Source organism: Alligator mississippiensis, chromosome 3, assembly GCF_030867095.1.
Source record: "Alligator mississippiensis isolate rAllMis1 chromosome 3, rAllMis1, whole genome shotgun sequence".
In the NCBI taxonomy this organism is placed as follows: Eukaryota; Metazoa; Chordata; order Crocodylia; family Alligatoridae; genus Alligator; species Alligator mississippiensis.
The window spans coordinates 272182044-272254132 of record NC_081826.1 but is presented as its reverse complement, the minus strand read 5'-3'; the positions used below and the strand labels follow the sequence as shown (position 1 = coordinate 272254132).

At 42.6% G+C, this 72089-nt stretch overlaps 1 protein-coding gene across 2 annotated transcripts; it reads right to left on the bottom strand.

Moving 5' to 3' along the window:
- Positions 1 to 11767: 11767 nt before the first annotated feature.
- EMB (embigin) lies at positions 11768 to 49858 on the bottom strand. Of its 2 annotated transcripts, none has more exons than XM_014594155.3 (11): positions 49727 to 49858; positions 45664 to 45750; positions 39292 to 39381; positions 37592 to 37654; positions 35038 to 35227; positions 32323 to 32411; positions 26270 to 26397; positions 23327 to 23609; positions 22665 to 22698; positions 19102 to 19177; positions 11768 to 17520 (listed from the first exon to the last, which is right to left on the bottom strand). In XM_014594155.3, the coding sequence occupies exons 1-10, from the start codon at positions 49818 to 49820 to the stop codon at positions 19120 to 19122; spliced, it is 1116 nt and encodes a 371-aa protein (XP_014449641.2). In that variant the 5' UTR covers positions 49821 to 49858; the 3' UTR covers positions 11768 to 17520; positions 19102 to 19119. The 2 variants fall into 2 exon arrangements, with proteins under 2 accessions (XP_014449641.2, XP_019351666.1); XM_019496121.2 differs by having other exon boundaries at positions 11768 to 13791.
- Between the last annotated feature and the right edge of the window lie 22231 nt (positions 49859 to 72089).

The window sequence follows — 72089 nt, the reverse complement described above, 5'->3', positions numbered from 1 at the left end:
TCCTTATAGTAAGAGGTTTTTGTCAGAGAAAGTGTACTGAAGCAGGACTGATTTCATTTAATTTTAATTTACTCCAGTGCTCCACACTGAACCAATCTGGATGAGAAAGCTGTCTCAATATGTCACCAGTATTCATACTGCTGAAGGTTGTTATGTCGCATGAGATCTCTAGGGACTCATCCATCCACCTACTCCTTTCTCCTGCTTGGCACACTTCTTCTACCCATACCCCTCCTCTAGTATCTAGTTTTTCTCCCTCCTGCCCATCTCTTTCCACCCTACAGCATTCTCATCATGGCACTGCCCAACTTCAGATTATCCTATTGCAGCATGGACCACAGCACATCTGTCCTCTCTGGCCCTGGTCAGCAGGATCTTCTTTGGCTTTCTATGGAATTTTTATATTTTAGATGCAGATCTTCTTACTACTATCTATGTCTTTTTGTCACTTTGACTTTAGACATTTTTAATGCCATCTTTATGAAATTACCTTAAACTACTTTAAATTGATTTACGAGTAAATCTGGTACACGATGCATTATTCCTAACAGTGAGCATCACAAGATTTCTTTGGGATTCACACCAAATGGTCTTATTCAAGTTCTCTCTTCCCTATCCTCCTCCTTTTGCGTCTGTTGAATAGGAGTCCAGGAGAGGGGCTCACATTTTAATAACAGCAACCGTTTCTAAGTTTCTTAATTTATCTTTACCAAAAAGGTATTGCCATCCTTAATGCTGGCTAGAAACACCTGTCAAACAAGGTTTCCCCATAAAATCTCTTTACAGCTAACTGGAAAATGAAGAAGGAACGTTGCCAGTACCAGAGACTAAATGAGGAGCTTGTTTCAGATCTTGTAGTAAATTTTACTTTTTTCTGTTTCTTTAATAAAAAGTAGAAATTATTTGAATGGTAATTATTACAATGTAAGCAGACCAGCAATAACTCAACAGAAATCCCAAGACCACACTTAACTCTTGAATGTTGCAAGTGAACAAGGGTTTTCTTAATTTTATGCCTCGAGTTTGAGACATCTCATCTTCAGCCTAACACTGGAGTAGCAGTCACTGTCATTCCTTCTCATTTAGAACTGATTTTAAGGCTCCTGGATTTATCCATCAGTGAAATTATGTTCCTTTCTCTGGCACATATTCTCTACCTTTTTGTTATAATCTGTTTTTGTCAGTAACTAACAACATGGCATAGGGCTTTTCAAATAATGCTGAAATTTAATGGAAAGAAGTTGCAGGAACCAGTTCGGAGTATTAAGTATTTAATTTACACATTTAAACTGTCATTATTTATTATAGGATAGATGTGAATATCACCTGGGCTCTTTTCAGCTATTTTTATTTGTGATTTTGAGAATGTTGTAAAGACTTTGTAGTTCACTCTGTAGAGTCTGCCATACAAAATAGAAATCAAGAAAGTACTGTCCCAAAGCAAACTGATCTGAGAGAAATGTTTCTTTTTATCTCTCCTTAAGCACAGAGTGTCAGAGCACATCAGTTTTCTAAGGGTGTGTGTGTGTGTGCGTGTGTGTGTATGTGTGTGTCGCAGGATTTTTTTCTGCCAAAGTATTCCTTTATTTCTCTTTTGACAGCTTCTTTCTACATAGGTGTATCATGTATATCAGTGGGGGTAATGACACTTGTGGGTGCTTGGGAGTACAGCAGAACCAAATGCAGACCAATGATCAGAAAGCTGTACCAGTGAGCCCGTCATGCAAAGAAGCATTTAATGACTGAGCTATATGCCAAATTATGCTGACAGTTTGCCTTTGGAACCACAGAACTCAAAGACACATTCATGCTTCAAGAAGTACAATCCCTGAGCAGTGTTCAAAGATAATACATGCATAGTATCATCCCTTCAAATGACTCCAGAGGGAACAAGGCTTGCTCATCTAAAAGGAGGTTATTTATTTAGGTGCTTCTATATGGTTTTATCTTTAGACTCTCTAGTTTGAAAATGTTGGTCTTAATGGACTTTTTTTCTGCTTCACTTTCTTCATCCACAAATGTGGTGCCATTGCAAAGATTAAAGTACATTATTTATAAAATGTAATACTTACCTCACTTCTAGGATGCTCTTATTTTATTAGCATGGTAGATAGGATTTATTTTTAACTTTCCTTAATTTAAACTATCAGATCGTTTCTTTTTATTTAACAATCTTTCCTGTTCTTCCCGGCTCTGTGTGTAATCCAATAACTCTGTCTTTATCCTTATTAGCAGAGGTATAGCAAGCTCATTGAGCGCCCAGGGTGGAGCGGGCTGATGCAGGGGTATGCCGATGGGATGTGGAGGTGATGGATGTGAGCGAGAGGAAAGGAAGGTGACCTTCCTGGCCACTGCTGCTGTTGCTGAAGCAGCAGCAGTTCTGCTAAGGCAGCAGCAGACTTGTAGACAGGCTCCCTGGGAGAGAAGACCCTGGTGCCCTGTTGGCTCCCTTCCTCCCCTCTTCCATATTGGGTTCAGAGCTATGCCTGCTTGGGCAAAGGTTTCTGGGGAGGGAGAAGCACTATACTGCTCACTGCACTCACCTCGAGCCCCCAGGGACACAGATCACTGTGGATATGCCCTGCTGGCTCCTATGGTGGGGCAGGGCAGCATGGGGCATACTCTCGGAGCATGCCCAGAAGCAACTGGAGGCTAGGTCCTCCAAGGAGATGCTCTGGCCCTCAGGGTACTCATGGCCCATGGCAGGCAGAGCCCCCTGGAGCATGCTGGCCTGGCCTGCTGGCACACGCCTTCAGACCAGATGGGACTGACTCCATGCAGCTGCATAAAGCTCCTGGCACTGCAGGTGGGAGCCATTCACCATCAGGCCAAGCCAAGCCAGCTCTATGCCTTCATGTGGGGTTTTGTCACACAACTCCCCATGGGTCCCAGTCTGCATGCCATCAGGTTGGGTGGGCTCTGTGCTGCCATGTGCAGCTCCCTGATGGAGTGCTGGAAGCTCCATGTGGAGGCATGGAGCCACCCCGATCCAGCATGGCCCAATGGTGCATGACTTCCACCTGCAGTGCCAGAAGCCTCATGTGGCAGCACAGAGCCAGCCTGGTTTGCTCCAAAGGTGCATGCCAGCAGGCCAGGCAGGCTCCACGCTGCCACTTGCAGATCCCAGGACTCAGCTGGAACTGCACACTTCCAGGGAGCTCTGCCTGCCATGAACCATGAGTGCCCTGAGGGCCCACCACCTGCTGCTGCTATTGCTGCCACCAGCAGCAGGAGCTGTGCAGCTTTGAGAGTGCATGTGGCAGGGCCCCCCCACAAACTCCACACTAACACACCCCCATCAACCCCACACACACCCACACACACAAACCCCCCACCCACACCCCCCACAAATGCCATACCCTGTGTGCCCAGCCACCAGATGGGATGGGACCTGATGGCAGGAGCTGCAGCCCCTCCTGCTGGCAGGAGCTGCAGCTCTGTAGCCCTGCCCTGTGCCTGCACAGGGCTGGGACACACGACCCTGGCCTTGGGTGTCTCCTCGTTCTGGAAACCACTTGTGGGGTGTGATGGTCTGGAGCAGAGGGGTGGAAGTGGCAGTGGAGGGGTGATGTGTGGGGGGAGCTGAGGTGGCAGCAGGGTCTATGGGTGTATGTGATGAGCTGGGGGTGGCAGCAGAAGTGTGTGTGAGAGGTGTTGGGGGATGGGGTACTCCAGGTAGAAGCAGCCAACAGAGCTGGGTTTGGAGCCCCCTCTTTCCCCTAGAGCAGCCTGTGCAGGGGGAGGTCAGCCTGGAAGGAAAGGGGCTTGCCCAGCCAAGTCCCTGAGCCACAGTCGAGGGCTTCTCAGGAGGGGCATGGAGACTGCTGGGAACTGGGAAGAGGCACAGGGAGCAGAACAGCAAGGGCTGGCACTGCTCAGAGCCACAAAGCGGTGGGTGGGACACCTGCATCTGGACCCGTGTCCTGGTGCAAGGAGGGAACTGCTGCTGGGAGGGAGTGAGTGGAGGGCAAGCAGGGGCTGCAGGTCAGGAGTGAGGCACATTGGCAGGGCTGTGGATTAGGAGTGAGGCACAGGGACAGGGCACTGGCATTTCAGTGCTGCTCAGTGCCACAGAGAAGCTGTGGGGACAGCTGCAGCTGGACCTGCATCCCAGTGAGCAAAGTGGGTGGAGGGAGCTCTGATTTCCTATGATAAAGAAACCAAAAGCAAATGCCAAAATATATAGGTATTTAGAATTTATTTTATTATACTGATTGAGGCAGTGTTAGGCTTCCAAATTGTGTTAGAACTGGATTAAAACATTATGCTCAATTGATACCTATACATATAGTGATGTTTTATTTTCATTGCAGAAAACCAAAGATTTTGAGGTTTTTAATCAGAGAATTCTAGACTTTTTTGAGAGAATTTGTGATTTTTAAACAGAAAACTGGGATCCCTGTTGGTGAGGCAAGTGGGGGGACCCAAACAGTGAAGCCTGCTCAGGGATGGCACCAGGGACCCCACTGGAGGGTAGACAAGGTGGATGACTTCCTGGCCATTTGGGGCCAGGAGGACATGCTTCAACAGTTCAAAGCAGGCCACTGTAATGAGCATATCTTCCAGGTGATAGCTGCCCAGATGGCAGAGCGAGGGCACCAGAAGACATGAGAGCAGTGCCACACAAAGGCCAACTGTTCAGCCACAGCCCCAATGGCAGCTGGCTCAGAGGTGCAGGAGGCTCTGCTGCAGTGCCCATACCACAGCCCCAGTGGCCATGCAGTCCCTGTCCGGCAGGCATGCAGCCATGGGGCCACAGGTCTAAGGGGGCGGAGGCTTTTACAGGTGGCAGCAGGGAGGTCACATCCAGGCAGCAGTCCCTGCTGCCAGACTGCTGCAGTGGGTAGACGGTTCAGGGGCCACTCTAGGTCAGGGCTGCTTCAGCAGTCCAGATGGCACAAGGGGCTAGCGTCCCCAGAACCAAGTGGCTGAGCCTCAGAAGCTCCTGAGAGTGCGTAGCCCTAATCTGCTTATCAGAGCAGCTTTTTAAACTGCCAAGGCAAGCACAGGTGCTGGCCCCAGCCTCCAGCTCCCCTGGCTGCAGATCCAGGAGGAGTGAGGCAGGTTCAGTTTGCCCCAAGTGGCACAATTTGCCCCACACCAAAGTGCACATTCAGATACATGTACTGAGGCACAAAACTCTGGCACCAATTTGTGCTGGTGCTATTTCAGCTGCTGCAAATGCACATGCCTGGATGTGTGGGTGTGCCCCTGGACTGGTTTGTAGCACTGCAAACCTTTTGGGGGTCTTTGGGGCCTCCTGGACTGCATCAACAGCAATTCTGCCATGCACAGCCTGGCCAGCAGCAACAGCATGGCTCCGACAGCCCGACTCTGCTTTTGAGTAGCACGTGCTGCCTGTGTGTGCACTGCTCTGCTCTTTTTTTCTGCGGGTTTTTTTTACCCTTGGATATCCAGGGGTCAAAAGAACCTACGGGGTTAACCCCCCCCCCCACCACAAAAATGCTGAGACAGGTGTGTGTATGAAGAAGGGAAGCTGTTTCTTCACAGAAACAAAAAAGCTGAGCAAGTGCACACATGGGCACAGTGCAAAGAACATCTGAATGTGCAGTATGTGGCACCACAGACATGTTTGCAGCGCCACATCATACCACACAGCCACACTCATCTGGTCGCGGCCAGGTTGGGCAACACATCCTTTCTTGGTCCTGATAATTGATTGATGGTCAGCTGTTCCTAGTACTCCTCATGCTCAGTTGTATTCCTGGATCTTGCTTGTGGCCCAAACCTTCAGCTTTACACTTTGTCCCAGTGTCTATCTTTGCCTCCTACCCCTGGCCTCCAAATTGCCTAGGTCCTAGTCTAGTTGAGATAGTCCTGACTTTGGCTCACTTCCTGGTCCCACCCTCATCTTATTCATGTCCCTGACTGTAGCTATAACCAGTGAGCTGGACTGATCTTTCCTTACACTGCCCTAGTGCACCAGTCTTTTTCCTTCTGTCACAGTAAATCCTTTCAGACGTGTGCTAAGCATCTCTACGGCCCATTCCATGCCCGTTCCAAGTGTGGAATTCCTCCTGAAGGCAGTTAGCCTGGCTTGCAATATGCACGTCAGCTGGATGTCCATGCAGAGGAGGACTAGAATAGGCAACAGAAAGTCACTGAATGAATCTGACACAATGTATCCCTACATTTATTGCTAGGGAAGTTTGTTTTGTTTTTTGTTTTGATGGGTGTATTTTGGCTTGCATTGGCAGAATAATGACAAGCAGGTGTAGTGTTACAGATCTATCTGAGAGGATTATTTCCAGGGTTATACTCATCCAAAAAATGCTAAGACCAGATGGTCAAACCTTACATAAATTAGTCCATCTCTAGCCTTGAATCTGAGCCTGTATTTACCACTGGCCTCTATTTACAACTGGTGTTAATATGAGCTGACTTGTTTCAGCTTCCTACCATCTGACAACTTTTTTTCTTCTGTTACCTGAGTACACATAAAACATTCTGCTAAGACTGAAATAAACAGTCTTTACTGCAAACTTGTGAGACTGTAAATGACACTCCTGTGAGCCCACCTTAGATAGTATAATTTTGCCTTTCCAGCCTTGGTTAATCATAGCGTGAGAAGATTACTTGGCTGGGGCATACATGGTGTCATGTGTTATTTGAGGGGAGAACAAAGGCCTCTGATGTTTAATGTAAGAACTGTTTGAATAATTTGTAACAACTAATTACAGGAATGTTCTGTTTTTCTCTTTAATAGAATGTCTTTGGACAGATCTCTATTTTCTAGAATGTATTCAGCATTCAAAATTATTCTGTGTGCTTGCTGCACATTTCAGACTATTGCTGCTCTATCTGAAAGGTGATCCATGCTGCAGAACTTAGGGACCATAGTATTTCTGTTTTGTGATCATGTGAGCAGAGCACAGGGAAAAGGCAAAAATAAAACATACCTGCTTATATTCTCTATCTTCTCTTCCTAGTTCTAGCAGGTTGTTTCTGTACAGAGATGGGTTATTTAGTTGGTACAGCAGCTGGCAACCTTTAGGCTAAGTACATACAGTTAAAAAGTATGAGGCTGAATCAACTTAATCTTTGCAGGTTAGTCTGAGTAGATTGAACTGATAAGGAAGTGAACAGACATTCACTTCTGATTCTGGAAATGCAGCCACATGCTTGCTGTGGTCCATGCCAGGAGCTGGGGGAGGAGGGAGGGGAGGATGCTAGAGCCTCCCTGCTGGGCTGGAGCAGACAGCTTGGGCATAAGCCAGTTGGCCCACCCTGTGAGGGGGAGTTTGTGGAGGAGATGCAAAGCATCCTGGGATACCGAGGGACTGTGATTAACTTGAATCTGGAGGGGATTTGGGACAGAAGTTCAATAAACTGATTTAACCTAAATCAGTTAAGTCTAATACTACATCCATCCAGGTTTACCTTAAACCAGTTTCAGTCATTTTGAAAGTGGTTTATGTGCACTGAACTTCTGTTGTGTTACAGATTTGAACCAATTTTTGATCACTTATACTGGCTTATGTATAACTTCTGTCCCTAGCCTTAGAAGCTGCAGGTTAGAACAACCCAGGTCTGGACTGACATAGGCTGGGTGGCTTCACTGACACATCAAGGCGAAAGGCCAAACACTTAGGAGCTGTACCTGGGTCACTTCCCCCTGCCACCTACCCCCACCCCCCAATTCCCAAGCTGTAATTCAGGTGCAGCTTCTATCTGGTGAGGAGTTGAGGCACGGCCAGGCAGCTGGATGTTGTGTCCAGGCTGCCAATGCTTCTCCCCGCTCCTTTAGCCTCCCAGCTCCAGTTCAGGTGCAGCTCCCCACCAGCTAAAGTTGTGCTTACAGACAGACAGGCAGAAATGACAGTGGTTTGGCACAACTCCCAGCTGCCAGGCCCAGCACAGCTACTTGCTGCCCAGCCCCACACAGGTGTGGTCACAGGCAGAGCCCTCTGGCTCTGCAGGCCAGATTTGGCCCACAGGCCATACATTGCCAACCCTTAAGTCAGCTAAATTGTATTTTATCACATAAAGAATGCACATTTTTCCCCATAAGCAGCCCCACAAAATTTAGGGTGTGTGTATGAAGTAGGGAAGCCATTTTTTTCACTGGAAACACTGTGTATGCCATGCAGCAGCCAAAACAGCTGCTGCTTACCTCACACAGAAAGCTGAAAGTGCAAAGTCCTTTGTTACCCCTCACATTATTAGCTAATGTAGCAATTGGGTGAACCCTACAACTTGTGCCCAGAACAACAAATGGAACTTGCAGAAGTATCTTGATGAGGCTTGTGATGTGGAAACAATATGTTCTTTACAGGAACTTGTCTGGAGAACTACTTCCATTAAAGAACTAAGGCCATGTGTAGATGAAATGAGGGGAGAGTGCGCATGACACTTTAAAGCAGGTTAAATGCTTTTGCTCCGCTTTATTGGTGTTGGTGTTTGCATGCATCAGCAGTGTATTGTGAAGTAATTCCACCAGCTGTAGCAAGTTCGGCGGCATAATGTCCCTTAAATGACTTGGGGCACAGCAAACTAAAGCTCCTCCAAGGAGTTTTAGTTTGCTGCCCTACAGCCACACAGTGAAGCACCAGGCTCCGTGCAGCTCAGGGGCTCTGCAGGAAGCCTTGCAGGCAGCCTGGCAGCAGCCTGGGGAGGCAGGCTCCACCCAAAAATTTAAAAAAAGAGGGGAGCTTGATCTTCCGCCTTCCCCCTCCCCAGAGTCTGCCTGCCGAAGCTGCACGGGGGGCCTAGTGTTTCCCTCCGTGGCGGCGGTGCCCCCCAGGTGCCTGCAGGCAGGGGCTGCCTGTGGGGGTGGGGGGGTGCTGCTGCCATGAAGGGAAGCACCAGCCCAACCCCCCAGCCCAGGGACCTGTCCACCCACCGGCAGCTCGCCCTCCCCTCTCCACTGCCGGAGAAGCAGGTAAGTGCACAGACGTGTGCAAGGCATGGGGGTTTACTTTGCCCTAAATTGAAGCGGTGTTTTTAAAAACCCACCACTTCAATTTAGGACCCCTGTTTTGTCTACACATACCCTAAGGAGTCTAGTTATGGCCCTTGCAGGGGTCTGGCCCCTTAATCCTGTGTGACACAGTCCTCCTGGGAACAGAGAGATACGAACTTGCTGCCACACAAGGAAGTTTCTGGTGCTTGCTACCTCACACAGACTGTATCCTGAGATGACACACTTCCTGGACACTTCCTGTTTCCAGGGTAACATACTCTATGCTACACAGTCAGCCATGACTCCTGGAAAATCTTTTTTTCTACCTTCTGCTTTCCAAAAACAAAATGCATATTTTATCTCAGAGCATACTGCAAGCAAGAAAATACAGTAGTTAGCTATTTTAATAGCCCTGTAGTCACCACAGTTTTCCCTGCTCTTGTATACATTTACAACTTAGCAGATCTCAAGGGATGAAAACTAAGGGTGGGCAGGAGGCAGGTGAGCCTAGTATCAGGACTTAAGAAATGGTCTTTAGTTAATGGAAGAAAGCACTTCTTCGCCCTCCTTCATCAATTTGCTCAGCTTATGACCCCACCCCATTCGTTCACTTTACACACCCTCCCCTCAAATCACTTCTATCCCTCAATTTCCCTCCTACCCAGTCACCTCCAGTAAGTCCCTCCAGTTACCCCCTCCTTCTTCTTCTTAGCTGCTTATCACATTATCACAGGGTGTATGTTTATTATACTAGGGATGTTCCCTTCAAACCTACACAACCTACAGGAAGGGGATTAGGAACTGGTAGCAAATGGGATCCTAGGTAGGTAACTAGGAAGTAAAACTCATTTTTGCTTCCTTTGGCTTGCCAAGGTTATTTATTCTTCACTAGATTTAGGCAGGGAACTGTTTTCCAACCTAAAACACAGTAAATTTTCCTGTTCTGATCCGTGATAAAAAAATTAATTTTGCAAATTGTTGTCATAGAAAAATCTGAAAAAAAATTGATTTAGGTGAAACAAAATATTTTCTTAATACATTTAACACATTTTGCTTTGATTTAAATCTTTTTCATTGTCTACATTATTTCACTATATCTTACATTTTGTACAAAACATTATTCAATATTTATTTTAGCTGAAAAACAGGTTTTTATTAGCAAATGTCAAAATAGCATGCTTCAAAACAGTATTCTATTGTTTGTAAATAGAGGGTTTGTGAAATCAATCCTTTCCTGTGAACAATTTCAGGTTTGATGAAAACAGGTTCTCAAAAAATTCCTGACCAGCTCTGTGCTTTACCCTTTCCTTCCCAAGGAGCTTGATGAGGAAGAACTGATGATTCAGCTAGTGAGTGAGGTCTGTTGGGCTCATCATACTTTCAGTTGTCTGTGGACACGTCTACGTGTGCATTAATGCACCTTTTCTAATGTGCATTAAATTTAATACCTCCAATGTGAGGTACTAAATTAATGTGCAATACCACATTTGCATGCTGTTCTTGGTGATGCTTAGTAAGCAGTAAACTATTTTACTGCGCATTAGCATAATATCACATTTTTATATGACACTTATGAAAAATAGTCTACTGCACATTAAGGTGCATGTGTAGAAGTGCCTTGTGTGTCTCTGTGCTGGGGAAACAGGACACTTAAAGACTAGTGAAAGTATCCAACTGGAAGAGGGTTCAGGTTGGCTTTGCTGGTGTTTAGAAAATGTTGATGGCTTAAAATCAGTGGAACCAGTTGGGTAAATAAGACAAATAACACTTGGCTTTGAACATCTCCTGACTAAACTCTGGGTTCTTTTCTGTATTGTCCTTTTATTTTGGGGAAGGAAAAGAACTAATGGATATTAAATAGATCGCACAACCCCCTCTGCGCCCCTTATGAACCCATGAAAAAAGAAAAAGTAATTTGTCATTTATCTCAATGGAAATGGTATTATTTAAACCAACTTGAAGCTACCAATGGGTGGCTGAGATGCATTTCACTGTGCTTTAGAACCATTAATACTTTCTTAGACTTGTCTATACACTACTGAAGTGCTCAAATCATTCAAAGAAAAATTAAAGAGAAGAAAACAGTATTAATCTTGAATAGAAACAATATAGAGTACAGGAAACCATCGCTATTCGTGGATTTGGCATTCGCAGTTTCGAATATTCACGGTGCAGCGTGGTGACACTTTGTTACAGCACCAGAGGCGTCTGTGGGAGCTCCCACTACCACCAGTGCAGCCATGCCCCCCCAGCTGCCGGGGGCATGAGCCGTTCATAAACACAGACGACATTCATGAATGCAGTACAGTATTCTTGGATTTCCCCATTCGCAGGGATCTTTAGAACGTATCCCCCGTGAATGGCGAGGGTCTCCTGTATAGGCAGCTCCCGTGCACCTATAACATTTCATAACAAAATCTATATATTTATGTTTAATTTATGGCTGAAACAACAACTGTGTGTGCTCTCCAGAAACACACAGGTGTGTATGCGAGCAAAAAGAGCTGATGCTTGTGGGAATGATAAGGGAAAAGGGGAGAGATTATTGTACAATGATTTTACTTATGTAGATTAAAAAAGAAAGGGGGGAAATAATGATTCAGTCTCTGTTTTCATTTCCCCAAAGAATAGTCAGGGCATCGCTCTCCTTTATGCTAAAAAAGATTTGGGAGATACGACCTTTAAAATGAAATTATGAAAATAATCCGTTGAAATGGGATTTATTTCCAGTGTTCCCAGGTGTCATTCACAATAGAATATGCCATTCTAGAAAGTAAAACCCTGAGAATATGCTGTTGTATTTCTGACTCTTACTTAAGTTACTATCGAAGAAACAAATAAATATTAGGCAGCCTTCTCCATTAAGTTTATTGCATTTAAATGTATATACAGTATTGCCTGTTCCCACTATTTCCATTCTTTTTGTTATTGCATTTATAGCGAACATATAAGAAATAAATGTTCCACTGAGTACGCATACCTTACAGTTCAGGCAGGACAATATAACACAGATGAGTGAGTACAGATCTACATTCAAAATGTAAAATAAGGCAAGCAAGATAAACAGCATTAGACTCAGTAATCATTGACTAGATTTTTACCATCAAGCTTCCTCTGAAAACACAAAGATAGTTCTTGCAAAACACAAAAATGAACTTAAAACATGTTAAATTTGTTCCTTCCTTCAAGGCACTGTTGCATAACTTGTAATGTCAATTTAGAAAACAAAAAACCAGAAATCAGTTGATTGTAAATCTCATCTGATTAATTTCTCTCTCTCTCTTATTCTATTGTTAAATAAACAAGAATCATATTCTTTGCTCATTAGCAAAATACACTTCTGTGAGAAATCAATATATTTTTAAAAGATGGAAACATGTAATTCCACAATAATATAAACAAACATTTAATTTTAACATAAAAATACATGAGCCAAACTATTAATACTTAGCAGTTATAAATTCAAAGGGTACATCCCAGAAAGATGTGCTTTTGTTACTTAGGGTTGAAGAATTGAACCTCTTAGGTTATAACCAATCTTTTATCAGGGTCATGAAGAGACCAGCAATAATAGATTACAAATGGATGAACTGGTATGATAAAATAATCAATCGACAGTAAATCTGCTATAGCAGTTCAAGCTGCTGGGGGAGGATGAAAAACTCCAAGAATTTAACATTCTGTGTCTCTCCTATAGGTACAGAGCTATGCAAAAATTTTATACTTTTGCTGATTCAAAGTAGTAAGCTGGTGCTCAGAAACTCATACAAAAAGAAAACTAGGGATACTGACTTCAATAGGAAATTACGTTCTGCTACCCTTCAGCATTTTGTCAGCATGGGATACTTCATGGTCTTAGAATTGAGACTGATTTTAGCTTCCAAATTTGAGAACTTCGTTGCCCGCAGTCAGCAATCTGAATCTGAGTCTGGTCCTAGAGCTGCCTGAAGTCCATTCTACCCAGGAAAACAAGAGCTTACTTTGCTCTTCCCAGTAAATTACCTATGGGTTTCAGGAGCTTGGAAGCCAGAAAAGTCTATACGAGTCACCTTGTGGAATTTCCTGCAAATATTTTCTGCTTGGGGGAGAAATCTGAGCTGTGATGGTAGGGTTGGGAAGATAGAGGTGGGTGTGATAGGAGATATACTGTTAAGGCGAGCAAAGTTTGACCTTTGAATATATGTAACAAACCATGATATAGACACAGTTAGTGCATAGATTCAAGTCAACCAGTACAGTTAGCTCCAAGCATAAGGACCCAAGAAGTTAAAATGTGTATAGCCAGAATTACTTGTGCATTGTATTTGAAGAGTAATTGGTTTAAGGATGATTTTGGCTCTGCTTTTGTATTTTTGTGGCTTCTGTTTCCTAGATTTTTTTTGTTTAATTAATTATTACTTCCCAGAATTTCAGGACAGGCCTCTTAAATTGTCCTGATAGAACCTGCACATGCATTGTAAATGAGAGGTATTTAGCTGTGTTAGTCTGAAGCCAGACAGAAGGCATGGTACCTTATAGACCAGTTCTGAGATGAATATGCTTTTGTAAGCAGCAGCTTGCTTTGTAGAATCCTATAAAAGGACCATGCTATCAAAGTCCATTCACAATATCTGAAAAAGTAATCTGTTGCTTACAAAAACCTATGTAGCTCCGAATTACTTTATAAGCTGCAACTCTGCCCTGTCCTATGCATATTAAATAGATATGTAAAGTAGCTTACATACCTTTGTACAGTAACCATTTGAATATGCACAGACTGGGTAGTTTTTCTTCAGTAAGTATTTGTTCATCTCTAGCTTGATGTCTGGAATCACAGAATAAATATCCAGGAACTTTTGCTTGTAGCAACCATGTACATAAAATAGATTCTGTAAAAGGGGGAGATTTGGCAGTACAATATCAGATTATAGTGCACAGAAGTATGATGGAGATGGAGTTAGAGACTCTGGAGATTCCATGGGATGGGAAGCAGAGTTGCTCTTTTTCTTTTCTTGAGAGGGAATCTTAACTTGATTCATGCTGAGCATCTGTGATGCAGTTCTCTGAAGCAGGCACTGTCAATTTTCAATTAAATTAGCAGGAGTGCAGTTCTCAGTCTCTCTCAGGATTTGGCCTAATAGTTTTATTATGAGGAGACGAGGGTATCCACAAAAAAATGCTGTGGATTCTTAATCACTTCATCATTACTACTTTAATATGCATAGGTATTTTTATATGGCAGGCAATTCTGAAATATATTAAATTTATGCCAATAGGTACAAATGGCCTGTACCTTTTCCCCCGATATTGTTTTTAACTGCTGTGCCAAGATGCACTTCATTTAAGGACACTTGCAGCTATATAAAGCTAACTCTTCATGTTTGGCTACTGTGGATGTCTTAGAGAAGCAAGAAATTCTACAGAAATGTTTGCAAGATATTGTTTAAAAGAACAAAAACTAAGAGTCCTCTTGGGTTATATTCTAGTGCAGCACATAATTCCCAACATTTCTAGTTTGGGAATTAAATATGTGTATCAAGTGAAGATTAACATGCATCACAAACCAAATAAACACTAAAGTTTAATAAATAATCTGAAGTCCTTAGGTATGAAGTTTGTTTTTTTTTACCAAAAAAGGTTATAATCTTGGAATGTTATTCATTAACATAATCAATAGATGAACAACAAAATCAAGCAATTTATTTTTTAAAATAGTAAATGTATCTTTACTTGCTCTAACAATAAATATGAATATGATAATGATACAAATTCATATAAAAGCTGTAACTGTTTTGGTTTATATGTAGTGCACTGGAAGATTGAGGCTGAGTGTAATAAAACACAGTATCTTGACCAGGGAAATCTTTATCAGTGATCACTATCCAAACATGTGAGACTCTGCTTTTTATTTAGCCTTTAAACTTTGTGCTAATTAGGGTACAACATTAAACTCATTCTTTAATTTAAAACAAGTCAAACTGGATATCTATTCCCAAAACCAACATTACAGACAGTAACTACTACTTCCAGATCCAGAAAGACTGTAAACAAGGTTTTATAAGCACCCCCTTCTCAGTCTTGTGTGTTAATCATATTTTCTTTTTGTCTGTTTTGTTTGCCAAACAGCAAAATAGCATTGACATTGTAGTCTGTGCAACTTAAGCGCTGGCTTTTCTTTTCTCCTGAACAAGAAGCTGCATATATTTGCCTACATTAGTTTCTTAAAGTACTTTCACAGGGACAAGGGAAAAGTTCTTGAGTGTTTTCTCCTTTACTTAAAATAAATGCTCCCTGCTTCTTTTAAATAAAAGGATGCTTAATTTTCTTCTGTGGACTCAAGCAGGAGTTTGTAATGGAAAAGCAGTCAATTACACAATGGTAATGAACAGGTGTTAGGTTTGTGCCAGGACAGAAACCATTTTCTTGGCACAAAAAGAGAGAGTATTCATTTGTTCAAGAGATTTCTTGTGAAAGAGAATTGAGCCTTTTGCAAGGAAATTAGATTTACATGGGGAACATCTCTCTCTCTCTCTCTCTCCTGATCTATTTTGAATGATTGTCTACTTCTTCAGGTGTGGAGGATACCCACAACCAGAGAACCATAGTCTGCTGTTATCCCTTCTTCCCTTCCAAGAAGAGGGAGGGAGAGCACTGGCTCTGTGATAGCTCATCCAGGGGCAAGCTGTCAGAAAGCCCTGTGGGGATCCTGCAAGGAATATCCCCTCCCTTCCCAGCAATCATCCAATCAGCATGTGGGGGGCATTCTCCTGTGATAGCCACCCCTCTCCACCAATCAACTGATCAGAGGGAGCATGGGGAAGAATTTTCAGATAAATTCTTACTGCTGGAAATGAACCAATGTATAGGTTTCATTTGCTGAATATATATTGTAACTAACTGGCACCCTTAATTGCTGGTATTAGTTCTGTGGCAACTTCACAAGCTGCAATGGCTTGTGGTTTATTACAATGGCTTATTACAGGACTACCTGCAGCTGTATCATTTGGTACTGTGGTTCTAACTGGTCTCACAAGTTAAGCAGCATTAGACCCATCTCTTTACCTAAATGGGAATTTATGAAAGAATAATCTAGGATGTTATAGGAGGTGGTAGTGAGGATTGTAGGTAGCCTGCTTGGCTACTAGTATTACACCAAAATCCAAGAATGGGGGAACATGTCACTGTTCTTCTGGAAGTACTGTCTTTTGCATAAGTTATACAAGCGAGGCCCTGCCCATTTGTGGTCATTGGCAATTTGCATAAGAATGGGGACATTAAATAAAATACAATGATAACAATACAGTTAATTTAATTGGGTTAATGTTGCTTATTTTCCTTAATTCTTTGAGGTGAAAGAAGGTATGTAAATATCCAGAACAGCAAAACCTTTCTAGTGTCCAATAGGACTAGCAGTAAAGGTCATCGAAAGTGGCCATTAGTGTCGTCTAAGTGACATACAGAAGACCTGAACTTATTAGATTCAGGGACACTTTCAGGTAAGCTCTAAAAACAGGAGGTTGCCTAATTAGGGCAGATATTTGTGTCCAGGTTCTATACTACCTATTAGGCATCTAAGCAAAATTAGGCCTTAAGTTCAAATTTATTGTACCCTGGTCAGGTCCCTGAAAATTTTATATTTTTATAACATGACATTATCTGACCATTAAGACTAACAGAAAAGCATTGAGGAGGATGACTTGCTCATTTTTGGTATTAAGCTTTTCAGGGGTTCAAACAGGACCAAAGAGTACTTAGATACTTACGCCTGCTCCATGCCCGATATATGGAATATATCTGGCCATTGATGTTTGAGTCAGTGCTAGGGACTTTCAGTACTGTACATGTATAGTCATTTATTTACTAATTTGAGAAGTACTGGCCATAGTGTTATAGTACAAAATGTGGCCTTTTGTATTCAGTCAGGAAGTCAAAGCAATTGTAGCACCTTAAACTTCCTCATCTATAAAATGATACTAAATAAAAAAAAAAAAAAATGAGAATTTTTGTATTTTCCTAAGAAATTGTAAAAAAAAAAATATATATATATATTGCATAAGAACTATGATAAAGATTCCCCTTGATCAGTCCTTTGGTAGGAAAAAAGGCTTGTTTGTGTTGAATTTGTTCAATTTCCTAGTAAAAGGCATTTTTATTTGGTGTAAGCACTTCAAGATTGAAAAGTACTTTCGTGAAGGTGAACTTACCTCCATAATATTCATTGTTAGATAATGGCCCTGATCCTGTATCACTTGTTTCCTCAGTGAAAGCAGGATTGGACCCAATGCAGGAAGCAAAGCCTAATAGGCTAAGACTAACATGGTTAGTCTTAACTAACTGATTTTTGAGTAGTAGAAAGATTGCTTTTTTACTAGAAGGAACATAAACACAACAGGCATGAGACAGCCCATGTGTATGTGCAATATTAGGATACAGTACTGTGTTTATAAAGTGATTATTTAGCAGAAAGGCAATTTCATGTCTATATTTTAAAAACATTATAAGAGATAATGACTTTGGTTACACATCTGGAAAGCTCTAATTAGAAGCATAATAGATATTTGAAATACATAGTTGTAATATATCGTTCTGTAGTTTGCTTTCTCTTGATTTGAAGGCTCCTGAATTAAAGAGAACATACATATTATTGCCAACTGACATAAATCCTGCTAATTGTTTTATACTTACTACTGTATTTAACTTCTTTAGATTGTCAACGTAATTCTGAATCAGTCCTGGACTGGGAATGTTCCCGAATATTTTCAATCTTTCAATAAAATTTAACACCACTGAGTGTACATTAAGCATCTTTGAACATTTGGGTCTCAGTGACTTAGGAACATAGGGCTGGAGGCTGAATTCACCCTTCACATGCTTAAGTGGTATGTACGTAGCCATGTATCTGAGTTTTATGGACCTTAAGCAGAGTTTGGGATTTTATTCCAGCAGGTTTTACTATGTGTGCATACTGGTCAGAAGTGAAATACATCAGGACCCCTCCTACTAGCCCAACAGCCTAGTGATCGAGGCATTTGTTCAAGGAACATGAGATGCAGGTTAGAAGACACTACTCACCCAGATTGAGTCTGAACCTGCCACTTTGGTGCAAAAAAAGAGAACTAGGGTCTGTTTCCTAACTGATTTAGGCTCTTAAGAGCCTAAGATTCTGTGAAAGTCAGCGGAACTTTGGCTCCTATGTTTCTTAGGTACTTTTGTAAAATACACCTCAATCTCATTCTCATCTGGGCATTTGTTTCATATGGGCTTTACCTGACACTACTCCTTTCGGTTCATATGCACATGGACTATAAGGTTACCATAAGCCATCTCTTATTGGGGCAGATCAGTGGAATGCTGGAACACCAGTTAAGGGGTACGGGGGATAGACACAACTTCTGGATTGCTCAGGGTTTTGTCCTCAGCTGGCAGACTCGGCCCAAATTAAAATTAGCCTGAGCTAGAACTGTGACTGGGGTAGAGAACCAGGAAGCTGTAACTGGCCTCCTCAGTGATAACCTTCCAATCTTTCTACACACTTCTTGTTCTCCAGAAACATGACACCTGCTCTTCCCACCCCATTCTGTCGCTCACTCCTCTCACAACAGTTTCTCTCTGCTGTCTCTGTTCTTTGTGGGTCTTTGCTTCCCTCCCTCTGTCTGCTTACTTCTACTGAGGCCAAATTTTATAATATAAATTCTATCCTTCCTGCTACCTATGGCTCCTTCACTCCCTGCTCTCACTGTGGAGATTCTTTTTTATTTGGCTCTAATCCCACAAAGTCTTTGCAATATGAGTAATCCTAATGCACATGAGCAATCACACTGATGGCAACATGACTGTTTAAGGAGTAGTGTTTAAGGAACACTCACATGACTATGGCTTTGCCTCTTCTTCCCAATTTTTAATAAAAATTTCATCCCAATTTTAATTGCTGTGTAAATTTTCATTACTACATACATACAAGTAAATCCCAAACATGGTAAATCTAAATTAAAACGTAGCATTGAGTTGGATTTCTGAATTAATTGTAAAGTTCTGTCAATGATGAATGAGTATTATCTGTATTCACTCCAACTTTCTGCCACATCTACATAATGCACACTGAAAATAGATATGATAAGGACAAAATAAATTTTTCCTTTTAAATGTTCTGATCACAGAATAGCTTAGTAAATTGCTAATATGCCTCCTCCTTTACTTACCTTGGATTGGGAACTGATTTAAACTTTTCTATGCCTGGTACTGCTATTTTCAACACCATTGCTTTCTTCTGATTTTCTATTAAAAATAAGGGGGAAAAAAACAACAAAACATGTTCAACTTCAAAACTCAAAACAAACTTTTAACATGCAAAGATTGTAAAACACAGAGCAGAAAATTAATGCATTGTATTTTTTTCTAATAAAATATGATAGTGAAATAATTTATTTGGTCTTTTTACCAACCAGGTAGTAACCATTCCAGTGCTTTCTGAAATCAGTCTTTTTTTTTTTCTTTTTATTCTTAAAAAACTTTGGAATAGGTTATTATACTTGCAAGGTAATATTGGCACAATTAACAATGTTCTCCATTTCATGATTGAAAAAAGGCTGCGCACTTATCCAGAATATCCACTTGTGCAAGTTAATAAAAGCAATGCTCACTAAGTACACTCTCTTAGCAGTCCTGAACTTGAGTAGGACCTATCATTTTCAAGGTTTCTAACAGCCATGAAACTAACTTTTAGAAACCTTGAAAATCACAAAGCGAATCAGTTTCTTGGTTGCCAGTATCACTTCACTGACAACATTGTGTAGTTAATGAGCATTGTTTACAGCAGTGTCAGTGCTGTGGTATTAGCAGCCCCAAGGCAGACCAGTCACTTTCATTTTCTAATAGCAGCTGTGAAGCTTACCAGCCCCTTTTGGCATCTGCTTCCTTTTCAACATTTCCAGGAACTTAACCAGAATGCGGTTACTTTACAAAGTAGATAAAGGGTTTGAAATGTGCTACGCACGTAAGCATTTTATACGTTTAACCTATGTGTAGATAACCAATAGGTTATCTGACACAGTGTGAGCAATAGGGGACCAGCTGGGACTGGCATTGTTTTATGTAGTTACAGTATGCACATAAGTTAAGTATAATGTATTATAACAATAGCAAAACTGAAATTGTTAGTTTCAACAGGATAAATTCATGCCATGCTAAAAGGGAGGTTGTGGGAGTCTACCTAATAAAAACAACCCTATCTGCTGAATAGGCAGGAACAGTACCTGTGACAACAGCACATAGTTTCCTATTTTAGTTGCCAGGGTATTCCAGTCAATTCTGGAGAGGTCGCTTATTAGGGACAGTTTGGGCTCCATAGTATAATATTTCATCCTTAGCTTCTCTAGTGACACTACCAAAAGGGGTCATTCCACACAAGCATCAATTGTGACTGTTTGTGTGTTCTGGACTCTTGATCACTGGGAAAAGGACTGAAACCATTATCTCATTTCACAGTCATTTCTAACAATACCTACAGGTATTAGAGAGTATTTCAGATGGGAAGAGTTATTATCTCAGCAGCCAAAATGATTTGTGGCAACAATCTGATTTTTAAAAAGTTATAATCTAAAACAACGAACTGACTCTATAGAAAAAGAAATCCAGATCACCTGGTACATCAAGCTGCATTTAAGCACCTACTAATATACTTTTTTTTTTTTTTTACCATAAAACCATAGCAATGAGACAAATTGTGAACACTTAATTAATATTTCCTAAATGTGCATTTATCCAATAGAAGAGAACTCCAATCTCCTAGGTAAAGATTAAGCTGCTATAAAGGAACCATTTCAAGCTCCCATGAAAATGCCATATTAAATGATATGAGTAAGAGCTTTTTTTTTTTTCTTTTTAAGACCAACAGACCTCAGTTTCAATAAGGCTGTTTGTGATAAAAATATGGTAATATGAAGCTAAGGGAACTACTCTGTCTTTGATATAGGACATCCACAATATCCCAAAATGCTTTAGAACATCATGAATATAATGACGGAATTAAGTAAATAGCAGCAGAACTAGACAGCATGTAGGATACAGGGACTGTGGAAATAAGTGGATGAGTGGATGAGGCAAAAGGAAACAGGGAGCATGGCTTCAGATAGTAGGAACTATAGAAAAATGGTGCCAACAACATACCAAGGGATAAAGAAGAGATCAGGTACTTGACAAATGGAAAAAGTAAAGAAGGAAGTCCTTGAAATGGCTGAGAAGCAAATTGGGAGGCATGTGGGGAGAGTAGGGGGTAGAGCACAGGATTCTACTTTCTGAAGGTAGAAATACAGACTGCTTGTAGAGGTGGAAAAAACCCATCTGGGTTGAACTAATGTGCTTCCTCTTCTAGTAAAGCACTTTTTTGCTGGGGTTTTTTTTTCCCCCCACATCTGCAAGCAACCATAGTTATTTCTAGGAAACAGTACATTAATGTTTGCATATAACTTTGTATCCACAGAAGTTTAAATCTCATATCTGGTGTTCACCTGGAGTTGCATAAGAGCACAGAAGGAATTCACCCAGAAAGCTACCTGCTTTCTCAGCACCAAAGTTGCTGTATTCCCTGTGTCTGATGCACTCTACCAAAAGGAAGCAAGTGGCTAGTGTATCCATCTAGCCTTACGGATGCAGGTCCTCTCCATATCCTGAGCTAAAAAACTGCCAGTATGGTGAGACATGCCAGGCTTAGATCATGCTAATTCCTGAAAAATGCTTCTTCCCCAAATCTTCTCTACTTTATCCCTGGTCACACAGCTTAACAAACCAGCTCCACTGTGGGCATGTCTACACAGGATGTTTACTGTGGAGCTGCCTAATTAGCTCCGCAGTAAACATTTCAACATCTAAACATGAAGCCCTGTTAGACCATAGCAAACTAATAAAGTCCACCACAGGTTAGTGCTTGTAAATACAAGTAGCATCCTGTGGTGGAGTTTTTTAGTGTGCAGCAACACACATGTAGATGCTGACAGGGCTAGCTGGGGTACAAGGGTGCTTCAGTGCAGGGGCTGCCTGCTGGTTAGCCTTGCAATGGAGCACCCTTGTGGCCCAGCTAACACCTACACAGCGTGTTGAGCCAGTCTGGAGCAGCCCCTGGGCCCCCTGACAGCTGGGACTGCTCCAACCCAGATCAATGTGCTGTGGGTTGAGCGCACATTCAAACACAGTGCCCAGAATCAATAAAATCCAGCATAATATGTGCCGGAGTTTATTGCTTCAAATTAACTGCACGTGTATATGCTCCCTGTATGTAGGGTTTTCCAGGGTACCTAGTATATGTAACACTAAACTAGAAACATTAAGCATATAGATAAAAGATGGAGATTGTTCCACCTGAAATGTTCTCCCTCAGTGTCGGGAAGTTTGAGAGAAGTACATGGACATTGTACCAGGTTGGCAAGTAATAAAAAAATGCATCAAAACAATGACTACTACCAAAATAAATAAATAAATAAAAAGCCCAAAACAGGATATAGAAAAAGATGAAGATGAAGAACTAAACAAGATGGAGAAGTTGTATTCTGGTACATGCTGGTACATGGCAAAATGGGAATTGGAAAGACTTCAAGGAAGGGAATTAGAACAATACATAGGAAAGTATACTGTTATTCTTTACATCAAGTTATGTTAAGACCTGAGAATCTTTTTTATTCCAAGTTATCTGGTGTTAACATTATTTGATATTTGTCTCTTACAGGTTAGCATAGTGCAAGCATATATTATCTAATAAGTTATTACTTACAGTTGCTCAATTTGTTCAAATTCTTTTTCACCTTCTGTGTGACAAAGAAAAACCTTGTGGTTATAATAGCACTCAAGTTAATGAACATACCTATTATGAAATTAGTTTAATGGAAAATATTTCTCTTAATGTTTAATGATAAATCAATAAGCTAAAAAATAAAATGAAGCATCCAACCAATTAAATTATTCACACTCAGAATATCAGTATACAGGTCAGATCCATTTTTGTTAATACTAATTTCACTATGCTCCTGATTTCCACATCCCATACCATATCATACCTATGTAACTCTGAGATATCTTTAAGAGTTTATAAATTGAGCTTTGAGCTTTTTCTCTACACATCACACATCCCATTAGTTGACCCAAACATATGGAAATTTGACTCAAGTATTCATGCCTTTGACACATGCAATAAATTCGCACTTCTAGCCATACTTAGGAAAATGCCAGAAAAACAATGCAATTTTAGCATTTTTCTCTAAAACCCACTGAGCTCATTCTGTTGGTCTGTTTCAGTGTAAAAGGATATCTAAAAGCAGGGTCTGAACTCAGAGATCAGTCCAGTCATTATGTTTTATTATAAAATATTTTTACTTTCCTCCCCATTAAAGTAGTCTTAATATAAATTTTGTTATTGTTATAAAAAAGACATCCTACCTGCAAGCATTTCTTTCTTTTTGGAGTATATCTCATAAAGGAAAATAAGAGCTACTAATACAATAACTTCAGCAGCTATTGCAAAAAATGGTTTGAGTGGCACCATGTAGTTGAGAACTTTAAGATTCACTTCTCCATTGTTTTCTCCTAGTTTGAATACAGCTTGGCACACATATAATCCACCATCTTGCCCTGTGAGCTTCATAATCTTGAGATGGGTTTTGTTGGCAGGTGTTTTATCAATTATGTACTTCTCTGGCATCAGGGAATCATTAATAGGAACCTAATATAAAGACATTTAAAAATCATTAATGCAAAATTTAAAATATTAATGTAATTGTGTATGTTTTGAAAACTGAAAAGTCTGTATGCATCAGGGTCAAATAAGATCAAGTGATGTTTTTGTAGCATATTTTATTTAAATGTATAAACTCCAAAATCTGTGACAATTCCTGAGAGGTGTTGAATACTTGCTAATTAGACTGGGCCTAGTGAAGCACTTACTAGATTCAGTTAAAGTTTTGCTATTGATTTCACTGCCTGTCAGACCAAGAAGAAGTCACTGTAGATGTGCACTTTTGGGTAAAAACAGATGTTGCAGTTCTGAATGACCCAAGTCAAAACCTGGGAGCAGCATAGTCCTTTACATGCACAGCTTCTCCTTGGACAAAAAAGGCAAGAAATCAGATAAACTGCAATAATCCCAGAAAAAAGTGTTATCTTGGATAAAGTGTACTCAGTTTTAAAGTGGAAAAATGGGCTTGTACATCTGTAGGGGTGGAAACATAGGTCATCTGACCTCATTTGTGCTATCATAAAATTTATGGCAGCACAAATTGTGCTATCCTTTGTCATGCCACAGCAAAGGAAAAACTGTGGCCCAGCAAAAGGTAGTACTGTAATAGACTTTGCCGATTTATTGCAGCGGACATCTATTAGTTCTGTGGTGGGAGAGCATGGGCAGCCTGAGCTGCTCACACACTCCAACCACCCTGGACAGGTGCCTCCCAAGTCCCTAGACAACATGCCCAGTTTTCCCTGCTTACAGAGAAGCTCCAGGAATTCTTGGGGCACCTCTCCATAAGCAGGGAAGTTGGGCTTCTCCATGCACCCAGTCATCCCCTATGATCCCACAGAAGCAATCTGGGGAATGCTTACCTGCTCCTGGAATTGCCAGGAAAGGGTCTGGGTGAGCAGGGAAAGTGGGATTTTCCTTGTACAGCTGATTCACTTTATTCAGTGACATCTATTTCTAGCCTAGGTTTCCAGGATAAAAATCTTCATTTTGAGGGAAATCTGACATCTGTTTTTACCCCTACAGACCCAGGAGTGTCAAATTCATCTGGCCCTGTGGACCAGATGAGTGTTAAGTGGCCAACTCTCCAGTCTGGATTGGGCCCACAGACTGGCTACACATGCCAGATCCAGAGTGCATCCTGGACCAGCCACAGTGGGTGCTGCTGCAGTACAATCCTGGACTGGCTGAAACAGGCACTGCATACAAGGCTGATTCACCATGTGCCACATGCAATGTGTAGACCCACAGGCTGTACCAGGGGCTGGATGATATGGTTCTGCAGCTGCATCCAACCCACAGGTCATATCTTTGACACCCCTGTTCTAGGCTAATTAAATCAGAAAAAATAGCATGAGCTTTCATAAGCCATGGGCTTGCTTCATCAGATTCTGTGAAGGGACTGCAGGAAGTAGAATTTCTAAATAGAAATATCTATGCTTGGCCAGGCATTCAGCAGGTCATTGGGGAACAGGGTCAAAACAGAAAACTGGTGGCAGTCAAAAGTCACAGCAGTGTCTGACCAGTCCCATAGACTCAATATCTCTAACATACAGCATGGTCTGGAGCTGGCCAAGCCACAATCCACTGCCAGCATGTCCCTGCCCAGGGCTGCATCCACACATGCAGGCACATGCAGTTTGTGGCACAGACCTCTTTGTGATGCCACAAACTACTGGGAATTCCTAGTAGAAAAAAAACAAACCCTCCAGCAAAAAAAGCACCGCAGAGCATGCAAATAAAGTATGCACCAGGACAAATGCGGAGACAGGGCAGCAGGGCTGTCCAGGGCTGCCTGCTCCCCACTCTCAAGCACACTAGCCAACTGCAGAGTGGCTATGGCACAGTGCGTCTCAGCCTGGGGGCTTTGCAGCATGCCGAGACGGGAAAGCAGGCAGCCCTGGGTTGCCTGCTTCCCTGTCTTCACCTGCTCTAGTTGAGGTTCTGGCCTGCAGCTGACTGGGGCACAGCATGCCTCGAGACAGGGGAGCAGGCAGTCCACGGCTTCCTGCTCTCCCATCTCCACATGCCACTCCCTGGATGGCTAGGGCACAAAGCTGCCTTCCAGCTAGCCCTGCACTGAGACACCTTGTGCTCCAGGAAGCCCCCCCTGCAGCACATGGAGCCTGATCCTGGCAGCCTTGGGTTGGCAGGCTGACTCCACAGGTCCCCTGCTAGTCCAGACTGCCCCTGGGCTCCATGTCGTGCACAGAAATTTATTTCTATATGTTAATTGCACATGTGGACATAACCCAGAATTCAGGTATTCGCCTTCTCAGTTGAGTGCTCTAACCACGAGGCTGCACAGGTGAAATCAACCTTGAGAGATGTCTGCCTCTCCCCTGACCATTTGAATCAATTCCTGGGGATAACTGTGAAGTGTTGTGAAGTCTCAATTAGAGGCACCTAAAAGTGCCTTTTGGAATCCTGGTCTTCATAAAGTTTTCTCTAATGATCAGTAACCATAGCTTCAGTAATTTTACCATGTGTATGATTTTATATCAGCCATAACTAAAGACCAAGGTAGGACTTGTCAAAGTTGTAATGGGTTCAAGTACCATGAGTTAATTATACTTGGCAAGCAGGCTGCCATTTTGTAATCAGTTTTAATGCAATTGTTCTGCCTGTCCAACAAATGGAAATCTTACCTGGTGACTTCCATTAATTGTATACCAGATCCAAGTGATAGGAATATAGTTGCCACTTTCACATACCATGACAACGGAATCTCCTTCATAACTGACTATGGGCTTTTCTTTTCCTTTAATTTTAGGCACTAAGAATAAATAGAGAAAAATCATCAAGTGAGCACTAATGGACTTAGCTAAAACACAGAGAGCATCAAAGCATTTTTGTAACAGATCTATTCACTTTTCTGTTCTTCTATTAACTGGAAAACAATTAGATAGCAGATGGCTACTAATGCTTGATCTAATGAGTAGTTGTTTTTGGCTGATAGTCTATACACAGACTTTCCACTGAAGTTTACAGGAATCTCATTTGCAGAATGGCTGCAATTGCTAGCATCAGTACAGTAGTTACAGAAAAGTAGCTTTTAAAGCAAAACCCAAATTCTTGTTATTTTCCCCATACGCAGTTGAGAGTCATCCATATTTCAAATTGTTGTATTCTATAAAAATGCATAAACTTAATATAAAAATTCCTACAATCTCTAAAACTCTAAGATTTTTCACTTAAAGACCATAACACTGTAAAATAGTAATATTTAGTAAGCTGTGTGTGCTGATAAAACTTTTTTTTTGCAAAATAATATACAATGTATCTTGATTTAAAAAAAAAAAAATCAAGGACTGATATAAATGTTGTAGTTACAAATCTTTGACATCATGAAACCTTTGTCAATCTATATGAGCTCCAAGGTAAGTGTCTTGCTCTTTCTTGATTAGACAACCATACATTTTGAATATTTTCTGTTGCAAAGTTAAATAAATACATTTATTCCCAAAAAGGACTCAGGAAAGCTTATAAAACAAAAAATTACAGAAAAAGAAAAAACATTAAAGAAGAATCCCCTCCCCCCTCCAAATCCCAAAATTCAAAAGCAACCCAGTCCTCTTCTACTTCCCTGCCTCTGACTAAGGAGAGAGTTCCCCCCCCACAACCCAACCTCCCAACCTCATTTTCAACCCACGTTCAAAACCTCCATAAAAGAGCACCCACCCCATATTCTCTCAGCACCCCTCTCTATCCACTCCCACTCCCCAGCTGTACATAATATATTGTGTGCATTCAAACTTTCAGTCTACAAATTCACCTTGCAAGAGCTTGCATACTAGTAACATTTGACAATCTGGATGCTCCATAAGTATAGGAAATGGATATTAACATAACTTAATTGAATTAATATATGATAAAATACATTTCATAGACTTTTTCAATACTTGCTCAATCTACTAGACCATCCTTGATTTATCTGTAAAAGCTTAGTTTTTATTCATATAATTAGCAATGTACATCAATCCAGCCATGTCAACCTGGAGCCTCATTATTCAGTATATATTTATGGATTAATAAAAAGCATGTTATATCTTTACAAGAGCTTTTTTAAGTCAGAGTTCCTTTTTTACTACCCATTTCAATAAAAAGGGACAGCATCATTAAAACTATTGCCAATCCTATGCAATTTGGGGAAGAGGGCAAAAACAAAACAAAAAAGTTAATAAATTAGAGAAAGGTAAAGGAAGCAGCACAAATTTAATTATTTTACCAACAAGCCTCTTAAAACTGCTGTATTCTGCACTAAAGTGGGAAAAAGTTTGGCATACAGCTCAGTAATAAGATATGGCCCTAGATAGGACAGGTACAACTGCCACTAGCAGTCGCATGGACCATGGAAAGTATGTATACAGTACTTGCTGGTTTACATGGTGTCTATCTCTAGTCTCTACACATCCCTACATGTAGGGAAGGAGGTAAGGTGCCTCTCCCAAGCCATTGCAAGTTGGCCACTCAGAATAACAGATCACTGGAATACAGAAGCTACTACCCACCTGGCTCACCCTCGGAGCAAATTACTGAAAAAGGGAAGAGGACACGATGAGTTACCTCTTCCCCTATCATTGCTTTCTTGAACTAGTTTGCTGTACTGGATTAAAGCCCCAGATTGCCCGACATTTTATACATAGCCGCAAGGCAGCCTATATCTATTCAAGTTTATTATATGGATACCTGTTGCCAATATATATGCAGGGACACTCTGTACTAGATATTTCTTGAGCAACCTGTGAGCTTTTCTGTAAGACTCTCTATTCTTGTAGGCACCATGGGTGAGATCCTGGCTCCACTGAAGTCACTGTAAGTTTTGCTAGTGTGACTGTATTTCACCATATGGCTCCTTCACAAAATCCCAGCATTTGGGAACAAATGGATCCCTGTCGTGCAGTAACTCATTTGTAATCACACCCTGAGTCAGAGTCATACAGACTAGAAGGGACATGACTGGTTATCTAGTCCAACTTCTTGCACAGATGCAAAAGTGTCTATTCCAAACTACCGCAGATAACTATCTGGCTGCTTCTGGAAAAACTAATGAAGGAAATCCTACAATTTCCTTAGGCAGGGTGTTCCATTGTCCTATTGCTCTTAGGGCCTTGTTACACCTTACACTGTGAGCCATACAAGTGTTGATCACTAGCTCAAACTTGGAGCAGACACTTCAGTCAGCATGGACCTGAAGGACGGAAAGGTAAGAATTTCTGCCCCCTCCCCTCTCACTCTGGGCTTCCCCTCTGCCCCCACCCTCCACCCCTCACCCCACCTACTTGTAGCTGCTTGGCTGTCTGTCCCAGGGGATCAGTCAAGGAAGGGTCAACCTGCCTGCCCACCTGTCAGCAGCTGATCTTCTTGGGGCTGAGCTTGCCAAGAGAGGAGCAACAGCAGCAGTCCCAGCTGGGCAGACAGGTTAATCCATTCCTACCTGCTCCCCAGGGACAAATAGCGCAGGCAGCCACAAGTGGAGGGGTGGACAGGGATCTGGGGTGCTGGGGAGGGCAGGAGCACCAGTGGGCCTGATCTGGGGCAGCAAAGGAGGGGGGGCAGGTAGGGTGTTTACACTAAGGTGTAGCTTAGAGTGGTTACACCTTAGTGCAACACAGGCTGTATACACACGACCAGCGAGACTGCTCTGATGTGCAGGAATTCCTGCATGTAAGAACAGACTTGATTAATTAAGTCTGCCGTCCCTGCACTTCAAAATGGTGGCAGGGCTCTTGAACTAAAGCTTGTTGAATGAGCTTTAGTTAAAGTGCCCCCGTTGCCATTTTTAAGCGCAGGGAAGCTGATACACGAGACAGCAACGACACTTTAATTAGAGCCACTCTAATTAAAGCATCCCCCCAGCACGTGTAAAAATGCCCATAGATCAGCGATAATCCTGCCCTGGACTAGCAAAACTTTGAGCTGCATAATGAATACTTAAAACCAATTTCAGGTGTTAATGTGCAAACAATCTGGGAGTTAGAACTCCAGGAGTTTTTTCTGAGATATGATCTAAATCTGCTTTGCTGCATTTTAAGTCTATTTCTACATCTCCTGTCCTCTGGGAGACAGAGAACAAGCAAGAGAGAGCAATATTACCTGATCTTCTTTATGGAAGCCTTTCATACATTTGAAAACTGTTCTCAGGTCCCTTTCACCTCCTGATTTACAAATTAAACATACCTAGTTCCTTAAGTATTTCTTAATACAACTCACTTTCTTAACCTTTTGGACCTTCTCTTATTCCTCTGCATCCTTTTTAAAATGTAGTGCTTAAAACTGGACATAGTACTTCAGATCAGGCCAAACAGCATTGAGTAGAGTGGTACTACCACTAGATGCAATTCTTCTGTTAATGCAACCCAAAATTGTGTTTATCTTTTTTGTGACAGCATCACATTACACTCATGTTACATTCTGATCCACCATGCTACAGATCCTTAGCAGTGCTACTGCTAAGCCAGCATCTATACATGAGAATTAGGCTTTTCTTCCCTATGTGTAGAACTTTGTTGAATTTCATATTGCTGTCTATAGCTCAATTCTCCATTTTAGCAAGATCTCTTTTAATTTTTATCCAACTTCTGAAAATGTTTACAATTCCTTCCAGTTTTGTGTTGTCTACAAAATTGACCACCATACCTTTTATTTCTGTATCCAAGTAATGGACAAAAATGTTAAACCTGAATAGCCCCCTCTCTAACTCCACTTGAGACATCCTGCCAGTCTGGTATCAGTCCATTAATAGATCTCTTTACTTGTTACTCAACAAATTATCTGACCGTATCTGTTTGTAAACAGCTATACTAACAGATTAGTAATTTCTTGTTCCTTCAAAATTATTCTCATTACATTACTACTGGAAGATACAGAGCTTGCTCTTTCCCCCTTTCCTGAATATTGGCATCATTCTGAGAGGATGTCAAGACAGCTTTTATGGCATCAGAAGTGGCAGCATTCAGCTATTCTAAAGCAATTCTCCCATCTCATAGTAATAAATCAACTAGTCCCTATTCATTGTGTTCTGACAGAGATGACTTCTGTGTTGATTAAGTCTTCTTAGTGCTAAGACAGTAGCTATTTTATACTTTCTGAAGGATAAGACTTCCTCTGACCTATTTAAAACAGACTAGAGTACACATTCCGTTAAATCTTATCCAGGTGCTGGTAAGGAAAAGTAGGTTGACATTTTTTGATGTGGAAAGACAGTCTAAATAAAACAATATACTCCTTTCTTTTCCCTTTTTTTGCCCCTCAACACAGAAATAAGTGCAGTTAGCGGTCTTCTCTCTAGTGGCTGGAAGTTTGAAAGCAGATGTCAATGCTGCTATTAAAGACTTTGTAACAAGAGGGATAAAGTTCCAGCTTCTCTCTCAAAGTTATGTGACTAGATATCCTGCTGAGATAAATCAGCATTAGCTCCACTCACTACAATAGTACTGAGCTAGTATACTTCAGCTGCAAACTTAGCTTACTAACTGCAATTCCTATAAGGCTCATAGTATTTTTAGGGCATATAACCAGGTAGATATATTGTATTGTTCACTGATTCTATTGGTTTTCTTGACAGATCAATGAACACCAAAAACTTTTCTGTATGTTTTGAGTTCTCTTTAACTATCACTGTTCTTACACTTTTGTATTTTGCTACCTTATTGTTTTACGTGATGCCAGAAGTAAGGGATAGCATTTTCTTTGTTGGAAATTCTACAATATTTTACATTAGTTTCAATTGTTTTAAGGTTGGTTGAATTTTACCTGCCAGTATTTAGGGTACGTTCTAATTCCTAACATATCCAAACGGCATGTTTTTAACACACACGTATTCTGTACAGATATATAAGACAATGTACATATTTATTCTGAATTAAATAACTCTTTTTTAATTGCCCATTTTCATCCATATCTGAATTTGTTATCTAAAACCTGGTTCAAGTATTTATGTCACTGTTGATTCTCCTGTGAATGTCAATTAAGTCTTGTTGGTCTGAATCTGCAAATGTGACTAGCAATTTTACTGTTTCAGGTTTTGGCACTAATGAGTAACTAATAACACTAAAAAGCCTGATTTCAGAAAGGAATGAGTACCCATTCACTAAAAAAAAAAAATCAAACCACATGAAGAGAAGCACGTAAAAATTGAGGCTTTTAAGATCATTAATCACTTTTTAAAAACCTAAAGTAGCCTTTTACCACGAATGCTCAAGTTGTGTGTTCAAGCGTGATCCTATTCCATAGCTGAAAAACAACTAACACAAAAAAAACCAAATAGGTCTTCTTTGTGCTCACTGCTTTTTTCTACTTTGTCTTTATGCTAAGATGATGACTCATTACAAAAATAGACAGGTTAATGTTTTTTCAAAGACTTATGCAAAGTGGTATAGGATCGTTCTTTTCTAGTAGAAGAAATAAGACCAGACCATTAGCTGTTATGATTTGAGGAAAGGAACTCACATTGTTTGATATTTTAATCTTTGCCCAAAACTTTTCTTTGCATGCCTCACAAGTGACAAATATGGATAACTGGTATTAATTCCCACTTACCTGCAGTGTTTTGGCTGGTACTGTTCAATCCAAATTCCACAGTTGGAAACCCTAAAAGTTATCCAACTAAGGTTTTTTCGTAACCATTATAAAATATGATCATAGGACTTCAGTGTTTATATGTCCTTAAACTGAAACAACCAGAGTTAATACAACTTGCCTTTTAAATGAAAGACAGCTTGCACTTCCTGTTCACCTTTCATAACACACATGTAACTTCCCATGTCTTTTTTCTCTCGGATCTGCAATCTGAAAAATTGTGAAATATTTTTTTATTCTACTTTTAGATACCAGGTACACTTATTCCTCATATTTTAGATACCAGATACTAAGATGAAAAAGAATTACTGAACAAAGTAAAATTTGCAGAAAGATGGGGGTTTGGGTTTTTAATATGGGGTAAAAGAAAAAGAATATACAAACCCTGTGAGAAAAAAATGTGAGTCCATGATAGCATCTTTCTTTTCATCTTTCTGTAATTCACTAACAGAGATTCAAAACTGAGTATCTTCCCAAAAGATGCGATGTAATTCATCCACAAATGGTTGGTTTAGGTGGCCATGTACTTAATGAAATGGATAGAGCTAGATTCCTTTTAAGTACACTTGAGCAACTAGGTGCATTTCTTTTCTGCTCTCCTTAAGTCCTAAAAATCAATTAATGCATCTACTTTTGTAAGACACTGGGCATGTCTATATGAGAGGCTAAACGAGCAGTAGAATTAATTCTAACGCACATTACTGCAATAGCGTAGCTTTTGCAGTGATTCACTAATGCGCAGCAAAATTAGTCTACTGCGCATTAGCATCACTTAAAGGCATGCACTGGTACTACTGCAAAGTAACGCCAGTTACTGCACATTTAGTTAGTACCTGTTATTACAAGAGCATTAACGTGCTGTAGGCATGGCACATTAAGTTTAGTACGTATAGACATGCCCACTGTCATCTTACCCTGAAGACTGAGTCACAAAAAGCAGCAAGGAGAACTCATCCACCTTTTATATTAACAGTTTTTCACATTAGAACAGAATTGCATTTAGGGGCTTACATCCACTTATGTGTCTAATGGGGGAACAGAATCTGTTCCATAGTCTTTACTATGCAGGAAGTCAGAGGAGATGAGCATAATGCTTCTGGACCATGTTAGGGAGCCCTGGAATGAAGCACAGCATGCCTATTTGTGTACATACTACATCCTAACACATATGTAAGGTAACCACCGGATGCATGCCAATATGCTTGCTATCTCTATCATACTGACTGGAAGGTGCCTAATGGCACTCTGAAGTGGTGAAGTGTATCCCTTTTGGAATATAGCATGTGCTGCACTACAGTGCCATAGTCTCTAGCATGGCCTAGATGAAGTCTAGATATGGCCAGTGAGTTTATGATATAATAAGAACTAGAAGCTAGACAAATTTAGACTGGGAAATCAAAAACAAACAACTAACTGTGAAGGAATCAAGAAATCCTAATTAGTAGTCCTGGTAAATGCTTCATAATTGTAGATTTTTAAATTAGAAAATAATGTTTTTCTTTCTAAAATATATATTCTAATTTTTCTCAAAAGAATGAATTCAGGAAAATTGTATAGCCTGTGTTATATAGGAGATCAGACTAAATTATGAGAATAGTCTCTTTTGGCTCTATACATTTTGAATCTAGAAAATTAAAAATGGCAATCCAGGGAGTTCATATCTAGAAACTTCTATATGCCTTTAAAACTTCCTACGTGTAACAGAGTTTAAATATATTTCAAATGTTTTTTTCTTTTTCTATCCATTATGCATTATTCATCTGCCTGTCTGCCCAAAAGGATTAGAACCATAGAAACGTTGATCTGGAATCATTGGGCATTTATACACATATTTTTGTCTGGTCTGTCATACCAGCAATCCAGCGCATCAGAGCAGACTTGATCTGGGGCACGGCACAGCCTGTGGTGCCAGGGAAGCATGTAGTTTGGGATGCCCACGCAACACGGGAGCCTGCGGCTGGGGAGCTGAGTGTGAGGCCAACATGCTTGCACTGCACATGCTGGTGAGGGGGAGGGGTGGGAAAAGCACCAGTCCAGTTTGCAGAGCAGGGGACCTGTGGCCCATGCTGGTGTGATCTGTGCAGCATGTGGCTCCCTCACAGGGCATGCAGCTCCCAGCCACTTAGAAGTTGGACAGCCCTGTTCTAACATATTCTTAAAAGTCTTCCCATAGAGGAGATTTCACAGCATCCCTAGATTGCCCATTGGGTTCTTCCATCTTAATGATTTTGCTAATAGCCAAACTAAATCCTCTTTTCTGCAAATTAGGCTGGTTTGGTTCTGTGCTTCTGTCAGTGAGTATGTAGAATGAATGATCACTGTCTTCCTTCCAGTAAGTGGATAAAGTGGGGGAGGGCAAAAAGCTTTTTCATCTCTTATCCCCGTGGTGGGAAGGAGAGTAGAGGGACAGAGTACACCAGTACACCTTGAGAGGACTGATCAGTAGCTGGAGTAGCAACTGGCTGAGAGAACTAACTCAGTCACCTGTTCCCTTTTCAGTTTCCTTTGCTTAGACCTGAGTTTACCAGCCTGAAGGAAGAGGGGATTTCATTTTCTAAAGAAAGAGGGGACAAAGAGAGGGCAGAGCTAATCTTAGCCCTTTACTTGATGCATGGCTTCCATATACCAGTTACAGGAACATATTAAACCTAACTGTACCTTATTCAGTGTGACCTTTTAAAAGTCTAAGCCTTTTATAACATAACAATTTTCTATTCAGTAAACTTTTGATCGGATATCCTGAAGTATGTGCGTCACAAAGCTGCCCATAGCTACCAAACAACACATGCATTTAATTGTATTCCTTCAAACATCAATCAAGAAGGCAGCTACTTACTTATACTGAGTACTCCAGACATTTTTGGTTTCATTACTGGTGACATTACTTTCAATTGTTTTAGTATCCTTCTTCCAAGTCTTTTCAATGGCTACCGCATGAGTAGATACACTGGCCACAGTACACGAAAGTTCAATGTTAGCTGGACTGTCTAATGTGATATTTTTTTCGATTAACGGAGAAGAAAATCCTATCAAAAGGAATAAAACAGATGAGAAATGATCTGAAAGAAACAACATGCTTCTTCATTTTAGGAAGGTTTTTTAAAGCATATTTTCCAATTAATGAGCCAATTTCTGTTTTTATTTTCACTGTTGTAAAACCTGAGAACTGCAGTGAAAATACCTTCTTGCTTTTATACTAGTAAAAGGCTGAGTATTTGGCCCATTGTTATTTATGTATATACTTTTTAATGTAGACAGAACTAGAGTGTTAAGCAACCATTTGTTTAACCAGTCAATTATTTAGCATAGGCGAATCCAAAATCATTCTACAGAAGGAAAAGCATAAAACCAGACAGCTAAATGTTAAGAGACATTGAATAAGGCTTTTGAAAGTGTCTAAGTGACAGATATACACAAGCCACAGAGTCAGGCTGTATTTTGTTTTCTGTTCTTCTAGACATGTCTACACATGCTATTAATGCACAGTAAAGTTACTATGCATTAAAAAAAGAGCAAAAGAGTAGTAAATTGACCCTGGGAAAAGGACATGTGCGCTGGCTTGGGAGCAAATTTGCTCCCAAGCAGAGCAGGTGAGACCAGGGGTGTTCCTGCCCCCCTGCCCCATTGCAGCAGCCAGGGAGAGCTCCAGGCTCACAGGATGCCAGCTGGGGGATGGCAGTGGGAGGGGGTAGAGATCAGGCCACGTGGGGGGATGGCCACATGACCAGGAGGGTCCTGATCCCCACACTACCGGGAGGCATCCCCGCCTAATCTACTGCATGGCAAAGCATCTCATGCAAACACACCCAGTGACCCCACTCCTTCAACACCAAGGTTTAAAGTTACCCCTTTAATTTAGTCTTTAGCCTGCTTGTTAGGATATTTTACTGGAAAAGGGGAAATGTGAGTTTGACCTTTCTTAACTTGGGGAGTCCCTAGAAACAGGGTGACATTTTGAAGAGCAGGATGCTGAATACATGAGACATTGCAGACACTTTAATTACAGCAACTCCCAAGAGCTCCTGCAATTAAAGCCTGCCCACACCCCAGGGCATGTTTAAGGATGCCCTATGGGAGTAAACTGGATCTGGCCCTGTAAGTCTAACTGTCTTTGAATTCAGCAGGAGTTAGACACCTAAATTATTTTGTGGATCTGGCCCTTGTTTTTTTTTTTATAAATCTATCCCATGGTCCTTCTGAGTTTAAAAAAAAATATATTGTTTGAAGCGACTGTATATTATCTTATTTAAGCTATCTTCAGTTCCATCTGCTCTTGCTATTCTATTCCCCTGAGCTATTCTTAATACTATAAACAACGAGAGAACATTTCTAGATGCATGTGTGTGTGGCTTTTGACCAGTTTCTTGGGTATACAAATGTGAATAGCCAAAAATAAGATTTTTATTGCAAATTGTCGTGGCCGGAGAAAAAAAATATGTGAATAATATGCCATTTAAGTCATATATAAAATAAATATAAAATAAACCTCTGGCTTCACACCCCCATGCAAAATGCTGACATTTCATTTCAGCCTTGGGCATTCCTGCTTTGCCTAATAGATACATCTGCTGTTGGTTGCCTGCCTGAAAATCCTAAAGGTTTATTTTCCACAGGAGCATATCATGCAGCATCCAGGATGGGTAAAAGGCATGGTGCACTGAGCACACTACACATCCTTTACCCTTCCTGAGAAGAAAGATGTTAGAAAGTAAGCCATAGGGCCCATCCAACTAGCCCTCTGCCCAAGAACGAATTTCATCCAATAGAAACTGAGACTCCTCAGTGCCTTACAGACTGGATGTTGGCAACTGCTTCTTACTTTAACTCATGGTAAGCTATTTTAACTCAGAATTCAGCCTCTATTGGTCCTATACATTTGTTTCAGCTCCCAAATTTGTAACAGAACTTTTCCCTCACATGATTCACTTGTGGCTCTCCTTGACACCTCCCAATGTACCAGGTTGTGCAAGATGCTGAGTTGCTGAGTACCTTCTGCCCTAAATTCCTCTCAGCTTCTCTAAGTGAATTCACTAGAACAGCATATTTTCCCCTCCTTAAATTGATTTATGGTTCTTACATTTTGTCATTCTGAGTTGATAAGACAAAGTGCTTATTGCACCTACTTGTATTTCTAATAAAATGTTTGGAGTCTCATTTTCTGCAGCATAACAGTTATTAGAACAGAATAACAATGAATAATGGGACAAGCTTACTCATCTCTTCTCTTTTACAAGATCTATGCTTTAGTATTTTTCTCCACTATAGTGCTATTGGTAAAGCTATGGATGAGATCTTTTACTGAGAAGTGACTGCACTTTAGGCACATACATATAGCAATATAAGGAAATTATTTGTAAACATACTAGAGGATGAAGAATGAATATATTTACCAGGTATGGATATGTTGTATGCCATCCATGTGAGATTAGTCTGTTGTGTGGTGTAACGTGGACCTATTAAAAAATAGAAAAGCTCAAATGGTATGTTCTTCTTTACAGATGCAATGCTGCTGCAGAGAGTTACTGCTGTACTGTAATGGGTTCTTTTAATACACGAATACAAACACCAGGGCCTGTCTAATATTAACAAAACAACTCCCCTTATCTAACTCAGTATCAACCAGGAGTCTGACCACAAGAAGGTGTCTGTGACAGTCATAAAGCTGATAGAAACTGAGGGCAAGTGAAACTTCTAAATTATGACAATTTAGGAAAAAAGATATTTAGCTTAAGTCAATGAGGCCTACATTTTGAACATGAGGTTTAGTGCAAGTTCTTTTAGGAAAAGAAGGAAGATGAGGAAATGAAGGGTATGGATAAATGATCTAATTGACAAAAGGTAACTGGAAGCAGGAACTTACTACAGAGCATATGACCCACAGTAAAGGTTCATATGCTTGCAGCGACCTTGCTGTGACTACAAACCTTAGCCTGATTCAGGGGTAAACTGTCTGATTACCAAGAAGCAGGATTTACCATGGAACAACTCATGTGCCTGAACTGTCTGTGTGCTTACAGTTACCGCTATAGGCTGGGCACAGACTGGCTAAGTAGCAGCTCTGCAGAAAAGGCCCTGGGAGTTACAGCAAACAGTAAGCTGAAAACGAGTCAACAGTGTGCCCTTGCTATGAAGAAGTCTAACAGCATACTGAGCTACATTAGTAGAAGCATTGCCAACAGATTGAGGGAAGTGATCTTCCCCCCTCTATTTAACACTGGTGATGCCACCCCTGGAGTACTGTGTCCACGTTGGGCCCCCCACTACAGAAAGGATGTAGACAAATTGGAGTGAGTCCAGCATAGGGCAATGAAAATGGTTTGGGGGCTGGGGCACATGATTTCTGAGGAGAGGCTGTGGGAACTGGGCTTATTTAGTTTGGAGATGAGAAGACTGAGAGAGATTTAATAGCAGCCTTCAACTACCTGAAGGGTGGTTTCAAAGAGGATGGCGCTAGACTGTTCTCAGTGGTGACAGATGACAGAAGAAGGAGAAAGGGTCTCAAGTTGCAGCAATAGAAGTTTAAGTTAGATATTAGGAAAAACCTTTTTCACAATAAGGGTAGTAAAACACTGGTTACCTAGATGTTACCTAGAGAGGTGGTGGAATCTCCATCCTTGGATGTTTTTAAGGCCTGGCTTAACAAAGCCTTGGCTGAGATGATCTAGTTGGGGATGGTCCTGTTTTGAGCACAGGGTTGGACTAGATGACCTCCTGAGGTCCCTTCCAACCTTAATTTTCTGTGATTCTATGAAGTGAAAGCTATCTTGTTTAAATCTGATTTCAAGTCTACTTCCTAAGACATTGAGAAGGTGAGCAACTTGCTTGTGAGGCATTCTTGTCTAACTGATAAAGCCTGGGTAAGCAGTTGCAACTATAGGACTGACTTCAGTGCAGCCAAGATTTCATTCATGGGTTCTGATTCTGATAATGACAAGGAGTTGTGGTGTGACTTTGGAAAAGCCATCTGAATATTCAGAATAAGAGTCCTGAAAGGTATGTACTACATTATATAAAATTTAGCAGACAAAAAGCTATCATGGCCATTTACTAAAAAAGGGATAATGGCAAACAGCTAAAAGTGTTTTTTTACCATCTGTCGATCTGTCATGCCCCCCTGATGTATTCTCAGAAAAACTCTCCCGAGTTTCCTGATGGACACCTTGAGTTGTTATAGCTTGACCTGGGGTAAAAAAAAAAAAAGTTTACAATTATATCTCCTTTCAGTTAAAAGGATTGGACAAATAAACATGAATTAGAAACTGGGTCTTGTTATGAAATAGATGAAAATGTGCACTGTATTTTTTCAGACAGCTGTGTGACTCAGTGCTCAGCTGCACTTACTGTGCAGAAGGATTACTTTCGGTCAGTTTCCCTTAGCACATACATGTTCCAATTGTCAGGGCTTGTTAGTGATGAAGCAGTAGTGTCAAATCTGCCTGGCCCCAGAGTACTGCAATCAAACTTCCAGTTTTGGTACTCAGGAGAGGAAGAGGTTTCTCTGTCACTTCCTCTCGGTGCCCCAAAGTGTGGAGAAATCCAGGGATAAGGTGGGGCCCTGGCTTTGACTCTCCCCGTACATTAGGTGACAGAACTGGCCAGCTGGGCTGTAGATGCATTCTCCCTCCCCAGGGTTCCCTCTGTGGTATCATGGTTCCATTAATTAACACAATCTTACCACCAATCAGTCACTAACCAAAAAACATGTTTGTGATCAAAAGCAAAGACAGTACAAGTTATGTGAAAATCTTGAAGCAGCTGTGATTATAGCAGAAACCAGGCTTTGCTAAACATCCAACACTATAGCAAAAAGAGGCAAGAGATTAACCTGACATTCAGAGTCAGTGAGCAGGGATATGTCCAGGCATAGCAAGGACATTGCCTTCACGTGCCTGTGGCAGAAGGCAATGTCAGAATACCTGTCAATTCCAGAAAACTCTTCCCAACAATGCCAGTTCTGTCCAAAAGAGATTGAGATTAGCCTCATGACATCTCATTAGCAGAAGAGCTGGATCTTTGTGCCAGTCACCTGAATTTTGGGCCCAACTTGTACTCTCTGTGCTGTCATATCTTACCTTCACACTTCAACCTGTTTAAGTCATCAGTGAATTTAAATGGAAGATGATGCTGACTGACAGAGAAGTTAGGAGACTAGTGGTTGTTGGCAGTAGGGAACTGTTGTTTCCATGTAGTTAATCAGTCTACTGGTCAAACAGCCAAATAGTCTTCTACAGCAGAGCACTCCAGAATATTGGTAGACCTCAATTCACTTGGGACAGACCAGACAGCTGATTACCTCTCCAAGCAGTAAAGACTGCATGCCATCACCTATGCCCAGAGTTGAGGGCTCCGGAGCCAGGCAAAGATAAATATATTGTGCTCCTGGTACTAGTGCCAAGACTGAAGATACGTCTGTGAATTGTCCAGCTGTGTCTTACATCTCCACAGGGCATCCTGAGACTGACCAATGGCTGTTATGGATCAGTAGATGCATCATCTGTATAGTAACTGAAATTCCCAAAATGATAAACTTAGAAAGCTCTAGTGCCAGACTCTGATCTCTCTGAAAGGCAGTCAAACAATTTATGGGGAGGTATGTGCTGTATCAAAATTGTCATATTGGTTTTGTTCTATGATTCATATGCAGATGAAAGAATGTAAATGAGATTGCCTGCTAGCTGGTGCCACTTCTGCGCTTGAGCTCAGGTGTATGGAACTAGCTGCCAATGTCTCTTCTAATTTCATAGGCTATGCTGAACAGCTTGTGATGGTGTAATGAACTAACACCAAGCTGATGATGGCATGAAGCCAGATAGCAGTGTTGTACATAAAGTTGAATAATTTGTCAGAAATCATTAGCTGCTTAATGAAGGCCAGTGGGCATTAATGGCCAAATGGTTCAATCAATGACTGATTTCCATAAGTAGAAGGCACAGTAGATTTGTACATTACAGACTAACTAAGGCAGAGTTGTATGGCATAAACTTTCATGAGCAGTGGCTTAATTCATCAAATACTGTGAAGGGACTGCAGGAAGCAGAGCTTCCAAACAGAAAGCAGTGATAAGAGTACAAAGTGTAGGGAAGGGAGGAAAAAGAAGGAGGTATTGCTGAAAGAGGCAAGGTGGGTACAAGAGATGAAAACAAAACAGTTATAAAAACTAATCCAGATAATAGGATAATAATTCATGCCCTGTTTAGACTTTACCTAACACAGTCTAGTCTGTGGGCAGTTTCTTGGTCCCAAATTTTCTGTTCAAGTTCATTTTTAAAGTGTTGCTGTCTAAGAACAGACACTCTGAAGTCAGCGATGCAATGTCCTGGGAGGTTAAAATGTGCTATGGCTTGTGTGTCTTTCTGGAATGGATGTCACCTTGGCATGCATTCATTCTTACATGTAGGGATCACCCCATCTGTCCAATGTAGACAGCAGCAAGCACTGAAAGCAGGTGACGGTGTATGTGACACTGGTAGAAGTGCAGGTGAATGAACCTTGGGTGTTATAATACATGTTATTTGATCCAAAGATGATTAAATGTGGTATCCGTTGATGAAAGGGTACAGCTGGCATCAGGGTCTGGAGCAAGGTCTGGCCTTGGTGAGAACAGGAGTTAGGTAGTCTGCTGCTGGAGTTGCTGTCTGAGGTTGGCAGGCTAGCCAGAACAGATTTGTCCTCCATGGCTACCTTAAGATGGTTGTCATTTTCCGGGAGGGGTTGTAAGTCATTGATATCTCAGGTGTTCAAGCTTGGGGCTATAGGTAACAGCCAAAGGAACTAGAATCATAGAAATTTTAGGTTGGAAGGGACCTCAGGAGGTCATCTAGTCCAACCCTCTGCTCAAAGCAGGACCATCCCCAATTAGATCATCCCAGCCAAGGCTTTCTCTAGCCAGATCTTAAAAACCTCCAAGCATGGAAAGTCCACAGTCTCTATGAGTAACCTATTCCAGTGTTTTACTACCCTCCTAGTGCCCAAAAGGGATTCTCTTGTTCTTGTCTCAAGGCTGGTATTGTAACTGGTTGGAGAAGGGCCTGAATCTGACACTGTTGATTTGAGTGGCTACAGTTTTAGAATTGTATTACAACTGTAGGAAACCCTACTCCAGATCCTTAAAGTTGGGCATCCTGGTCAATGGGATCAAAGTAGATACAGTTGTAATGCAGAGCTCAGCTGTAGATGGTGGATCCAGTGGTATACTTAGGATGAGAGCTGCTGGTATGGAGGTAGCTGTAGAAGTCTGTTGGTTTCCAATGTAATGTGGTGGTAATGTGGCGGTAATGTGGCCACAGAAAACGTTCATGGTGATGTGCAAAAAATGAATTTGCTAGGAAAACTATTCCAGAGTCAGTTTGATGGTGGGTGGAACTGTCAAAGTCCCGGGCAGCACAGGAACTTAGTTGGCACTATTTATCCTTCTAATCAATTGCAATTTTCTAGACAGTTTCATCCAGTATCCAAGCTAGGGTACTATACTGAATTTGTTATTTTGAGCACATCTGGTATGCTCCATGTGGCACAAGCAGAAAATGAGCTGTTAATTCTGAACATGGCCATTTCTTTCATTTATAATCAGTGTTTCTTCTAGATATGCCTGGATACAGAGTTCCTATGCTAGCGTTTGTTAACAGGGAAAAGTACAAGCCTTGTTTGAACAGCATCCCCATGCTACTTGCAATGTTAGGTTGCCTGCTTTTGAAATATACTTTAAAATATCTCTGGCTATGTGTAGCACTGGTTATGAGAGCAGCCATTTGCTGCTGTTTTGGTTACCAGCATGATTGTCATGATTTCACAGAAGTTTCGTCAATACCTCTCACTTTTTCAATGGATACATCTTGATCTAATTCCCCTTGATTTCAATAAAATTTTATTAGGTTTCCAGATAGTGCTTTTGAGACAACTTTGATAATCTGGGTGATAATATATGCTTTTATGGTTAAATGTGCATGGGAATACAGAGGATGGCAGGAAACTGCCTTTAGAAATTTCAATTTATGGTCCTTTGCAGAAATAAGTATTGTAGGAAAGTGCATTCTATTCTTTCTGCAACTCTAGAAGCATTCTTTCCTAATTTTCCAATGCAACCATAAAAGTATACCCAAAGTACAGCTTTATGAGTATAAAAGCATCAGATTCCAAACTATTCACCCAGCGTGAGATTTTAGTTATGTCTTCAGGTTAGTGCTTATAAAGGGAGCAATTCTGGTGCCTAACCACTGGGAAGCAGCAGATGTATTTTGCATTCATTATTTTAAGATCTTTAGTACTGTGCTGAATACATCACTTAAAATATAACCCTGGTTCTTACTGCCAATGATAGTATACTTCCCTCTTTCTTAGATCTACTTTATTTGGGTGGAAATAGTTTAGTATATAATAGAGCACACATTTTTAAAACAACTTCTTAACAATTACATAAGAATACTTAGTCAGATAAAGGGCTTGATTTTCTTCCAGCAGGATTTAAGCAACTGGAAACAATGGGAGTCGCTTGCATCATATTCCTTTAGGTTTCCATCTAAACTTAACCCTCCAGGGTCGAACAAAGAGTGGAACAATAGCCCTCTTCCTCTTATTTTACACCAAGATCATTTCACAGGATGGAGGGCAGGCTTATAGGTATTAAAAGTTTCCATGTAAATAGCAAAAATTGTACAAACATTTAATGATAACTAAGAGAAATGGTACTCAATTTTTCGGCCCTGCAGTCCAGATGAATGGCACAGGGCTGGTCAGGGGGCTAGATCAGGCCCCATACACCAGGATTGGGCCCTGCACCGTCTCCAGCTGGGCCCCACATCCCCTCGGCTGGCCCATGCTCCAGGATTGGGGCCTGGTCCCTGCATGCCCGCACCTGGTCCCATGTACCTGGATTGAGCCCTGGCACCCTGTGCTGGCTCTGCATAGTGGAATCGGGCCATGTACACAGAGACTGGGCCCTGGGGCTGCGCGCTGCCTCCTCCCAGCCTGTGCAGCGGGATCAGGCTGCACTACCCTATCCAGCCTGTGGACCTTCCCATGGGTCTGGAAATTTGGCAGCAGGGAAGCAGTGGCCAACTAGACCATCTTCTAGACAGGAATTCAACTTAAAGTCACAATAGATTTTAAAAAGACCTTTTAGAAAAGGACCCTTCTGAAATTAATAAACAATGTGCTGTTCTGATTCTGCCTCTTCAAATATCTTCTTAAATTTTATCAACAGAAAAAATAAGCAGTGGTCATCCAAGCACGACCCACGGTAAACTAAATTCCATTCTTTTCAAATTCAATAGAATTGTTTCATCTCCATGTGGTGTCTGTAGTTTAGGAACAAAGCAAGGCTAGCAAGCAAAACAAACTGCAGCTTCTAACAACAAATTGATTTTGCACTGCTAAGAAGACATTGGGTTAAAAACTACAAACTTTCCACTATAAACTAAGCCAGACAAATCTCCTTGTTCAAGTCCCTAAAAAGAAGGAGTGCAACCAGTAGAAGTGTCAGCAACTATCTCCATGTCGCTAAAAGCTGTAAAGTAGTGAGATGTTGTAGTGAGACCCTTCTAGACCTGCAAAAATTAAGGGTGAAGTTACACATTACACGTAGACCATACTAAATCTGTGGAATGTTAACTGGTGGTAAAGTTACAATGTGCTGTCAGCAGTTGCACAGTAAGGGGTTAATAGGTTAATATCGTTTCTTGCCTGCACAACTCTGACTTGCCACCAGAGGTCTGGTGAGCAAGGTTAAGAGCCAGGAAACCTGGGCCCTATCATTGCTTGGAGGTGGGGGAGAGGTGGCAGCTGGGAGCTGTGCATCCTGGGATGCAGAAGAACTACAAATTGCTCATTTTAACTCCGTGGAACAAACTGAAGTTACCCTGACGAAAGCTAGGTAGCATAGCCAGAGTTATGCCACTTCAGGCAAGGGTTAACCGTAAGAAGCTCAAAGGGCACAGTATCGGTTAAAAAGCTTCAACATGCAGACGCTTGTATTTTAAGTGGCTCTAGTATGGTGTAAGTAGAACATGCAACTTCACCCTTAAGAAAGAAAGGTAGGACTTTAAGAAAGTTTGTTAAATGTTGACCATTAGGATTACTGCCATTTTTTTTTAAAAAGAAAAGTGTGAAGATGGGAATAATAAAGCACAGAGAAGTTGAGCACCTTGCTTAAGGGCCAAGCCAGATATGAAAGGGGGTGTAATTCCGGCTACACTGAAACCAGAACAAAATACTGATGGAGTTTACATTGGGGAGCCAGTTTTGTACCTCAATTCTGAAAGCGACTTGCTGTGTGATTTTTAAACAATCCATTTAAATATTTGGTGCCTCAATTTCCCTTTCTGAAGGAAGAGAGTCCTGAAAAGAAAGTACTGTACTTTGTAAGATGTAGCTTATATATACTGTTGCAGCTATCTGATGAACCAAGTTATCTGAGAAAACAGGTTTCGGTGTTAAGCCTACTGAAGTACAAGATATTTTTTATTACCAGGTGTAGATACATTATGCTCCGTTGGTGTATTATTTAAAATATTCTGAGTTTGCTGACTGGTGCTTTGTGTTGTCGTAGTTGGACCTAAAAAAAAAGAAGAATTGAAAGATATTTGATTTCCTTTCCATTAAAATCATAGCATAGATAGAGATGAAATAAAAATTGGTTCTTCTAATAAATGACATAAAAATGTGGGTTTACTTTTTATCAACCAGCCGTGTGACTCAGCACACACAATTGCACTTACTTGCAGAATTACTTTCAGATGGTTTCTTTTCACATACCTATTACAATTGTCAAGGTGGGATGCAAGTGGTAAAGCAGTAGTGAGAGGTTTTCATGATAACTGTTATGGGACAGAGCTGTCTACTCCTGTACTTCAAACAGTAAGTAGGGACAGCACTCTCTTTTTCTCCCACCCACAATTCATTTCAGATAAGAGGCAGGAAAAATTCAGTTTTTATGCTCAGTGAGGAAAGGGCTATTCTTCTGGGAGTACAAAATTGATGCACCAAAGTGATGAAGAAAGGTTGGCAGGTGGTGAGCTCATAGCTTCTGCTCTCCCTATACAATGGTTACCAGAGATAGCCAGCAGTAACCATGTAGTAAGCATGCTACCTCTGAATACCTAAAGATATTAGGTGTCCCCATCTTCCAGACTCTCACTAAGGTGTTGTGGCTCTATAAATGTCACCTCATTCTTCAAATCGGTTAAAGCGATTAGTATATGACCACTGACCGAAAACATGTTTCTGATCAAAAGCAGAGAGTACAAAATATGAGAGAAACTTTGTGCTAGAAACCAGGCTTTACTAAATATCCAGGAATGTAGTAAGAGGAGGGTATAAAATGAACCTGCCACAGAGTCAGTGAGTAGGGAGAGTCAAGGCAGTGAGACTGTGAACCTTACTCATATGCCTTCAGCTAAAAGCAATATTAGGTCCCCTGCCAGTTCCACGAAGCTCTGCTGCCTTCTCAACAACACTGCTTCTGTCTAGCATGGACTGAGACTGATCTCTTATCCTATGTACCTCCAGCACTGGTTAGCAGGAACGTTCTGTGCCAGAGTCAGCTGGGTCCTTTCGTGGCTTGCACCATCTGTACTGACATGTCTGGCCTTCGCACTACCAATTTAGGTGGTTAATGAGCTATTATGTTCTGAGAAATTATGTTCACAGATGTGGTTAACGGCTGTGGTGGTTGCTGACAACAGTTACTGTTTTTCAGTTAATCAGTCTACCAGCCAAAAAAGACAGTAGACTATAGCCAAATAGTCTCCTTCAGCAACAGATTCTTAACAGTTGATAGACTCAAGCTACTTAGGGCAGACCAGTCAACTGACTTGCTGTTGATACAGGGTGCACACTGTGACTTATGCCCGGTGAAGGAAATTTTTAGACCAGGCAAAATGAGTATATTGTGTTCCCAGTGGTAATGCTATGGCAGCTGAGATGTCCATGGTCTGTTCTGTTGTGTTTGTGTGCCCAGAGAACAGGCTCAGAGGATGCTAAGGTTGTCACACATCATCTAACACTGTGTGTCAGCACAATGCATGCTGATGATAAATTTAGAAGGCTCCAGTGCCAGGCTACAGAGCAGTTCTGCTATATCTCCACAAGTCAGCCAGATGAGCTATGAGGCCGTCTGCATAGTAATAGATTTCTCATATTGACTTTGTTCCTCGATTCACATGCAGATGACAGAATACACGTGAGATCATCTTCTAGCTGGTACTGCTTCTGCATCTCAGTTCAGGTGCATGGAGCTTCTTTTCTCTTATGCTGTACTGAATAGCTCATAAAGGTAAAACTGTACTATCAACCTGACATTAATACATAAAGCTTGATTGCTGTGATGGACATAAGGTTGGTGTAGATAAATGATGTACCTCAAGTTGTCAGATATGTCAGGTGAAGATAGTTTAATTGAGGATTGATTTCCATTAATCAGCAAGATCCTAATGGCCAGACCGAATTCTCAGCTTCTTGATCTCTACTGAAACACTAAAGCAATGTAGTGACAGATGGTGAATTTCCACTCCTGTCTGTAAGTTGGTTATGGTTGTATATCACACAGAGGATTTGGAAAACAAAGGCAGTGTGCTTTCCAGCAGACCATGGGATTAGGTTTTTAGTTATTTGCTTGGACTCAGACAGGCATTTTAATCCCATGCACTTTAACACCAGAGCCATGGAAGCTTGGGATTCAGCTTGTTTTTATTTTTTTTCTTTTAATTTTTGAGAGAGAAGCTGAGGTGGGTCCACTCCACTAACTTTCATCAAGCAAAGACAATGCTGGGAGTGTATAATGGAAGCTAGTTGGGATAGTCATGTGATAGCATCACTACCCCTTGCAGGAAAAAAGTAAAGGAAGCCTAGAAGGAAAACACCTTCCCTTAATAGTTTTGGATAAATATTGCAATAGAGCATCCAGACCTAAAACTGCTGCAAACAGCCACTTTGATCACTACAGGAACTGCCTGGAATTGTTTCTGGCAACACAAGGTACTAACCACAGAGGGAGGTCATCTACATGTGGCTGCCCTGCTATCTTGTGACTGGCACCTAGACAGCTTTCTTATACACGTAGGTAGACTTAATGCTACAACAGATTTTAAACTCTTAAATAGATCTATTAGAAAAGGATTCCTAGTTGAAGGCAGAAGCTAGAGTGGTTTTAAAAGACTGTGAGAAGGACATTAAACTTGTATGTTCACAAAAAAAGTTATAAAGCCATGACATAAAATTTTACAAAAGAATCTCTGGAAGGAAGGACAGAAGCCCAAAGGAAGTACATGACAGTCACTCTGTACAGACTTATTTGAATAACCTTATAACAGTGAAGGTATTTGTGAAGACTTATATGCCCCTGCTCAGTTTTGGTCCAGGTTTTTCCTCACTTATTTCCTTATAATAATTAATATTTAAACATGTTAATAAACCAGATGTAATAGAAATAATACATTTGTTTATTTAGGTCATGACCTTGTATATGTAGTGCAAGGCACTCTGGAATAAAGAAGCCATGTGTTGCAGACTTAAGTAACATGAATTTTCCTTTCATTCCTGATCTACACAGTCCAGCAATACTGAATTCAAAAGAAAGATCAGGCTGTTCACATGTCTCTCAGAACAGGCTGGCCTCCCTTGACATTGTTGAAAACCATGTGTTGCTGAAGGAAGGATGCCTTGGGCCTAGTGTCCTTGTTAGTTGTTTAAACACTGAATTGAAAAGATATACTTCTTATGATATATAGGAATACTTACATATATCCACATATCATACAGAAGTACCCAGCAGTCACATTAGTTGATTATACAGTTTTCCCAATAACAACTTGCCAAGCCTGGCTCTTTCATAGAAGGGTATAAATAATGAACCATTTAAAAACAGTGCAGCGGTCAAATAACAACTCCTGGGTTTTTTTGTTTTGTTTTTGGTTTGGGGGGGGTTTTGGCATTACTTTTAATTTTCAAACCCATTAACTAATGAATCCTGGTGCGCCTGCAAGGCAAGAAACTCAGACTCACCAGTGGATTGTATCAGTAGGTGCAACCCCACACCCTGCATCAGGTGAAGAACTGATGAAGAGCAGCAAGACTGCCGAACTGGCAGGCAAAGGAGGCCTGGTCCGTGGGGGCAGCCCAGGGACAACTATTAAACCGTAAAGAGTGTCAGTGGTTCCTAGCAGAGAGTTTATTAAGAGGATGCAAGGAGGAGGGGTGCAAGAAGCAGTGACAGAGCCAAGACAGGGAGTGCGGTGCCAGCCCGGCAAGGGATGCACTAGCTGTTCGCTGAACAAGGACCCCAAACAAACCCCTCTTTAAGAAAAAAAAAAAAAAAAAATCAAGAAAACCGCTTCACCTTGGGCAGGGAAGGGAAGGTCAATGCCCCTGAGCCACGGCAGCCTTCAGGGCACGCGCAGCAGGTCTCCCCCCCCAATGATCCCCAAAGGCGACGGGACCTGTCGGATACCGCACCATCCAAGGGGAGCAGAGCAGAGCATCGCTCCTGGGCCCCGGGCTGGAGACCGCAGCAGCTGTTGGGCAGGATGTTTTACCTGAGAGCGCGTCCTCCGACAGGCACATTGCGGCCAGCGAGAGCAGCAGCAGCGGCAGCCGCAGGGCGCGCGTCCCGGAGCCGCAGCCGCGCATGGTGCCGGCCGGGAACCGCAGCAGCACTGCAGCGAGCCGCGCCGCGCCGCGCCGCGCCGCCCCGCGCCCCCGCCCGCTCCTGCGCAGCGCGGATGCGCGCCCGGAGCCGGAGCAGCCTCGCAAGGGGCAGAGGAAGCCGCCGCCACGGGACACGGGGCCGGAGGAGGGGGGGCCGGGGGCGGCTGGCTGTGCTGCTCTGTGCCCCCTCCACGGAGCCGGGGCCGCCGCAGGCACACAAGCCCTGGCCGCTGCTTTTCATCTGCCTTCAGCCACCTTGGCAGCTGGGTAGAGAAGAGCAGCCCCGGGGTGCGAGTGCAGGGCGGGGAGCCATGTGCTCAGGGCCCTGCTCGGCTGCCAGGCCCGGGACTGGGCTGGGCGGTTTGGTTAGGGCAGTCTCAGGCTCTCGACTAGCTATGGTCTGGGTATTTAAGCACCTGCTCGCCTGAACAGCTTAAGATGTTTGTCACCCGTGTCTTCTCCTTACAGTGTCAGCAAGGATGAATACACCTTTTTTGCATTCATATTATTTTCACATATGCAGACTAGCCAAGGCTCCTCTGACCAAGCCTTGCTGCTCTGTCAGTAAAGCTCTTAAAGAAGCGGGTTAGCACAGACTTGATTTAGTGACTGTCTTCATGAAGTATAACCCCTCTGTCCTCGCATCTTTCAGCACTACACCTGGCTTTGGCATTTCCTGCCTGGTGCAGAGGGCTGGACACGATGATCTTCCGAGGTCTGTTTTAGCCTTACAACCTCTGAATCTATGAATGCGTAAGAACTGGCTGTCAGTTTCAAGGAATTCCAAAAAAGGAAACAAACTGAGGTACCCAGAAGCAAGCAGAATGAGGATGTGAAACTGAAAAAGTGGCCTCCACGACCAACATCCTTCCACACCCTGTGGGCAATGGGTGTGTGAGTATGAATGTGCGCGTGTGCCCCGCCACTAACTACAACTGGGACTGTAAGTAAAACTGGTCAGGAATCTCAAATTAAAAGGTTCTTCAGTGGGAAATGTCAATTCATTGAGACAAAACCCTGTATGAAAGTCATCCATTTCAGCAAATATCTAAGAACCACAAGCAGGTTTCTAAGAGAACCCTGCCTAGGCAGCCTATTTTTTTTCCTGTTATGTCATTTGGAAAGTCTGCGTTTTAGTATCTGTGGCTGTGTGGCAGCTCTGTAGTGCTCACTGCCGATAAGTTGAGATCTGGTTTTCCAGGCTAACTTGCATGTAGCTAGCAGGGTGAAAGCTCAGAGCTCCATTCCTAGCAGAAGCTCCTAAGATCTAAAGCAGGGAGCCTAGATGACCTGAAAGCCAGTTTGGGTTTTATAGGATACTTGCAGCCTGGGCTCTCAGAGTTTCTAGGCTCTGCAGGCTTCCCCTGCTGTCTGAGGACTGGAGTTGTTAATTCTGAGAGAACCAAGAGACTCTCCAAGGCCAGAGCAGTGCCTTGGCACTGGGGCAGCATGCAAAGTTCACAGGAGTCAGGGCAGCAACATTTCCGCTTTTCTGGAGCAATATGTATTATAAGGATTTTCTTTCTGAGAAAGTTTGGAAATTATGAGTTGGGGGTTTTTTTGTTGTTATTTTTATTTTAGCCCTAAATGTTTTAGCTGCTCTTAGCAAAATGACTGTTTTATTGAGGCATAAAGCCAAGTGAAACTCCGAATTTAGATTTGCTGGATAGGAAGTCTTGCATTTCAAAAAGTGTTTTCGGTCTTAACCAGAGTGAAGACTAGAAAGATGAAGAGTGAGACAAAATTGCCAATGAGGCATGGGCTTCTTAATGCCAAACGCACTTTGGGAATCAGGACCAGGCTCCTAATACTTGGAGGTGGTTTTGAACATGTTACCCACGTGTTTTGATGATCTAAACTGCCTTTTGATGGCCCAAGCCATACATGTGTGTGGAATCCCTAAAACGCAGGATTTTTTTTTTAAATCTGTATCAAAGATGCTCTTTTATTTAGAAAAGATGAAGTTTAACAGTTCTATAATTCTAATATTATAAAAGCCTAAGTCTGTCTGTCAGTAATGCTTTATTCATGCTCTGATTGGCTGACAGAAACAGCTAATCAGAGCTCAAAGAAGCCTTCTGACAGAAGGCAGCCCGCCCCCATGATGGGTGGACACAGGGGATGGAGCCAGGGCGGGGCCCGCACAACTGGCCTTGCCACACCCCGCCCCTGCCCTGCTCCCTGTAGGTAACGCGGGGGGCGGGCCTGACCTGAGGAAAAGTCGGCCTGCTGATGGAAATAGCCAATTAGAGTGCTCCAAGCGTGGGGGAGCATCGTCATTATTCTGAAGCCATGCCAAGGACCAGACAGGGGGTGGGGGAGCTCAGGCCAGCCCACCCCACTCTCTGCAAGAGGCAGAACAGCGGGAGCACGGGGCGTTAGGTGGCGGCACTCCATCCCAGCCCTCTCCCCTCCCTGCCCCCTATGATTCTTGTCAGGCAATTGGCAAGTTTCATAATAGCTGTTTAGAAAATTGTATTTTACTTGTAAAAAGGAGCAATTAATTTAAGCCCTGAATCAATATTTGTTACCCTCAGTGATTCATTTTGTAACAACTATTGATACTGTGGAGGTACATGGACCTTGACAAGAATTTTGAGTTTGAAATTAAACATTTTTTTTTCTTATTATGAGCTTTAAACTAAACACTTTCAGAGATAAATATTTTAAGTCAAGGTCATTGGAATGGTATCTGATTTTTTAATATGAGAAGCAATTGTAATAGTCTTTTTTTGCAAACAAACCCAATATTTTTGTTTCCAAAATAACACAGAAGAGAAAGATAACTGAAAATCACATATATTTTAGGCATGTTTAAGGATGCATATTTTGAATGACTGATTTTAATTGTTGTTATTATTAGAGCAATATTCCAGTCTATATTGGATCTCTGTATAAAACAGGAGATGGAATAATTTTACTTGTGGACTTAGGACCAATAGAATGTCATACGGGCTTCCTCAGGAGTGATTTAACCTCTCTCATCATCAGGATTTGAGATTTTTCTCTTCTGGATCCTTTCAGCCAGATATCAGGCCCTAACAACTCCATATCCTGTTGGAGGAGGAACAATATTCCAAGAACATTTTCCAAGCCCTGGTTGATTGCCTTACTTTTTCATTCCCAGGGCTAGATTTTGTAAATTGTTGAAGTTTAGCAATCTTCCCTATCTTTTGCAAGAATGAGCCAAATTGCACTGTAATGGAGCTGTGCTCATTATGTCAGCAAAACATTTTGGCGTTATTTTTTATTTCAACCTAATCCAGATTTTTAACTGGGACAGTAGAAGAAACCTCAAAAGTCTAAGTCATATATTGATTTTTGCTTGATTAACCTTCCTAAACAGAATATCAATAAAACACATTTAAAATGTATTTTTAAATTCATATGCAGAATAAAACTGTACTCAAGAAGCTGTTCTAAATAAAATACAATACCTATTTAAAGATAAGGGAATTCTTAAAACTTTTACAGGCACATGGCAGATTAAAAATTTCCTCTTCATTCTTCAGGGAACATCAGTTCCTGAATAATGAAAAATATTGACCATATATGGCTCCCCACGAGGCAAATCAAAAGGGCAGGTTGACTAAGTTATTTCTATGGTACTTCTCTTTGAACTGGTACTTCTCTTTGATCAGTTCTGATGACAGGTGCAAGCTCTGACACAGGTGTCTGCTAAGCATCAGAAATTGCATCCCCTTGACCAAACTGGAGATCACAGAAGAGTATGCAATTTCAGACATTTTTCCTCTGATCTATCAGAAACTGCATCCTCTGGATTGTGGGCATGAGAAATGGTGATGAAGAATTATTTTGATAAGACTCCTTTTCATCCATCAGAATTTGCCCTCCCCTTGATCCAGGAGCAGGGAGATGATGGAAACCAACAGCTGCTAGGTAACTGCTGTGAGACATTGCAACAATGTGTAAATCTAACAGGGAGACATTTTCTGAAGGAAAGATTCTGGAAAGGGGCTACATTTGCTTCCTTTCTTCTCTCTCTAGATACAGTTACCTCAGCTGATGCAAGAGTTGAATTGTTCATTAGGTTTGCATCAATAATGCAATAAGGTCAATACAACAAGGTCCTTGCATCGTCTCAGGTCTCCAGCAGTGTTGGTGCTGCAGTGTCATAGATTTCATAGATTTCATAGACATTAGGGCTGGAAGGGACCTCGGAAGATCATCGAGTCCAGCCCCCCGCCCAAAGGGCAGGACGTCAGCTGGGGTCATAGGATCCCAGCAAGATAAGCATCCAGTTTCATCTTGAAGGTGTTCAATGAAGGCGCTTGAACAACCTCCGGTGGCAGGCTGTTCCAGACCTTGGGGGCTCGGACAGTAAAGAAATTCTTCCTTATGTCCAGCCTGAAACGATCTTGTAGTAGTTTGTGACCATTCGTCCTCGTCATCCCTTGGGGCGCTCTGGTGAACAAACGTTCCCCTAGATACTGGTGGTCACCCCTGATAAACTTGTAGGTGGCCATCAGATCACCCCTGAGCCTGCGCTTTTCCAGGCTAAAGAGCCCCAGGGCTCTCAGTCTGTCATCGTAGGGTCTGCTTCCCTGACCTCTGATCATGCGCGTGGCTCTTCTCTGGACTCTCTCCAGCTTCTCCACATCCTTTTTGAATTGTGGAGCCCAAAACTGGATGCAGTACTCCAGCTGCGGCCTCACTAAGGCCGAGTACAGGGGGAGAATGACGTCCCGGGATTTGCTTGAGAAGCATCTATGGATGCAAGCCAGCGTTTTGGTCGCTTTACTAGCCGCAGCATCGCATTGCAGGCTCATGTTCATCTTGTGGTCAATGATGACCCCCAAGTCTCTTTCTTCCATAGTGCTAACCAACATAGCACTGCCGAGCCTATAAGGATGCTGCGGGTTTTTTTTCCCAAGGTGGAGAACCTTGCATTTATCAGCGTTGAACACCATCAGATTCTCATCCGCCCACTTGCTGAGCCTGTCCAGGTCAGCCTGGATCATCCGCCTGTCTTCTGGTGTGGATGCTTTGCCCCAAAGTTTGGTGTCATTGGCGAACTTGGCCAGTCCACTTCTGACTCCAGTGTCCACATCATTAATGAAGATGTTGAACAGTATGGGTCCAAGGACAGAGCCCTGGGGGACTCCACTGGTCACAGGACACCATGATGAGTGACTTCCATCAATTACTACCCTCTGGGTCCGACCCCGGAGCCAATTTTCCAGCCAGTGGATCGTGGGGGACCCAAGGCGACAATTGGCCAGTTTCTCCAAGAGACGATCATGGGACACCAGATTGAAGGCTTTTTTGAAGTCAAGATATATGACATCAATCTCATCTCCCTTGTCCAGGTGATAGGTCACCTGGTTGTAGAAGGAAATGAGATTGGTCAAGCAAGACCTACCCGCAACAACCCCGTGCTGGCTATCCCTTAAGATGTTGGCGTCGGCCAGTCCATTAAGGATGGCCTCCTTAATAAACTTTTCTAAGATCTTCCCCGGGATAGATACTTCATCATACTTCATCTCATTGTTTCCCTGGATGGCACACTGAACCTAGAGCCAACAGGTTATGGTGCTCAGGAGGAAAAGTCGACGTGTTTGAATGGCCTATGTATTGATTTTTACCAACATTATATGTATCTAGCCTAGCTCTGTGTTTATCATTCCATCCATGACCAACAGGGCCAGATTTTCTGGAAGATTTCCAAACTGCAGGGTTGTGTCCCTCAATGTCCTTGAGGCCTCCCTGAAACAGAACTTTTGTCCCAGTTTTGGAAAATTGCTCCTAGATCAGTGTCAGACAGCTTCCTGCTGCATCTGCTGACAGATGTGATGGGCAAGTTTGTTTTTACCCTGAAATAAAATAGTTTTCTGTAGCATACTGTTAAGTTAACAATAATTTAGATTATTGAAAAGTATTAGCTTTGTAGCTAAACACTAGGCATGACCTGTGGCCTAGCAATGTTACTGACCACAAGGCAGAATGATAGCTAAGCCAGCCATTTTCTTATGCCAAGTGCCTTAACCGTTTTGTTAGAAAAAGCAGAAATTAAGTCTGTGTACTGAGCTAGGAGTGAGATAAGATAAGGGGGGCCCAGAAGGAAGAAGATGGTACAGCGGAGTACAGGAAAACAGATTGGAATGTGTAAGATAACACTAACTTTTTTTCTTTTGGAAAAGTACTGAGATTTGTAATGCACCGTGTAAGGAGATGATTACCATAAGTATTGCATATTCAATAACCTTGTAGTTTTCTTTGTTAGAAAAAGTATAAAAGACAGCCCCACCCTTAAGTCGGGGCCATTTTGCCTCTTTGCTGGTTTATGGTCTTTGCTCGAGTAAATAAACTGCAGTTAACCCTTCACCCGCGTTGTCTGGTCCCTGAGCAGCTAGACAATGAACACTAGGGAGTTTTCTCCCATGACAGTTTGGCACCCCAGATGGGACTCGTCTAGCTTGGAGCCTTTGGAGACCTCCACCCTCTGACACCCCAGCGCGCACCAGGTGAGTTCACCTATTTGGGTCAGTCTCGGGAGGTGGACAGTTCCCTTGGGACCAATAAGGCGGGATCCTCAAATCGGGTAAAGGGACGCTGCTGGTGAGTATGTTTTTGGTTTAATTTCTGGTTCCTGGTTGCTCCAGGGTTTTGGTTTCTGGTTAGTCCTTTAGAGGACTTTGGTCTTGTTTCTGTTGAATTGTGGGTTCAAGTCCCACCTTATTCCTTTAAAGGACTTTGTTTGATTGTGGGTTCGAGTCCCACCTTTATTCTTTGTTTGATTGTGGGTTCGAGTCCCACCTTTATTCCTCTAGAGGACTTTGAGAGCAGTCTTTAAGGGTATCCGTCTGCCACTTTAAAAGCTGTTAGAGCAGCAGCCTGGCCAAAAGGCAAAAGACACAGATATAAGGTAGAAATGCTGGTATAACAGTCAATGACTAGGGTCTCGGACTCAAGACTCCCCTCCTCACGGAGAAAGCCAGTGGGGTCCGAGAACACCGGTTGTTGTACATAGACGAAATAGCTTCTAGACAGGTAGGATTTAGGGAATAAGATTGCTGGTACTTAGATATCATCATGGGTTCCAGCCACGGAAAAGTTATTCCCGATTCACCCCTTGATTATATGATTAGGAATTAGAAACATTTGGAGGGACGGGCAGGACTGTCCGAGTCTCGTATGGCAGAACTTTGTTTATATAGTTGGACGTCTTATATGGCTCAGTTAGATTTGGGAAGACAATCGCCAGAAAATGGATCATTTGACCTAAATCGCCTGGCTGCCTTACGAAAGATCTTAGAGGACCTCTGCCCCAGTCAAATGAATTATTGGTATTTATGGGACAATGTTACACCCAGGCCAGCCGTGGGACTGGGAAATCCTCGAGAGGCATCACCTTGATCGCCTCTCTCGGAATCCCCAAGTCCCGGATCCGGAGGTGGAACCAGAGCTCCCTCTCCAGATTCCAGCCCCCCCCCCCCCAATTTCAAATTGCACTCGTCATAAATTGCCCAATCTTCAATTACCTCTAAAAGAATACCCTGTGCCTGGTGAGGGTAGAGGAGTTATCAGTCACTGGACACACACTCCATTCTCCACCACCGACCTCTTAAATTGGCAAGAAAATACCCCCAGGCTCAGAGATGATCCCGAAGTAGTTCTGAGGCACTTCAAAACCATCTTCATGACTCATAACCCCTCCTGGTCAGACGTCATGCAGCTTCTCAAAAGCCTTTTAACCTCAGACAAGAAAAACCCAAGTGCTACGCCATGCCGATCAATTTCTAGCCGATCAGCATCAGCAAAACTACCCCCTGCCCAATGGCATACCCAGTCAAGATCCAGACTAAAATTAAAATGAAAAAGGGGGAAGAATTCAATACGAATATTAAAACAAAATATCTTAAAAGAACTTAGAAAAGCAGGGGATAAAACTACAAACTGGTCTAAAATAACATCTACTGTTCAGAGTCCAGAAGAACTCCCTTTAGACTACTTTGAAAGACTCTGTAAAGCCATACGCCAATATGAAAACATAGATCCCGAGTCACCTACCACTTTGCCTGTGTTAGGATTTGTATTCATACATCAGGCTAGCGAAGATATTAAAAAGAAACTACAACATGACACTAAAGGTGTTGAAGGTAAATCCATGGCAGAAATCTTAGCCATTGCTACTAAAACTTTAATGGAAGGGAAGAAAAAAGAAAAAAAGAAAAACAAAAGGAAGAACCAGTCTTTTAAAATCATAAAGCCACCCGTAGCTTACTTCTCTGCACAATTAAATCCAGTGGCAAAGGGGGGAGTAGGCTGCCTTCGCTCAGTGACAGCAGCTGCGACAATAAACGCAGTAGCCCTCCTCCTCCTCCAGAAAAACACTCAACATTTTTCTCATCAGAGAATGAACAAATATGAAGCCACACTTTTAATAGCCACAAACCTAGTCATAAAAAGATGCAATACCCTGAATCTGGTTACCCAGTTACCTCTACCTAGTGACAGTGAACCAGGCTGCATTGTTTCTTTTTCTTGGGCTAAAATGCCAAAAGTTTTTGCACGTGTACTATAAGGCAGAGAAGAGTAGAACTGCTTGTTTCTCAAGAGCTATATAGCATGTTAGGCATGATGTGTATTACTGCAAAAGTGTTTGTCACGGTGTGAAGTTCTGAATGTCCTGGAATAGTTTCTCTCTAGTGAGTTTGATGGGTTTTTTGCTTTCTGTACCTGATCTTTCGTGGAATAAAGTAGCTAAAAAACAAAAAAGGACAGAAAGATAGAGAAAGATAGTGTTACCTAAGGCAGCCCTTAAACCTTATCTACAACAACTCCATCAAAGCAAGCATTTAGGTTGGTGAAAAACTTACTGCAATCTCTAATAGACTGTTCTACGCACCCGGAGTCTACCAAGAAGCAAAAAAAGCTTTTAGAACACTGCAGTATATGCAAAAGGTTTAATATCAAAGAGAAAAGATCAAGACCCCCCCGGAGCCCGCCTTTAGGCTTACACTCCCTTTGAAAGACTACAAATAGATTTTGCTAATATGCCTAAAGACAATGGGTACAAAAACCTCCTGGTAATTGTTAACCAACTCACAGGGTGGGTAGAAGCCTTCCCCACCAGAAAAGCTACAGCGCAACAAGTATTAAAAGAGCTCCTTAATGAAATTATACCCAGGTTTGGTCCACCACACGTCATTGAAAGCGATCAAGGATCACGTTTTACTGCTGACATAAACAAAACTCTGACCAGCTTCTTAGGTATAGAATGAAAATTCCATACCCCTTGGCACCCAGAAAGCTCAGGACAAGTAGAAAGAATGAATCAGACCCTAAAACAAAAGATTGGAAAGCTATGTGCTGAGAGCGGGTTAAAATAGACTAAGGCTCTCCCACTAGCTCTTCACCCCAGGGGAAAACTAAAGCTCAGCCCTTACAAGCTACTGTTTGGACACCCTGTTCCCCAACATTCCCCCTTATTATCGGCTCACACCTCCTCTCTTTTAGGCGATAAAGGACTCACCTCTTATATTTTATCTCTACAGTTTCAGTTAAAATCTCTCCATAGATACGCTGTTTTAAGCTAACCCTTACCTGCCAATGTTCCAGCACGTCGCGTCCAGCCTAGAAACTGGGTGTATGTAAAAACTTGAAAACAGTCTCCTCTTGAACCAAGGTGGAGAAAACTTTATCAAATCCTCCTCACTTCCCACACTGCCGTAAAGGTAGCAGAAAAAGACAACTGGATTCATTATACTCATACAAAGAAGACAGAAGTTTCACCAGAGCTCAGGATTGGCTCCAACACAAGCTTCCCTGACCTGGAAAAGGGGAAGCCAGAAGAAGAAGATGACTGCGGACTTCGCGGGAGCACTGCTTGTCTACCTGACTGCGACAAGGGTAGACCAGAAGCAGACGAAACATCAAATGGTTCCTGGATTGATAGTCCACTTTCGGGCATAAAGCTCAACTTACCAAGGGAGTATTACTTGGGTGCTCCTTTACAGGTATGCTCCCAGGAATAAGCACTGTGTGTCTTGGAAGGTATGTATTACGCCTCCAAGCTATAATTGAAGTAATGGCCCACAAATACAGTATAGGGCACCCAGAGCTTTCAAAAGCTGTCATAGCTTTAGCTAACACTCAAGAAGAACTCCGACAAATGGTAATCCAGAATCACATAACTCTTAATTTCCTCCTCGCTGCCCAGGGAGGTGTTTGCGTAGTCATTGGACCAGAATGTTGTGTATGGGTTAACAGCTCTTTTACCATAGTTCAAAACCACCTCAATAATGCAGCTGTACATATCCAAAACACTGAAGATGTAGCTAAAATCCCCAAAGATACATCTCTTAACTGGCTTACTGGTTGGTTCCCTTCCCGTACGGGATGGCTTAGACCTTTTGTGCTAAGTATAATTGGAATAGTTATAACTATAGTCTGCCTGTTATGCTGTTTTCAGTGTTGGTGTTCTTTGGGGCAACAGATTATGCAAAGGCAAGTAAAAATGTATGGTCAGTACATACAAATACCCAGCAACAATCATCAAGGCCTAACTCCACTAAAGTATTGAATACCTAAAAGTATGTTCCAAAACCTTTGAAACTTTGGAACAAAGGGGGGATTGTGATGGGCAAGTTTGTTTTTACCCTGAAATAAAATAGTTTTCTGTAGCATACTGTTAAGTTAACAATAATTTAGATTATTGAAAAGTATTAGCTTTGTAGCTAAACACTAGGCATGACCTGTGGCCTAGCAATGTTACTGACCACAAGGCAGAATGATAGCTAAGCCAGCCATTTTCTTATGCCAAGTGCCTTAACCGTTTTGTTAGAAAAAGCAGAAATTAAGTCTGTGTACTGAGCTAGGAGTGAGATAAGATAAGGGGGGCCCAGAAGGAAGAAGATGGTACAGCAGAGTACAGGAAAACAGATTGGAATGTGTAAGATAACACTAACTTTTTTTCTTTTGGAAAAGTACTGAGATTTGTAATGCACCATGTAAGGAGATGATTACCATAAGTACTGCATATTCAATAACCTTGTAGATTTCTTTGTTAGAAAAAGTATAAAAGACAGCCCCACCCTTAAGTCGGGGCCATTTTGCCTCTTTGCTGGTTTATGGTCTTTGCTTGAGTAAATAAACTGCAGTTAACCCTTCACCCATGTTGTCTGGTCCCTGAGCAGCTAGACAACAAACACTAGGGAGTTTTCTCCCATGACACAGAGCACAGTTTGATGCTGGGAACACCACAGGCTACCTCCTAAACTGGAAGCAGCATAGTTATATTTGTGTATTCCTTTGCCTGGCTAATGTAGTGCTGTTTCAGCACGGCTAAATAGCTCAAATGCAGAGCCACACCCTGGTGACTACACCAGCTGGAACTGGAAGTGGAGTAGACTACTTCTGATTCTCAATGTGTTTGGAGCTTCCAGGACTATATCTAGAGTTTTGCCTCTTGAAGGTCGTCTTTCCTATATTCCCGGTCTCTGGAGAGCATAATCTTAACTTCCTCATGACCATAATGTTCCATATAAATCCCCCCTCCCCTGAGAAATATTCTTATTAACAAATAACAACATGGAAATTATGGGGTGGATGAAGCCCTGTAATCCTTACTGCAAAGGAAATTCCATGTTCTTCTGAGGCTGTGGGGAGTTCATTTTAGATCAGGGAATTTCTGAACCACCCCTAAAGTCCCCACTTCACATCCTCCTTCTGGACCTTTTGATAGTACTAGCCTAACCATTGTCCCTGTAGTTCTGATAGTACTAACCTAACCATTATCCTGGATTTGGCCCGCCAAACAATTCCATCCAGCCCATGGGGCCCCTCCATAAGACCTCTGTAAGCCCTGGCCCTCACTACCCTGCTGCAAACTAATATATCCCTGCAGGAGGTGCAGCTCTTCATGCTAAACAACCCCCTCCTCCCCCCACACCTGACCTACCCCAGCCCCAAGCCAGGGGATGCTGGAGACAAGGAGTCTCTGCTTGGCAGAACTTGTACCTGGCCACCCCAAGACTGTTTCCAGCCTCCCTGCCTGCAAGCCTGAAAATGCAGGTATGGGCCGCATCAGGGCCAGGGGCTTCCGCAAGGGGAAAGGGATGGGAACGCAGGGAGCTATGCATTATGGGGCCATTCTGGGCTGGCCCCGCATGCTGCCACTACATGTGGCTGGAAGCGTGGGAGCTGTGGCTGTGGGGCGGAGTGGAGCTGGCCTTTCACCCTGTCACTACATGTGGCTGGGGACTTGGGTGCGAGCACTATGGGGCTGGGCTGCTCTGGCCCTGCATGCGGTCACCACTTGCAGCCAGGGACTCAGGCAGTTAAAAACCTTAACTCGGGTGGCATGACAATGAAGTATTGGAGATACCATCAAGATACTCTAGCAGCCTCAATTTTATTTTGTAAATCTGAATAAGACACGTACATTTAACTGTAAAGACTACAGGACTAATTTAGGACTAATACAGGACCCAATATCTTTTGATTATCTTGACTATCTTTTGCCTAGTTTGCTGTATTTTTTAAACTTTATATATGATCTGCAAAGTAGTGTCCAGTCCAAAAGTTATATTGGGTTTTGCTTTGATCTCAAACTGAATAGCATAGCTTTAGGACCCAGCATATTAGTCAAGCTTCTAGTTTTTCTTTAGCTGGAAAAAATGTGTGTGACTTTGTATGTGATGATGCCCCATACCACCTTCACACTCCATTTCAAAATCCTAGCTCTGCCCATGGTGGGAGGAATAGGGCCACCAGATGTATAATGTGGTACAAGGTTCTGAAACTCAATTATAGGCTTTGTGTCCTGGACACATTGCAAAATGAGTTAGTTGCCACCGTGTACAAGCCCATGCTTTCTTTTACAGACATTTAAAAATGGCCACATTGGTCTACCCAGGAGAACTTTTACAGGCTTTTCTCCTGTGCCTGAAGCAGGGTGCTTGTGCCCAAAAGCTTGCAATTTAAGAATTTTTTTTTCAAAAGTCTAATTGGTCTAATAAAATATATCACCTCTACCATGAGTCCTGATTGCTTTTAAAAATGGCAGTTATTCATTGCTGCCATATTCTAGTGTGGAGTCCAAATTTCTGGCTGGTTGACACAGGGTCTATGAAGTAATATTGCAGGTGAGACCAGTAAAGTAATATGATCAAATATCATAGAATCAGACCCTGTTTAAAGCAGTTCCTGACCCCTGAACACCAAGAAGGAAACCAAGGCCAGGCATAAATAGGCACTGCAGAGCTTCTGCCTATCACAAGTCCTATCTTGCAACTCTGGCATCACATTGTCCTTTACCATGTGCTATATTGATACAGGATCACGCCATATCAACTCTAAACATAGAAAAATATATCAGCTTTTCTGTTGCTTTCTGGGTTCTGAACCTTTAAAATTATACTAGAATCACATTTACATACTTTCCTTGGCAAGAATTTAATGCTCTTAATTGAAAGCTGAGATTCTCTTCTTAGTTGCCCCTAGAAACTGGGCTCTCAAGAAATAGCATATGACATAGAACTGAAAGTCCAGATGGGACCTTAAGGTTGTCGTGCTCGACCCCCTGCGCTAAAGCACAATCAAATGCACTTTAATCATTCTTAACAGCTGTTCATAGATTTCACAGATTTCTAGGGTCGGATGGGACCTGGTAGCTCGGGTCTGACCCCCTGCTCCAGGCAGGAAAGAGTGCTGGGGTTAAGTAACCCCAGCCAGATGCCTGTCTAATCTCTTCTTGAACACCTCCAAGGAAGAGGAAAGCACCACCTCCCTTGGAAGCGCATTCCATATTTTGGCAACCCTCACTGTAAATAATTTTTTTCTTATGTCCACAAATTGCCTCTCAGCCTTCTCTTACGGAGGATGAAGACATTCAGGTCCCTCAATCTGTCTTCATAGGGACTTACCTGCAGGCCCTCAACCATACAAGTAGCCCTCCTCTGAACTCTCTCAAGGTTATCCACATCCCTCTTGAAGTGTGGTGCCCAAAACTGGATGCAGTACTCCATCTGCAGCATCATCAGTGCCACATAGAGGGGAATTATCACTTCCCTAGACCTGCTCGTGATACACCTGCTGATGCAAGAAAGAGTGCATTTAGCCTTGCTTATTACCTCATCACACTGGTGACTCATGTTCATTTTTGCATCAACTAGGACTCCAGGATCTCTTCCCACTGTTGTGGTGCTCAGACTGGTACCCTCCAGGTGCAGCACCTTGCATTTATCCTTGTAAAATTGCATCCTATTCTGAATTCAGTTACCCTGTTCATAAAAAAAAAAAAACCAACCAAACCTCCATTGGAAGAGATTCTACAGTATCCCTAGGTAGCTATTCCAGTATGTCGACCTCCTTCTTAGTATTAAGAAATCTTTTCCTAATACTGAACCAAAACCTTTATTGAAAACTAAGTTGATGCGTTTTTGTTTTTTCCCCTGGTAGGCTTGGAAAAGAATTGATCTCTGTTCTTTTATTGTAAGAGTTAAGATACAAATGTGAGAATGGTAACAATGCCTAAGTGGGTTTAAATGGCTAAATGTAACTGATAACTTAAACAACTCTTCTCCTTCCCCAAAAGAAAACTTTACCCTGAAGCTCTGAAGTAATTTAAAACAATTAAGCTTCAGTTACACCAGTGTTTCCCAAACAGTTGATACCTGGGGCAAACTTTTTTCTGGATTAAAATTGGTAGTACACTTCACTCTTATGCCTGAAAAGGGAGGGGTATGCGTGTGTGCATGTGCGCGCGCACACACACACACACACACAAGACTTATCTAGTAGTGCCCAAATTTTTGTTCCTGCATGTTAGATGAGCAGCGCTGGGTCGTTCCACTGGGTGGATCTGGTCCACGGGCCTGATCCCACCACATGGGGCTTGGAAATTTGATAGCAGTGTTAATTGCCACTTCTTCCCCACTGCCAAATTTCCAGACCAAGGTGAAGTCCCACAGGCCAGATGACATGGCTACACAGGCCAGACCTAATACTGATAAGGTGTCATTTTTCACGAGACACTTCTGCCACTCTCATGGCACACTAGCATGCCACAGCACATCCTTTCATAATCACCAGGGATCTTAACTTTCTGTGGAAAAAAAGTAGAAAATCTCCACTTAAAAAACACAAAAATCCATGTTTTTCTGTGACCTACCAAACGTGAGGTGGCACCATTTCTTCTCTCTCTGATTTTTACTGTAGTTTTTGCCTTTTAGCCAACCAGCAATCAGTTGCGCCCCCCTCCCCCCCCCCTTGCTGATTAATCAAGAGGCAAAAACCTTGGCAAAAATAAAAGAGAACAGAAATGGCTCTGCTTGCTGCAGGAAGCCACCACGCTTTCAGTAGATCATGGAAAAAACACCAATTTTGTCATTTTCTGTGGGAAACAGAAAATTAGGACCCCTGTTAATCACTCATTGGAGAGAGGACAAATAGATCCTTGACAATTTAATTACTTGTATTTGTTTGGTTTGCCTGCGTGTGTGTTTGAGGGGGTGAAGGGTGCAACTTTATTATTAAAAAACCCCACATGGTCTGATCAATGAATACAATGCATTCAATTTAAGAAAATTGTTAGAAAAAAGACATCTTGCATGGTAACACCTCGTTGAGTAAGGATTTGATGATTATATTGTTATATTACTGTGTAGTTTTTCTGGACATGTTTTTGATGTTTTCAAATCATTGTTCTGCAAACCTTGAAAACTCAATAACTTATAAATTACAATGCTGGCAAGATTGACTTTTTCCCTGAATGTGACATTTAGAATACACTGAAATATATATAAAAAAACATGGATTTGTTTTCACAGATTACTAAACATTTGCATAACTAATATTTGGAGATGGAATGAAGCTCCAACTTGTGTACCTGAATATAAGTATGTTTCTAATTCGGAGATGCTTTGGTTCTAGGCCTCTGACTCAGGCCCACCCATGTTTAAAATCAATATATTGGAAGTTTGCTTAAAAATAACTAATACAATGCAAGTTTGACATGTCCTTTTTCATAGCTGCCAAATTTCATGGACTCACTATCTGACTAATAGTTTCTGTACATCCTCATGACTGTATGGTGCCATGCAGACAGAAGAGAAGATCCACTAAACTATTCCATTATGAGCTATTGAGTTCTGCCACTGGTGACAGACCAGCTGGAAAGTAGTCAGTGAGGTTGGGAGCAGAAGTTAAAGGAATAATCATGGAGCAGAAGTGTAACTTGGATATTCCAATTATTATGAAGTTCAGCATTTGCTGTAGTCAATCCTGGATTACTCCCAAAATATCTATGATTATCCAGAAGCTCAGTGACGGTTCTGAGGCAAAGAGATTACATACATTACATCAAAAACAGATTTGAGGGGAAATGGTTTTAATTAATTAGTGTCACTTTTGCTTTTAGTTCAGAAACTGTTGGAGAGCAGTAGATGGGGATGGAGGGAAGACAGTTCAATGTTTAAATAGAATAAGCCAATCTATGGTATACCACTATTCCATTTAGGAACTTCTAGAATAACGTTTTCTCATTTCCCACATCCTTAACCTAGAAAAATATATTTGTACTTTTTCTCACGTGGTAATTACTAGACAACTGCAATGCAGCAGGTGACCTAACGTTTGGCTATGGATTTTTTTTTAATTAAAACCTCTTGAAAGTAAAATGGCTTAATCTGTGGATTTATTCATCAAGGAGGTCTGTGTTACAAGTTGTCATGTCAAGTGTATGAAATTAACTCAAACTGAGCTCTGAAAATAGTTTCCCTTATTGGTTATTGGCTGATAACAAACATAACAGTAATAATTGTCTGCACATCTGCAGCACCTTTTATAAAAAAATCTTGGAGGTTTTGAAAAGCTTTGATTGCATCCATTTTTGTTTCATTACTGTATTGTGGAGCTATGTGTGTGTATTGGTGATGGAATCAGTGGAATCAACCCAGGAACCTTTTTTGGTCTGAAGGGAATACTAGTGTACATTTATGAAAGCTATAAATGGGCAAAAATACAACTCTTACAGGCTTGGGGGGTGGAGGCAGAGAAAAGAGAAACTGTCAAAAGTGACGGGAAACCCCATAGGTGGAGGGAGAAAAATTATTTAGGGGGGTCCTTGTCTTGGACGGCCAAAGCTGACTCGAGGTGATTCAATAATTACTCGTTCGTCGGGGCGGGCTGGTGAATAGAGAGGCCGAGAAAGCTTTATGGTTGTAAAACTTTACTTACGTCGCTTGCTGTTGCGACGAAAACAGTCCGGTCAACTGAACAACTACGTTAGTTGTTCCAGCTGGCCTGGCTCAGGCCAGCACGTCCATCTACAAATCGGGCCGGCAGGGAAAAGGATACGTCTGGGATTGCGCTCGGTGATGGGGAGAAGAATCGATAGGTGATCAGTCTATCGATCAGCTCAGCCACGAGTCAGATCTCTTCAGAAGCACTCTGCAGCGTGCTCAAAGTTCTCCGACTTGGGCGGAAGTCACACGAAATTTTAAACGGCTAGCAAGCCAATTACTAACCACCACGTGTGCATAATTTAGAGCTGGCCAATAGCGGGACACAAATTTACATTCGAATTGTGGGAACTCTCTTCCACCGGGGGTTTTCTGCAGCAACAGAAAACCTCTTACTTTGCAAGAGGCTCTCATGTGGCGGGAAAATTCCACCGTGCCGAGGCACCAAAATCACTGGGTTGTGACAGTCCTGAGTAAGTGCACGCATGTGCATGCACACCCTTTCCCCCCTAGCAGGTAACTCTGTGGGGGAAGGACTATGGGGGGATGGGGCAGGTCAAGGCCCCCCGCAGTGAGGGTGGCAGTGGGGCGGAAGCAGGGGATGGAGTGAATGAGGTCTCAGTTGGGATGGGCGGTGGGACAATCGGTGGTGAGGCAGCTCGTCCAGTGGCACAAGTGGGTTCCCACCACTGTGCGCACACTGGCAGAGGCCTGGGGGCACGTGCCCCTTGATCTGTGTGTGGGGCGGAGGCAGGCTGCCACTGTGTGCTGGGCTTTGCACACCACTGCTGGTACAGCTGCCTCGGGAGTCGCACAACATCATGTGTGCCCCGCCGTGGGGTGAGCAGGGGACGCAGCATAGCCCAGCAGTGGCAGGATGCACGTGGAGTTGTGCTGCTCCCAGGGCAGCGGCAGTGGCACTCTACCTGTTGCCTCATGTTTGGGGAGGCTAAACCCTGTTAGCCCTGGCCTTCTGCCATGTATGGGAAACCCACTCACCTCACAGCTCTCAAATCGGTATCAGGGACAGTACCTAATTATGTCACTTTCTGAAGCTGACTCATCAAGTCCTGCTTATGAGAATTCAGTGGGATTTTCTGTATTACTCAAATAGTTCAAAGTAAAGGAGACAGCATTTGATTAAACCAAAGAGAGGAGGAGTGATTCATAATGGAGGGAGAGAGAGAAAGAATGAATGGGGAGGAGGGAAGAGAGACACCAAAGAATACAAAGGTAAGCAAAGGGAAGGAGAAGAGTATGCTCATTAGGGCTGTGTGAAATTTCACTGGATATTTCATTTTGATGCTGTTTCAACTCATTTTGGGCTCAAAACAGCTAAATCAAAATGAAAAGGCTTTGAAACATCCTTGAAACAGAATGAGGGAACTTGAAATGTTTCGAAGCTGGGCTGGCTTGCAAGAAAACAGAAAGTAAGGAGAGGGAGGGGGAAGAGGGGAGAAGGACTGCTCTGATAGTGACATGTGTAGCTGACCACCGGCTGTGATCCTTCCCTGAGGTCCCTTCCAAGCCCAGTGCTCTGGGGGAGGGACGGAAAAACAGTTGCACCTTAACACACAGACACAATCACACATCACAAGTTTTGCTTGTCAGCAGCCTAAGGTGCAATTTCCCAGAAACCCCTGCACCTATCTCCTTGAAACGCCACAGGCTTTGTGGCTTCAGCAGGAGTTACCCTCCCTGCTGTTTTCATTTAAATCATGCAAGACATGACAAAGTTATAGGCATTTCATGATTCCCCATTATAGCCTATGAGCAAAACAGCGTTGAGACAGCAAAACAGTTTCAACGAAATGAAATGGAACAGTGCTTTTGAAATGAAATGAAGCTCAAAATTAAACACTGTCCCATCAAAATGGTGAAACTAAAGTTGAAACGAAGCAGTGCTGTTTTGCACAGCCCTAATGGTCATGAAGAACTGAGGGAGTGAACCATTGGCTAGGAATATATTTAGCGCAGGGCCAAGAGATGAGGTTTGCTGCTTTGTGGGCCACCACCAAAAGTGAACGGACCATCATATGAATGGTATGTGAAATACAACGTTTTTATATTATTAAAATACAATCTTGTAAGATAGGTTTTCTGAATTCAGCATACTATCATACCATGCTTGAGCAGTGACTACTTCAAGGTTCCAAAACAGTGAATATAAACCTATCCTACAAGAGTATCTCAAGGCATTCATTCTTTGGGCTAAAATTTTCCATAGTTAACTACCTAAAGGTACACTTGAAGCAAGTTCGAAATTTGAAATCTGAGCATTACTTTGTGAATTCCCACACAATTCCAGGAGGCACATAGAAACTTGAGAGACCTAATATGCCTGTAACAGGGCTCCTGCTCGGGGCCGATCTCCGTGGCTTGCCCACCTGTTCTTGGGCTCACCCGCCACACCTTGATGTTAATTAGTTAATTAATAGAGGTTAATTAAGTGGGAGACTGCCCATTTACTGCCCCAATGCCAGGGGGCACTATCTGCGGCTCCATTCCTCCCCTACACTGCAACCCAAGCCTCGCAGATGGCATTTAGGTGTTCTTATCAATCACTGGCCCCTACACTGGGCCCCAGAATCTGCCTATCAGGACCCCTCCAAGATCACTCCATTCAGGCAGCCTCCCCCACCTTCATTCAGGCTACCTAGCTCCCTGAAACTATTTTCCCCTCTCGGGTGTGGTCCCCCCGGGACGTTTGGCTACCAGCCCTCACCCACCTCCAGGCCAGTCGGGCCCCCGGGCCCCCGGCTCTTGGGCGTTCCTCGCAGTGGGCCCCTGGCCCTTTTGACCATCCTGGTCCTGGCCCCAGCATGGGCCAGTCAAGGGTATTCTCTTGATGTGGTCCGAGTCTCTAGCCCCTCACTCTCTCCAGGGGTCTGCCCTCTGGGCCCTTCACACAAATGGGGTTACCCACCCAGTGGTGGGGGCTAGGGGTTAAGGCACCCCAACCCACTTTTCACCGGGATGGTAACTGGCCTGGCATTTCCTGGGGGCTCCTGCGCCACTGAGAGCCCCACCAGGCCACCCACTCCCAGCAGGGTGCAGTTTTAGGTCATGCCCAGGACCAGAAGCTTCCTAACCATCCCCTACAGTTCCTCCCTTACCTCTTTCTGAGGGGGCCAGGCCCCTACATACTCAGTACCTCTGGTAACTTTACATGTCCTCTAGGGTGGGGGGTGCACTTTAATTAAAGCAGCTCCTGGGAGCTGCTTTAATTAAAGCAACTGCAGTGTCTCATGTATTCAGCGTCTTGCACTTCAAAATCAAGCCTGCTCCAATATGTGCTCATTAGCAAGCATAGGAGCAGATGTTGGGCGTGTGTATAGGTACTAGGCCTGTGCAAATAGGGAAGTATTCAATTTGGATTCAGCTGATTTGGAGGACAGTGATTTGATTCGGAGATTCAGATCACTGTCCTGAATCGATTTGGCCAAATTGGCTTCGGAAGATTCAGAGAGATTCAGTGATTTGGATCAAGAGAGGCAGGCACAGCCAGGTAGCTGCAGGTTTTCCCATGGCTCCTCTGGCTGTGCTTACCTCTCCATGGGTGGGGGGAGCCATGGGAGAAGCCCCCATGGCTGCCCTGCCTGGCCCCATCCCCCACCTGGCACCAGCCTAGTCCTGGCACTTTAAAAACAAACAACCCCATCCCCCCCCCCCCACATACTCACCAGCTGCAGGAGCAGCAATTGGTGCTGCTGGGCACTCATGGCAAAGCCCCACCCCGCACAGCCAGGAGGCTGGGCCGGGCAGGGGATGGGGCTGGGCAAGGCAGCCATGGGGGCCTTTTCTGCAGCTCCTCCAGCTGTGTCTGCCTCTGTCTCTGCCCAGCCAGCGCAGTGCAGGGGGTGGGGGACGTGATGTAGGCACAGCTCACTCCAGGTGACAGCAGGTTATAGCCCCTGCTCCCAGCACTGCCACGCCTGCATCAGTGCTGGGAACAGGGGCTGTGCCTTGTTGCCGCTTGCCAGCCGGCGCAGAAACATACAGGATGCAGGCATGGTAGCACAGGGAGTGGGAGCTCTGTCCTACTGCCACTTGCCCCCTACAGCCTGGAGTGAGCTGCGCCCGCATCCCACCCCACCTGCCCTGACTGGGCAAGTGGCAGCAGGGCAGAGCCCCTGCTCCCAGCGCCTCCACGCCTGCATCCTGTGCCCCCCCCCGCCCTCCCTGAGTAACACCCCCCCCCCCGGTCCCAGCTGGGCAGCATGTCCCAGCCCCAGTCCCTACCTCCCCCATGCCCCTTCTCTCCCACCTCTCCACCCAAATCAAACAGATTTACCAGCTGGAGGCAGCTGTGTCACCTGCCTGTTTAGTCTCTGTCTGAATCTTCGAATCAGCCAAATCTTTTCCAAAGCTTTTCCCAATTGATTCAGATCCTTCAAATTAATTTGGAGCTTTTAATTGGTCTCCCGATTCAGTTTGGATTTGGAGATTCGGTCTCCAAGTTGGACTGAATCTCATCCAAATCAAATCAGCTACTGAAGCTTTGCACAGCCCTAATAGGTACCCTAAAGGATGGAAAGGGAAAAGCGTCACTTCCAAGTGTGCTATTTCATCACTGGTTAATTTTATCAGGCCTTATACATAAACACAAGGTTAACTTGTACTCCACCTTTACATGGCATTTAAATAGCTATGTAACTACAGTTTCTGGCATATATGCATAGTTTATATACTAAACTATACTATATATAACTATACTCACCCTTCTGCTTTTCTACTGAACAGGCTTGGTAGGCTGTACTCTGGCTGCATAGATGCCCAGGTGGAATAGAATCACCCAGGCATGAGCATAACACCAGGTTAGTCTCAAAGCATTATTAGTTGTATTTTTTCTCTGAGGGCTTCACAGAGAAGTACCCTCCCACCATTTAACCTAATCACCTAATGCAATGGTGCCCAGTCTTCTGGCCCCATGGGCCATATCCCACTTGGACTTGGTCCATGGACCTGATCGTGCTTGTCAGCCCAACCCAACCATGCACTGCCCTGATGCTACACACTTGGATCTGGCCACTCACTGGCATAA

Bases quoted from the DNA above. Each gene is read 5' to 3' on its own strand.
- EMB (XM_014594155.3), bottom strand. From the start codon at position 49,820: ATGCGCGGCTGCGGCTCCGGGACGCGCGCCCTGCGGCTGCCGCTGCTG. The intron at 23,610-26,269 runs GTAAGATTTCCA...TCTTTATATTAG, and splicing joins CAATTAATGGAAGTCACCAG to GTTCCTATTAATGATTCCCT. The intron at 19,178-22,664 runs GTAAGTAATAAC...TATTTTTAATAG, and splicing joins TTTGAACAAATTGAGCAACT to AAAATCAGAAGAAAGCAATG.